The sequence below is a fragment of the Motacilla alba genome, chromosome 2 (assembly GCF_015832195.1).
Source record: "Motacilla alba alba isolate MOTALB_02 chromosome 2, Motacilla_alba_V1.0_pri, whole genome shotgun sequence".
Lineage (NCBI taxonomy): Eukaryota > Metazoa > Chordata > Aves > Passeriformes > Motacillidae > Motacilla > Motacilla alba.
In genome coordinates, this window is record NC_052017.1 from 42,453,967 (window position 1) to 42,526,055 (window position 72,089).

At 37.6% G+C, this 72,089-nt stretch overlaps 1 protein-coding gene and 1 long non-coding RNA gene across 2 annotated transcripts; both read left to right on the plus strand.

Moving 5' to 3' along the window:
• Positions 1-720: 720 nt before the first annotated feature.
• COL6A6 (collagen type VI alpha 6 chain) lies at positions 721-46,729 on the plus strand. Its single transcript, XM_038126895.1, has 32 exons — positions 721-752; positions 4,038-4,117; positions 9,246-9,589; positions 12,616-12,694; positions 13,276-13,421; positions 13,513-13,605; positions 14,949-15,002; positions 15,448-15,519; positions 15,997-16,023; positions 18,493-18,537; positions 18,765-18,818; positions 19,050-19,112; positions 20,273-20,338; positions 21,385-21,438; positions 22,399-22,434; positions 27,217-27,279; positions 28,060-28,122; positions 28,805-28,867; positions 30,476-30,538; positions 30,979-31,029; positions 32,564-32,599; positions 32,727-32,789; positions 33,113-33,175; positions 35,387-35,422; positions 36,318-36,354; positions 36,900-36,911; positions 37,023-37,510; positions 39,335-39,425; positions 42,341-43,012; positions 43,826-43,919; positions 44,126-44,397; positions 46,072-46,729. Exons 1-32 carry the CDS (start codon positions 721-723, stop codon positions 46,242-46,244), a joined length of 3,585 nt encoding a protein of 1,194 aa, XP_037982823.1. The 3' UTR covers positions 46,245-46,729.
• LOC119697577 lies at positions 13,528-15,520 on the plus strand. Its single transcript, XR_005255876.1, has 3 exons — positions 13,528-13,605; positions 14,949-15,002; positions 15,448-15,520. It is a non-coding gene; the product is annotated as an uncharacterized LOC119697577 (long non-coding RNA).
• Positions 46,730-72,089: the final 25,360 nt, after the last annotated feature.

A 72,089-nucleotide genomic window follows, 5' to 3' on the forward strand; every position in this document is an offset into this window, starting at 1 on the left:
CCATTTGCTCATAGACAGGCAGACACTGATTTTAACGGTAAATGAAACTGAATTTTAGTGTCAGTCAGTTTTTCCTTGTAAGACTGGGTGTAGACTCCTCATGGGCTGGTAGTGTGCTTGTCTGTACTTACGTCTGTCTGTGGGGGTGTTTCTGTCCTGGCGGCCACATCCTTTCCAGCTGTGTCTGCATGTCCTTCTAAACAAAACCACTCCTTGAAACATATGGAACTTCATATTCACAACTTCATGTTGTTCACACTGACTTCTTAAGTCAGGTAAGTCACCCAGGGTCTCCTTGCTTGAATCGGTGCCTGGCCCCGTGATTAAAAATGGAATCATTAGGAAACTCCTTTTTCTCTGGGAAACCTGCAATGAGTAAAGCAGCAACTTTCTTCCTGAGACATTTCAGCGCTAACAAAAAGATAACGTACTTGTAGGAGAAAATATGTGCCTGTGTAGAGGAGATAACTAAAAAAAAATTTTTTTTTTACATAAAGAGCCAACACCTAGAAAGTATTTTGCGTGAAGTTTACAGCAACATTTATCTTTCTTCTGGTACTATGATTTCTCAGTGTTTAAAGTTCAATAAGTGGATATATGAGGAGAGTTGTAAGGTGAGAGGGTGGGATGGACTCCTCCTGTTTTACTGTTTGGTGAAACCAGGAAATTCCACAGTTTAAAACCAGGCTTTAAATTTGCTTTAGTGAGGGAAAAGGGGAGATGGTGAGGAAAGAAATGACTAAGTGGGGCATGTAAGTTGAAGCTCCTCTCTGCTGTATTCCAGGAACTTGAGCTTCAGAAGGAATGAAATCAGCAAGTAGAAGTAATCTAACTGGAGTACTTCAGTAGGTAGGAGAAAACTACGTGATCACATATATTTGCTCTGGTAGAGATGGGTTTTTAAGTTACAACAAGAAAGACGTTCCTTCTGTTAGTATATACCAACACAAGAAGGAAAACGTTCCCAGTCAGGTGTGCAGAGAGAAGCCTGTGTGCAAGATGCTTATAAATCATATAAGCACACATAAGTGTGTGTTTCACTTATGTTCTTCACACATAAGTGAAAAAGAGATGTTGCTTCAAGATCTCCATGCTTTTGACAGTGTGCTTAAGAAGCATATTATCATTTGAGAGTGCATTTGGCTCTGGCAGTAAAAATCTACAGAATTACTTTTTTAGCTGCCTAAAACATTGGAGCAGCTGAAGATAAGACTGGGACATTAGTTGGTTAAAAAAGAAAAACAAAATATATGGGCAAGTAATCTTTGGAAAGCATTTAAAGGATTCAGGAGTACTGTTGATATTTTTTCTTCCTTTGAGATTTATATTCATATATGTGTATATCTGGGAACAAATATGTAAAAATGCTGGCAGTAAAATGAGCTTTAAAATATGTATTATTTTATACTGTTTTCAAAGGACTTTCAATAATTTTCAACTTTTATCTCCTAATATAGAATTAAAGTGGAAAGATTACTTAGATTTTAGAGAATTGCTGCCTTAGCACCTTGCATAATTATGTTTATATATATTTATATAAGCAACTACAGATATGCATCTATAAGTACCTTATGCTAAGACCTTGTATATACTGTTTTACATTCAAATAAATTTTAGGATTAAGATATTGCCAGTGTAATGCTCTGTAGCACTGCATGTTTCTGAGAGAGTTTATTTAGGCTTTGATCCATGGTATCTATGAGCTGTATGATGTGAATTTTCTGTTAAATTACTTCTCATTTTGCATTAGTAAATAATGAAGAATACACATAGAAGGCCAAAGTACCTCTGTCTGTGCAGCTTGTAGTGCATGACTGGAATTTTGTATGTGAAGATAAAGCAAAATAAATAGTACAAGTAGGAAAATCAATCTGCACATGTTTCTAAATTGCAGTGTTTCTGTGTATATAAAGAATCTGCCTGATGTCAGTAGGGACTAATTAAGGGAAAAGCAAAGCAAGTGGTAAATAGGTCCTCATCTGCACTCACTATTTAGGAAGAGTAGGAGAGATTTTTCAGGTCAATGGTATCTGACCTGAAGAACTGGGAACATTCTATGGGAACATTCTTGAGTCATGGGGCTGGAAGAAGCCAAAGGAGGCAGAGACCACAGCTGGTGGGAGGCATGGGGATAGATCATAGCAAAACAGTCACAGATTATTTTATATATTATGATAGTAAGAGCTGCATTTTGGTATGATATTAGAATATTTACATAATTGAGGAAAGTCTAGCCCCTTGCTAAAACACCAACTGTATTTTACTCATCTGAGTGTCAGCAGCCACCTATACCTTGGAAGTTTGCTGCTATTTGGTGCTCTTGTGTTTTTCACATACTCATAGTCATGGAAATTTCTAGAGCAAAACACTAATTGGAGGCTTTAGAAATAGTGGCAGCAACTTACTTATCTGCCCTTGAATATGTACGTGTCTAGCTGGGTCTATAGATCTTTGTGCAATTTGTTCAAACAAGAGAGTTCAAAATGTTAATGCTGCTCTGGCATAATGTGCTATCAAAGCAGGAGCTGTGTAACACAGTAATGCAAATTAGTAATCATTATTATTTTTTGTGGCTACCATTAAAATATTTAGTTGTCTCTCAGTATAAAGTTTTAGCTTATTAGCATCTAAAAAACAGGCTCATATAATTAGGTGTAGTAGTGAAAATAGATAACAGGATTAAATCCCTGTCAAAGTGATCAAGGGGAACTCTTAAGAGATTCATTAACTCTCAGGAATATATGCAGAAAAATAATTAAATCCAAGATAAAATTTAATTATGGAGACAGTGTGCAAAATGGTTACAAACCAGTTTCGTTTATGTTAGTAATGCTTATGGAAGAAAATTGTGGTGTGCAGAGGCATGAAGGAGGTTTCCTCAATGCACCAACCCCAGCATTGCTGTCTGTTCTTGTTGAGGACTACATAATACCTAGAGCCTCTTTGGTTGCACAGGGACCTCAGTTGCAGCTGGAATTTCTGTGTTATTGCAGATGTATTAAAAGTGAAAAGAGCCAGTATCTGATAAATGTCTTGAAATATAGGAAATGTGGTGCTTTTTTCCCCCAAGGGTTGCAAAGAACTCTTCAGCTCAGCTTGGTGTGGCAATACTTGGAAATGAAGTTTTGCTCTTGCCTGCGGTTAGATTCAATCAGATAATTTCTATTCATTGCCTTTTGTTATTTACAAGACCAATGGTAATATTGCATGCTGTTACCCTAAGAACCTGGACTGAGCCCCGTGCTATAATGTTAGACCAGCTGTAATCTTTCTGCTAAGTTTTCTTTGCATATGTAAAACACAGAATAAACAGTGTAATGAATTGTTAAAGGCAGAATCAAGTGTGCTTGTGTCCTAGAATAAAAAGTAATACAAAACTGTTTAGTTCTCATTTGTTTAGTGTGCTTAAGCTCAACATGCCTTAATTTTGTACTTCTGAGAGATTTTCATTCCCATTATCCACACCATTGAGTTTTGGCTTTTGGGAGATTTTTATACTGTATTTCCATTTTTCTATTACAACTGTCTTTATTACTGGCTCACTAGTGTATTTCATTCGTAAATGGGTGCTTGTTCTTATCTATGTCTATCATATATAGATAACACCACCAAGCTTTCCTTTAAATTGATGTGGGGGTGGGAAATTTCAAGGCTAGAAGGGAATCTTAAAGGCATAACTCCCATTAATCTTACACTGTGAATAGCTTGCTTTTAGTTGAATTTTAGATCATGGTAAATATAGCTGTCTGAATCAGAACAAAGCATGATTGTGAGAGCAAAGCATTGAACAGTTCCTTTTGGTTACATGCTGTACACCAGTGTCAAACTCCTACAGCCCTGTGTTCAATGCCTGTATGTTAAAAACTAAGGGGAAAAATTATGAATTTAAAGTGCTACTTCAAATTGCATACAGCTAGAAAGCCTGCATGTTGTTAGTTAAATGCACTTATCCCATTCCTCCACAATTAAAAGCCTCTTTTTTAGGGAATTATGCTCTGTATTTCTTATATCTTTTGCTTTGATTTTTTTTTCCCTAGGAAGGTTTTCAAAATGGATGCCTGGAAACCACTTCTTCTTCTCTACATTTTCACCTTCTCTACAGAGGCAGAGGAGTCTGGTAATACACTAAAGAAATGACTCTTCAAGATGATAGCAATACTGCTTTTTTTACATTTGCACATCTATTTGCATGTGTCAGAGGGAGATGAAGAATTGAAGAACATTTTTTCTAACTATTAATTATAATTAGGGATAATGTGGTCAGTTTTCATGAAACTTACAACTACATAGGATAGCTTTCCTAAAAAATGCAAAAATTAATGGAACAGCTTATTACATTTTGTTTGTTCATGCATGCTGAAGTTTCATATTTGCAAAAGTAACATAAAGCTCTTAAAATTGTGAGACTGCCAAAAGCAAGATAAGTCACAGTATTTAGCAGTTCCATTTTGGTAGCCAGGTCTTCTGGAAGATCTGTTTGAGAAGTGTTCTGCCCAGTTGCAGGATATTTTCTGCATTGACTGTTGATTTGAGGAAATAATGACTGTTCCATCCATGCTCTGCTAGTGTTATATGCTTCTAGAATTTGTGGAAGCACATGAGTTTCACACCTACTACAAAGAAATGTGCTTAGTACTCCTTAAGTTGATGTGAACTTATTTTTTTTCCCCTCAGAAAATAAACATTAATTAGTAATGTATGCATGCAGAATGGAGCTCAAAGTGCATGACTAACTTTTCCTTTGCTCTCTTGAGAGAGCGCAGGCTAACACATTCTGATGGTTGTGTTTCACATACAGAAGTGTTTAATATGCATTAACTGCAGATAAGTTCTGAGCAGACTGAGAATGAAAATCATGTTGTGGATTTCAGCATCTCTCCTTTTCCCATGAATGGTGTTGCAGAAGGATGCATCCTCTGACCCTCTGTATAATAAACAGGGGAAAAGAAGGAACTAGTGGGTGACAACAATTTAGCAGAATAGATGGGAGAGTTTTTCTGTAAAAGGCCAATAGGTCTTGGATTCTGAAAAGCAATTAGGATTCAGAATTACTTTTAGATTAGATTACACAACCTTTAAGGAAAGAGGAAATTTACAACATGTTTCTTCAGTCAGCAGAAAAGCTTCCATAACAGACATCATTTTCCTGGTAGATGGATTCTGGAGTGTAGGGACAAAGAACTTCATGATCATGCACAATGATCAATGGGAGGACAAAATCTGTGTTGGTGTGATTCAGCACAGTGATGTAACATACATTGAATTCTTGTTGGGCACTTCTTATAACAAAAATGATTCCTTATTGAAGATAAAAAAATTACAAAGAAGGAGGCACCAAAACAGGGCAGAGCCTCTAGTGCTAGAGAATTACTTCATAGCAAGTGATGGTAGCCAAAAAGGGGCTTGTCCCAAGCCTTTTCCAGTGAGTACTCCATTGAGAGGGTAAAGGAAAGCAATGGCTTTAAGGAGGAATGGGATCTATGTCTTTGAAGCTAACATAAGGATGATAAAATCACCCTTGAGAGCTGTTTTTAATAGCTGATGATGCAGGGAGAGTTCACAGTGGAAAATCTTAATGCACTGAAAACCATAAAAAATCTTAATGCACTGAAAACCATCAAAAATAATGTCAATCAGGTCTGTTAATGCAAACATCTCCCTGGTCAGGATAAGGAACAAGTTCCTTTTGTTGCATGTATCATGACAAATATCCACACAGCTTTCTGCAGTCCCTGATAAAAGTACCTGAGCTAACTGCACAGCAGTGCAATAGTTTTACCAAAGAGTACTGCTCATATTTACAAGTCGCAACTTGTACTTAGCTTCTGTCAAGAGCCGCTACACTCCTTGCTATGGTAAATAGCTTCTGAAGTAGGACAGTGCTTCACATTAAGCCCTCATAGTCATAGTTCCTCAGTGTCTGAAAGGAGCCAGAGCAGATACCCCCAGCAGATATCTTAATAAAAAGAGGGAAACAGGCAATTCAGTGATATTTTAAAGACAATCTCCTAGAAACATAGCTTTGCCATCTCCAGCTGACCATACTGCTTCAGTGGGACTGTCAGCAGCCACTGTCTGTCAACAAAACTGAAGCCTCACAGAGGCACTGTGCAGAGGGGGTGTCAGGAAATCCATCCTTGGATATGTGGGAGGTATTGGCAAGATGTGAAAAGCAAATCCATGGTAATTCTGAGGTGCTACCCAAAAGTTTTTCCTAGATGAGAAACAGAAAGTGGTGTCTCTTACTACATCTTTTAGATGGCAACAGTGGATTGGATGCCACACAGCCCAAGAGGCTGCCAACCCCAGGGAAAATAAAGCTTCAGTAATGCCTTTAGTTAACATAGCAACTTTTATCAAATATTACATGCTGGTTTTGGGTCTGAGTTTATTCTGAGTTAGTGCTGCATTACCAGTCACTTTATCATGTAGGAAGACTGAAGTACAGAACATACAAAATTACTCTTTAACACTACATATTCATGCCAGCTATGTAGTTTGGTAATACTGTAGATGTGTTTGTTAAGTTGCAAAAAAGAAAAATGGAGTGCATGGCAACTCAAAAAGCTGATCTCTTCTGACTGGTGTAAGTGCATGGCATTGGTTGGGTATGGCAAGAAGAGACATTTCTGGAGCATTTCTTCTCTCTCTGCTCATCTTTATGGGGACTGTGACTGTCCTTTAAAGTGCCTTGTTATCTGCCTGTGTGTTGTGTTCACACAGATGTGATATTTTACGTGTTGGATGTATGTTCTTTGTTCTCCTTGTTATGCCATAAATTTGATCCAGCCCACTTCTCCAGGTTTCATTGCCTTTGTGATTGGAAACTTACTGAGAAAGGAACACTGGGATGACCACACTGCTTGTCCAAGGTGTTTTGTAACAACAGCTGAGCCTCTCATGCATCCTAGGCTAGTGAGGTCTTGATCACCCCAAAACTGGCTGGTGTTTGCTGGGGTGTTGGGGGCCAAAATGAAGAGCTGAACCTTTCTTCCTAAAGGCAGAAGCGATTATATCTGTGAATTATATCTGCAAATTATATCTGCTCAGGTGGTTTGCAGAGATAACAGCTGGGCCTGATTCAATATGAGCTCTGTACTTCCACCCGCTCTTTATCCCATCAAGAGCTGAACAAACTCCCAGATGAAAAAGCATTCCCTGGCTCCTGCAAGCAGAGAAAGAGGGCTGCTGTGGAAGGGGAATGCACTGCCATGGAGCAGTATGACTGTAGCTGACACAGTAGCACCTCCTGGTGTTTCATGGCAGGGAACAGGGAGATTAGATGGGAGATACAGCAGTAAACTTTGTATATGCACACACACACACACACACACACATATATACACACAGGCACACTTGTTTAGAGAGAGAGAAGTTAAGGAAAGCATATTGGGTTTCATCTCAGTGAGGCATGTATTTATTGCTAAGATCTGCATAAATTTGTCTCATAAAATGAAGATCAGCTTTCTGTGAAGCCTGTTTTATCTTGTCCTGTCATCTGTTTTAATATATTCACTGACCTTCTTTCCTGTAATGAATCTATTAATTCCCTTTTCTCCAGTCATCTTCTCTCAAACTGACAGATTTTTCAATTTAAAGAATTGCATTTCAGGGACAGCATGTTGACAGGAGAAGAAAGATACCTTTGCAGCAGTAAGATAGGACAGTTTAACAGTGTGGATGTTTGTAGGAGAACAGGCGATGAGAAAAAGAGTTTGGCAACACAGAGGTGTTTATTCCTGCAAAGAAATCAAGATAATCAACAATGTATAGGATACCTACTAGTAGATGTTTAACACATTCTCATGCACAACATAGTAGCAAACAAAGTGAAATATTTACTGATGTTTTGTTATTCTTGCGGGTACACTGAGGACTTGACAGAGAGCATTTAAAGAGCTGAGCAGTGTGGCTGACCGATGGTCAGGGCAAAATTGCTGAGTTCATGCTTACCCTTCACACTGCCTCCAAATTGTGTGACTAAAAAGATCCAGGTCTTAGAAGAATCTCGTTGTGAGCACATATTCTGTGTCTGGTACAAGAACACACACTGGAAGAAACATCCATTAGATTTTGTGCTCACGTGTTTGTATAGACATGCATGTATAGATATATTTAACTTATTGTTTTGTTGTGAGCTAAAAAGATAAGAGGCATAGATTTTTGATGTTGCTCTGAGGTCTGAATGTCAGATGTTTTTAGCCATAAAATCTTGTTCAATGTGACCTTTTACATTCAAAGATTTTCACACTGCTTTCTGGCAGATCGTACCCTCTAGGGGGCAGTTTGTACCGTAAGTGAAAAAAATGAAACATAACGATGGTCCCTCTGAGATGGTTAAAGAACATTTATCTCTTCCATGAGAGAGGGAAAACTCAGAAAAATTATGTGGAATAATAGGAACAAGCCCAAACTAGCAAACACAGAAAGCAATCTTGTTATTGCTAAGTGTTTCAGAGTCAATGAGTGAAAAGAGAATAAGATTAGGTAGAGTGCTGTTATACAGCTAAAATTGCATGCCTCTGACTTCCTTGCAGAGGTACAACAATGAATAATAATGCGGCTAGGATCACAGAATAAAACTCAACATGAGAAATGAATAATCAAGGTAGAGAAGAAAAAAACATGTGGTTCAGCTGAGGTTTTAAGAGGGCAAGATAATTGGGACAGGGGAAGGAATTAACCACTTCACACTACTAGCTGTTATTACAAGGAACAATGCAAGCAATTCCATAACTGAGGTAGCCATCACCTTACAGCAGCTATTTTTCACAATGGTTATGACATTTCATGTAGGCAATGCTGCCTCCCTCTCTCATGTTTGTTTCTTTGGCGTGTTGTTCTACATTTGCATGTATCACCTGGTCTTGTGACAGAGTGACAAAGCACAGTTGTGAGTTTCCCTTCACAACTGGAATTTGTGTTGTACATTCTCAGTTGGTAGCAAAGCTCATAGAGACATTTTCAAGATTAGTCCCTTTGAGGGCACTGGGCAGCTGGAGAATAGACATGTTTTGCAGTTTGGGCATGTGCAGGTGTCGAGTAATTTAGTATTTGCTAGTTTATATGGCCACACTGAAACCTATGGGCTGATGATGTTTTATGTATGTGGAAAACCTATCTCACTGATTCTTACTTCTGGCTTTAAATCTACTATGTTGAATTTTGTTCCATGATTCTGACAGAAAACAAGATCACAAAGAATGAATGTTTATAGTTCCTTGTTTCCTATATTTTGTTTTCAGAATGCAATATAGATCTTTCCATAGCAATTGATATTTCAAGGAGCGTGCAGCCAGCAGCCACAATGCTCCTGAAACAGAGACTGCAAGCATTTCTCCCCAGACTTCTACTTCAGATGAAATCACTGCCAAATACCAGCTGCAATGCTCCAGTCGAAATCGGGTTCAAGTTCCAAGTATTGGCACAGAACAAAGAATTAATCTTTGACTCTGGTTTTGAAGACTATAATGAAGAGATCATCCAGGAGTTCTTAGGTGCACAGACCACTGTGGACACCTACATGAATGCAGACTTTTTGCAGGCACTTGAGGAGAACTTCTTTAATGTGACTTCTGCAAAAGTTAAGGTAACTTAATGGTATGAACATATATCTTGGAAAAATTAGGCAGTGTAATATTTACAGACTCTGATGTTGAGTACTCCAGGAAGACAAAAAGTAGTTTAGGAATAGATGATGCTAATAAACAGAGATTAGAAGGAATCCCTGGAAGCCACTTCTTCAATCACTCTGCTCAAGTAGGGCAACTAAAGCGGGCTGTCTAGGGCCATGTCCTGATGGCTTTTGTGTATCTCCAAGAATGGAGACTCCTCAATGTCTCCAGACAGCCATTGCCAGTGCTCAGTCACCCTTGTCTTTTCTTAAGTTTATATAGAACCTCTGGTCATTTCGTTGACCTGATGTAACCTGATATATTAATTCCAATTCCCTAGGCACTCCTGTAGTGAGATGGTACCCAGAACATTTGGCTTAATACATGCGATAAGTATTCCTACAGATAACCTTCTTATATCTACCATAGAATGATTGTACTTTGGGCAGTGGAAAGTAGTTTTCTTTCAGGAACTCTTATTCCTAAAAGGAAACTACTTTCTTATTCCTGATTCTGTATCTTTGTCCAGAATAGTGACAGATTGAAACAGAAGTCACAGAAAAAAGCTCATCTGAGAAATTTGCTTACACAAGTTTATTCATGTCCTTAACTTGTCAAATAATTTCAAAAAACAAAGCTGGGTTCTACTTACAGATAGCTAATGATCAGGAAATTCTGCCTAGATGCTGCAGTTAATTTATCCATCTTGAAGTGAGATAAAGGGGGAAGCACAGAGCTTTATCTAATCTCTCCTGAAATGAATGGGGATTCTTTCAACATGAGTTCAAGAAATTCAGATCTCATTGGAGTGTTTCAGGGTCAATGCCTTGACAGTTTATTTTTGATAAGGCAATGATTCTGTAAAGCACAGATTATGTCCTGTAGTATCTGTTTGAATATTAGCACTTACTAAGGTCTCCATGCAGGAAGACCTTCCTACTAAGGAAGGACTGGTTAGTTCTTGCTACACACATAAGGGGTTTCCTCTTCCAACTTTATTTTTGCTTTTATGAAATGCCAATTTTAATCTGGAAATCTTCCTCTGGAGTGAGGAAGTCATATTACAAATTCCTCTGCTTTCAGATGCAAGTTGGCATTCTACTTTTTACCGCGTTTGCATAGGTGTGTTTGATTTACCAATTTAGGTTACACCAATTTGGTGCACATTTAATGAGTTTTTTCCCAAAGATTTCTTAAAATGTCTGAACAGGGAACATGACCACATAAGATTCTGCTTGTTTTGAGTCTCAGAGAAAGAACTTGTTTGACACAAAATTAAAAGCAGTGCTTTTTTCCTCCTAATTGCCAGTTCTGGAGATCAGCATCAAGCAAGGCTTCTTTCTGCTTAGGCATTATTATTATATATAAATATGCTGCATATCTCAGCATTTTACCAGTGGATTGATATTCTTTTCTGACACTGTTTATGTACAAATTGAAAGTACAAGACTTTAGAATGCACATGAAATCACAATTTAATCTTCCTAGGATCCTAAGCAATAACATGCTTGTTCTGTAAAGATTATTAGTTATAAAACTCATCAGGGACCATGATTATCAGTTGGTTGAATTTCTTCTTTTCTTTGTTATATGTTTGCTTAGCAGCAAAAAAAAAAGAGGACCTAATTCCAGCATTTTCAACAATGGATGTGTTCCAACAAGAGCTTGATATAAACAAATGCTTTGTAAACATAATAACATATCTTTACTTATATTACATATAATGCCCACAATAACACCCCACATTCCCTATTCCCCATGTTTTTAAAATGGAAAGATCATAGAAAAAACAACCAAACCCAGACCTACAACATTGTCTCTAACAATCTGTGATGAATTTTCCCATCCATGGTCCAGCTCTCCACTGCATCACATGGTGCTTGAGCAAGCATAGAGTTTGTACCAGTGCCTCCATATTGTATGTTTTGTAACTTACCAGTTAGTTCCAGCTTAAATTATTGTCTCCTAACTGCTTTAATACAAAAGTGGGATGTTTGGTGTGGCAGTCACTTCATTTGCTTTTGCCACCTGTGGAAAAATTTATCTTAAGAGAAGTAACAGGTTTTGCATTGGTCAAAGCTGTGCCTTGCATAGGGAATGTAAAATATGAAGAGTGGGAGGGAAGGAGCTCTAGCTGTGCTTGTGCACTTACTGGTCAGAGAGTTTAGGAGGATTTTAAGTTATTGCCATTGGGGATAGGACACAATTTACTTATGCAGCTTCTTTCTGGGCAAACTAATCCACTCTGTGAGTGGGACCTGAGAAGTCTTCAGTTGGTTTGAAGAGGGAATTGGAAGAGAGAAATGGGAAGAGACTGGTAGCTTGAAGGGGAACTAAGAAACTGTGCTTTTCCTCCATATTGGAAGAAACTTAACTGTAACTCTTTGGCCTGAAAAGATGGAAATGTATCCAATAAAAATTATTAGCATCCTGAAGTGAGCTAAACCTTATGTCTTAAGAAGAAAAAATAGGGCAGAGAATGGAGAAGGGTGATGACCTGCCTATGTGGAAGGACAAAAGGACATAAATATCTGCAGGGGGGGAGGATTAGATGCAGAGAGGATGCACTTCCTGGTGTGGCTCAGTTGACAGCCAATGGGAGCTGCTCTTGCAGAAATGGGAGAATTTGCTCTTCATTCTTCTCCACATTCACATACAAGAGAACTCTTCAGACATCAGAGAAAGTTTTTCGGTGGGTAAGTTAAAAAAGAATTTGTCTCCTACCTCACATGCTAAGATGGCAGATATAATATAGTATAATAGCTATGCTATATTCAGCAAGAAAAATCCCTCAAATGGAAGTGCTATCAGGGAAGAGAGACTTTTGTGTTCTGTTCTCACTGTTCCTCACTACCATTTTCCAGCACACGTTTTAGGTCTACCACACTGTAGTGCAATTTAACCATCTCATAGCCATTTCTCAATGTGAGCTGTAATTCTTACAGAGACTGAACTTTCAGTTCCTTTGCAATTGACTTGTCATTACTCCCTTTCCTGGCAGGTTCTGTTAGTATTTTCAGATGGGTTGGATGATTCACTGGAAGACCTGAAGAAAGCAGCAGACTCACTTCGCTTTAAAGGTATTACAATACCACTTTGATGCTCCTGCCTCCTACTACCACAGGCCTCATGTACAGCTCCTCCATTGCAACTTTTCCGCTTAACACTGCTTCTCCATGCCCATGTGGAATTGCCCAGGAGTCCCTGGGAGAGTATTTGCTTCTCCATGGGAAGCAGTGTATATGTTGACTTGTCACTATATGGAAGATGATGCCAGAGACATGCCTAGGGGTGGAGAGGTTCTAGTTTCTGGAGTCCAGCTCCAACAGCTAGAGCAATTCAGGATGGACCCTTCTCACTGATGAGAACAACACCAGAGGTTAGATACAACTCTGACTTCTCTAGGAAAAGGAAGTTTGAACTTGTGTTTGGGCACTGAGTAACATTCTGTCTGACAGCTGGGGAGAGAAGTCAATTGGAAAATTACTGGTCTGGATTTTTCTCTTACACATTTTTCTCAATAGCTCAATTTCTTTTAACATATTGTATCAAAGACATAATGTGTAAGTCTTTCAGGGAATTGCTGTTATTCAAGTTTATGTTGTTGGTTAAATTGTATGTTTCAGATATTCACTAATTTAAATTTCTGCTTATGTTGAAGGTCTTGATGCACTTCTATTAGTTGGCCTGGACAATACACAGAATTTGACTGAATTTTGGGAAATAGAGTTTGGCAGAGGGTTTGGATACAATGAACCTCTGAGTGTTGGGTTTGCAGATATTGCAAACATTTTGCAGAGAAATCTTGTAAGTCCTTCTGTGATATAAACAAAAGGTGGAGGGAAATCAGTCTTTATGATTAGCATATATAAATGAAGTGTTTCTGGTATTTTTTCAGGATACTGTTGCAGAGAGAAAATGCTGTAAGGTTATATGTAAGTGTCTTGGAGAAAATGGTGATCATGGTGTCCGAGGAAATCCTGGAAGGAAGGTAGGAAGTCTAAGATAGGTATTACATAAGAACTTCTTCATTTTTCGTAGTGTTTCTGGCTTTTTGTAGTATTTCAGAGCATGCATGTGTGTCCCTATAACATTTAATGTTAGGACAGATGAAGGAGAAACATGAAATGTGATCCTTGCTCTGCTGCATTCTCTCATGCAAAATATTTTTGTAATGAAAATTATTTGTACATATAAAAATCATTAAGCACTCTACTGCACCAATTCAGCAGAAAATGGAGAGGGATTAAAAAAAGTAAGTCTGATTTATCAAGGGGCTTATTATCTATTGGGAATGAGAAACTTCCAACTGACAAGCTGAGAGAAAAAAAATAATCATTTTTCACCAGGTGCATGCCTCATCCTTTTGTGACTGGTTAATCCAAATGTCCTCTTCTATAAGTCTGTTTTGATCCAAAAGGATTACTTCTTTTAAGATTTAAAATTGGGTTTTTTAAGCCTTTTTGAATATTACAGATATCACTACTTCTACAGCATACTAGTAGAATTAATTATTAAAGTTTTTAATGTATGTAGTCTCCATTTGACTACTATTCATTCCATTATTTCTACTTATTCCAGTAGCATGTGAGATAAATGATATCTGCAGTTCACACTCTTCAGTTATATGGTTGCAGTTAAATTAAGTTTTGGTTATCTCTTAAGAAAAGTATAGTCTTCTAATACTTCATAAACCAATTTACTGTTTTTTTTCCATTACTCTTGTTGTTTTTCTTATACCTTTCTGTTTTACTGAAAGACTAGATTAAGGTGCTTAGACAGTGTTCAGAATGTAAACATAGTTGTTTTGCAACTAGAAATTCCCTGTGTTCCAGTTTCTCTCTGCTCAAATTTTGCCCTAAAGGTAATGATATTTGCATGACTTCCAATATAAAGTTGAAATGTTCCTATGTGTTTGCAAGGCATTGCAATAACTTTGTCCTAACAAGTTTCCAACTCCATATATTTTTCATTTCACCTTAGAATTTCATTACTGTAATGCTTTCTTTTCCAAATCACTACAAAGATGTTTAATTTGACCAGGTATCCCAATGAGCTTTGTTAAGCCATCAGAGAGTTTCCTGAAATAACAGCAGAAACTGTATATTAACCATTGTTCTTTTCTTGGGTTTATGTTTGGGGTTTTTTTTCCAGCCATGTCAAATACGTGGGACTGTACAGAGTGTCTGTGTAAATGCAGGGAGCCAGCCCACCTTAGCATAACCAGATCTAATTTTCAGGGAATGTTTTCTATCTCTATGTGCAGAATAATCTGGTAGAGATGAACCCAGTGTGCTTGGAGAACAGTGATACTTTTAAATTCTCCTTTTTCAGGGAAGTACAGGTTACAGAGGATCTCCTGGCCATCCTGGTGAGGAAGGTGGGATTGTAAGTAAACATTTGTCTTCCTGCTAAGATGATGTTAGTTGATGCCTGAACCTGTACCCATTAATGTTAACCCAAAATGTGTTAGAGGAACCGGTAGTCTGTTTCTCTGTGCCTCTGCACCTCACCATAGATAGTTATGCTGTTAAAAAAGTGAGTTAGTTATTCAGTTAAAAAAAGCAAACCACCCTCAAGTACAGACAATTGAGTTAGAGATTAGTAATGCAGTATAAACATGGCGTGATACAAAAGAGCAAAGACCAGGTGCAACTCAAATTAGTAACTGATATTCCCTTATGGCCTGAATTAAATTTTCCAGGAGACGTGCATTTGTGTCCTTAGCGCAGTGAATGGTGATATAGCTCTGTCTTGCTTTAGTCTTACGTGATAAATTAACCAGCAATCATCATTGTGTGGATGAGATTGAACATTTTCCTTTGTTTCTTAGGGGGAGAGAGGCCCAGCTGGTTTCAGTGGGACTCAAGGAGACAGGGGATGTCCAGGTGTCAGAGGCCATAAGGCAAGTGTGTAACTTTGAAACATTTCCTAATTTTGTTTCCCATAAACCTATTTTCTGTACTGGGAACAAATCCCTGTGCTGTCTCCTTGAAGCATGGATGAACATCAAGATCCAGCTGTAGGAATGGCAGACAGTGTTTGCTGTCTAATTTTGAGAGGTATTTTGTATAACCTGAGCATGGTTGAATGGCTCAGATTTTTCTGACTAAGCAACTTGATGATGACTTTTTCCACCATCAGCTCCAGACTGACCTTAGTTAAAGCTATAAAGCTTTATGGAGTGGGAATGAAAATTAAGCCTGTACTATCTTCCCAGAGGAAAGGAGGAAATCCCATATGTGACAGTAGAAGGTTTTACAGTAGGGACTACCAATACTGCACTCAGCATACCTCCGCACAGCAAACTATTGTGCCCTGCTTTTCAAGCTCAATAAAAATACTTTTATCAAATTTCATCTATATTTATTTTCTATTTCAGGGGGCCAGAGGCTATAGAGGAAGTCAGGTATGTGTTTTTATATGTGATCACTTTTCCTTGAGAACAGAGTTCTGCTTCCTTTTATGTTACTCTGTAAAATGAAATTATCAACAAGGAAGGAAAATAGTGTAAAAATTTAGTGTGAAAATAGTGTAAAAAGGTTGAAGGTCTTGATATTCAATTCAACAGCATTCAATGTACTTTTGCTTTGGTTCTATAGGGATGGATTTAAGATACTTATCACATTAATCAAAATCAGCAGTCATAATTGTATTTTTATATGATTGCAGTCTCTTAGTCTAACTGACAGGAAAAGGATTTATTTACTGACTATTTGATAATCTGTTAAGGTGGTGATTCTGGTTATCTGAATATCATTCTAATTGTGAAGAGGACCAGAGGGGAAAAAAAAAGGTTGTAACTAATATTTATTGGGGATTTGGACATAATTTTCCCTAGATCATGATCATTATTGACAGGTTTTCAATATCCAAACTTATTTTCAAGCTGTGTTTGTCATCTCAACTGTTGATATTTCAAGTCTGCTTGTTTAACCTTTCAAACATGAAGAAGATTTGGTCACTAATTCGATAATTAAAAGTGAAGCCTGGAAGACAATGATCTATAACAGCTGTAGTTTCTAAGCTACAGTGATTAAAATGAATTTAACTTGTATTGAATGCTTTGATACAAAAACACTTCTAAAAATGAGTTATGAGCCTCAAAGATTCAGAAGATGTTTGCCTCCATAACTGAGCAGCTTGGAGAAAGTTCAGAGAGTGTTTCTGAAACCTCAGCTCTATTTAAAGTACTGCTCTGTAGTAACTTTTTAAACTTCTCATGTGTTTCTCTTTCCTTTTCCATTTTCTACTCTGTTCTCTGAAGTAATTTGTCCTTCTTCCAATATTCAAAACATCTGATTATAGAAGAGGAAGAAAACTTGCTGATGATTTCAATTTGTCAAAGTTAAAAAGTGCAGTAGGTCTTACCAGTTGCACAAACCCCACTGAAATCCAGTGAATATGTGAATATCTTCCTTATGTTGTGTCGTTATATCCACAAATTTTATTTTAAATAAAAATATAAACCTTTCAGCGCATTAAAATGTGATTCAATTGTGCCAACTTAGTAAGATTGAAGCAGTTTATTGAAGTTACTGAAGTCTGGAAGGCATTTTATTGTAACTATTTGAATAAAAGGAAATGCTGAATGTTTAATATTATGAAGTTTGGCTCAGGTTTTCTGATGTAGGAAATGACTGATAGAAAAAAATAACACTTCAATAAAAGTCATGATTACTTCCTTAGTGCTCAAAATTTTTCTGGAATGCTTATTCAAGAAGTTCTTGTTTGTGATGTAGTAATCCAATCAAAATGTACAGCCAGCTGTTTTTTCTTGTAGTAGGTAGAGAACTATTTTAAATAAAAGAAGTTCTTCCTCAGGAATTTTAACTAGGAGGTTTTGCAAAGTCAATTTAGCATCCAAACCTGCAAAGTAATTGTATCTGTGGTCTCTCTCAGAGTGAGACTGCTGATGATTTTAACTTGTTCTTGTGCCACTTTCAGTGTTGAATATCTTTTCAGCTTTCTGGTTAGTTGTCTCAGCTAAATTAATTCCTTACTACAAATTAAGCCAACACAGTTAATTGCTTCATTTTTATTCCAGTAAAGAAAGATGGAAGAAGTTTCAAAAATATCCTGTAAAATTTGAGTTTGTTATTTGGCTGAGTCTGAAACATCGTGGAGCATACATAAATTAAATAAGAGTCTCACAGTTATAACTTTATTTAGATGTCTCACACAAGTTAACACTGCAAACTCCTTAAGTTTGGTATGAATATTTTGTGGGAAAATGAATTCCATAAATGTTTGCAATGTTGTGTATCATTTTTGCAGGCAAAGGGAAGAGAAAAACAATGTAAATTTGGAAGGCAAGGTGACTGATATTTATGTAGCACTGATATTTATGTAGCACTGATATTTATGTACTCTTAATTAAAGAGTTATGAAGTTTCTTTAAAAATCCTAAAGTCTAAGATCAGTCTTCTGTAATTATTTTTTAATCATGGTTATTCTTTCTGGTTTTTCAATCCACTGTTCATGTTATAAAATGATGTAAAAAAGCAAAAAATCACAGTACAAACATATATGGTGGTTGAAATCAGACTTACAAGGTTATCAGCGTGATAGATCAAATACTAGTAATTAATTTTTGAATATATTTGGATTTTGAAGGTGCTGCAGCTGGGAAAAGATTTGAAAGCTAAAAGAAGGAAAAGCAGAATTTAAATCCTGATGGAAATCTAAAATTTAAATAGCTGTTTTTCTTATTAAGCATCCTTAGCAGTTAGTTGTTTTAGAAATTGTTATAGTAATTAAAATTTATTATTCTTATTATTCTTGCTAACCATTCATATGCAGGGTGAACACTTCTTTCTTTGCTCAGACAGACAAGTGGACTAATACTAATTGGCTTTTTTTTTCCTTATTGCTACAGGGTGTACATGGTGAGAGTGGATTTGATGGCACTGATGGAGAGCAGGTAAACATTACTTTAAATGTGCAATGCTATTAAAGACATCAACCTCAGGGTTCAAAGGTGCAGATTTTGTGCCTTGAATGGGCCTTAATGCTGAATAAAAGATCTGTTGTTGGCAGTTTGGAATTGTGTATCTGATTGAAGCTGGATTCTGCCAGAAAAAAACTTGAGAACCTGATTTAGCAGAAAGAGCAAATATTAATTTTTTTTTCTCCCCTTTCTGAGTCTAGGGAGAACGTGGATTTCCTGGACCTTCTGGAGAGAAAGGCAGCAGAGGGAAATTGGTGAAGTACCACTTAGAGTAATGTTTAGATTTTATGGAAACATCTTTCCAAAATATAATGCTGTCTGTAATGACTGTGAGTTGTTTTTAATAGCTGCCTGTTCTCTAATATGCTGTCATTCCTGCTCTAAATCAGTGTAGCTCCACCGACTTCAGCAGATCTGGCCCTCTCTTGCCACAGATACTATTTATACTTGTACCTGAATTGTTTGTGCTCTTTTTATGAATTTAGGGCAGAAAAGGCCCCAGAGGAGAACCAGGTGAACGAGGAGAATCTGGTCTAAGAGGAGATCATGTAAGTGCATTCCTTTATTTTTATTATATTTCACTGATTTGCACCTCAATTTTGTGATGGAGATGTCTGAAATATTTGAATATTTGAAGAGTTTTTCACAGTCCTAGAAAATGCAGTACTCTGCAAGAAGAATGGCATATTCTAGGAGTCCTGAACTCTTTAGATGTAGATGGACTGATGTGTTTTGATGTGTTGCTTGGAAGCAGGTGTTTAAGCCTCAGGACTCCTGCTTGTTTATGATTTTTTGTTTTGTTTGGTTTTTTTTTGGTTTTCAGCATAGGCAACATAACTCCTTTTGGAGCTGCTTATCTTAGAATTGTAGAATGGCTTGGGCTGAAAGGGACCTTAAAGATCAACTAGTTAGTTCCACACCCCCTGCCATGGGCAGGGACACCTCACGCTAGACCATACAGTCTGGTGAAAAGACCAGGACTAGGTCAGTCTTCCCTGTTTGTTCCCACCCTACAGAGGAATTCTGGATCACTTAAAAGCCCTGTGCACTGACTCTTGGTTAGCAATTTATAATGATGCAAAGCCAAGTTACTTCTTTATATTCACATTTTTTCTTTGCATGTTCCAGAGACCTACATAAATGCATTCCCTGGACTAAAATTCCAGTGCAGACATTACAATTCATGTCTTGAAAAGACACAACTTTGTGTTTTCACATATATTTCAAAGATTTTGTTCCAAACAGTCATATATTGTGCTGACTACTGTATTTAAAGCTTATATTGAAAGAAAAAAAAGATTTAAGGTGACATGGTAATTTGCCTCTTTGAGAGATCAGGATTTCACCTGATCTAGCATTAAGTGGCTAAATGGAACTCCATTCTAGTGTAAGCCCCAAATGTAACTCATGAGTTACGATGGTAACTCAATTAACTATATCAAGTCAACCAGAACAGTTTCACATTTTCAGTTTAATTTGTTGTCCATTAGTAATTTTGCTTTTAATCCCTGTGGAAAAGAACTTGGTGGACTTTGCAGAACTTCCTATATTGAGGTCTTACAAGCATCATCATTTAAAATAGCCTTTTTATTCTTTGCTCTCTGCAATTACAAATCTAATTAATTCTATTTCTGTATCCTTCGGCTGTAGTCAAAGTAATAAAGGTATGGTAACAGAAAATGCTGAGGTTTCTATTGATCTTTTTCAGGGAGATCCTGGAGCTAACAATAATGTTACTGGCCCTAAGGGTGAAAAAGGAAACCTAGCATCACAGGTGAGCAAATTGTTCTATTTTGTGGAGAAAGGATTTGCATAATGGCTAATTTCTACTGGCTGGCCAGTGGCCAAGGAGGTTTTTGTTTGTCTGCAACACAGAAAGCTTTAGGAACTGCTTGATACAAGAAAAAAAGAAAAAAATTAGAAAGGTTTACAAAGACTATGGAAATGTAGAGCTAATGGAAAACATGGACTTAGTATAAATATCTTATTCTTCCACAAGTTTACATCAGTAGCCTGAAAGGCTTCCAGTAATGGGTTGTAAGGATACTGTTAAAAATTGTGCAGGGAAAAATGCACGGGGTATCAACAGGCTATACTCATTTTGTTATGGAACCGCTATTGCCTCAGGGTGTGGGTAAACTCCATTTTGATCTGTAAATAGAATATAAGAGTTGGGATATATGCTTATAATGGTATTCGAGTTTTTAACAGGTGTTTTAGCAAAACTGTGAGGAAAGAAGCATGACAGAAAAGCATGGCTTGCATTATCATTACAATTTGTTTGGAAGGAGTAAAAAAAGCTGATAAGTAGTTGGACAGTAGCAAAAAATGGTGCTGAATGAAAGCTTAAGAGGATGGCAAACATGTGGGAAAAATCCACTTCAGATTCAGAAGTTTCTCTCTGAACAAGTAGGATTGAATGCATACGTGTATGTCTATGCAGAGTGTGCTGAAAGCAGTAGAAAAACTCAGAGGGTTACTTTTGGAAGAATAGTTGGGTTTTGATGATGCTTTGGAAGCAAATCTCTTTTTAACTACTCCAACTGAAAGGCTGAAGTCAACAAAAATGATTTCACAGAAGCCTTGACTTGGTATAGGCTGTTAGTAACTGGAAACCCAAAACAGACATGATCTGTCTGGTTTATAATTTTTGAGTATAAATGATTTGTAAAAAGCAAGAATCAACAGTAGTATGACACAACTGATTACAATGAAAATATTTAGAAGAAGAAACAAGGAAGGAATGTATAAAGAAAAATGTGCATGTACAAGAAAAAGGAAAGAGTGTTTAAAGAGCTTGGTCATTACTTTGTTTTGCAGGGAGACCCAGGCCCACAAGGACTCCAAGGAGAGCAGGGTGATGCCGGCCTAGATGTAAGAATAGCAATCAATATGGGGTGGAAATAACTGATAAAAAACACAGTGGGGCTCCCACCAAGAAAACCCATTTTTGTTTTCTTCCTTTTATCCCACCCTTTAAACTCCTGCAAAGAGAGAGAAGAAAAATCTTCTAAAGTTTTCAAAGAGAAACACATTTGGCTTCAAATCTGGTAACTTATAGATATTGCAATGTGTTTTCTTTTCTTTAAAATCAGGAATTTGCAGTCCTGTTAATTCCAGGTCTGATTCATGTGAAGTAACAAACCTTAAACTCAATTTCTTTTTCAATGAGCCGTAAATGCTTCAAGATTCCACCCTAGATTAATCTATCTCTTCTTTCTGCCCATGACTACAAGTTTTCTATGTCTGTTCAAGCATATAGATAATCTCACTGGCAGCTTAGCTGCTCTTTTGTAGTTCACTGGAGACTGGAAATTGTGAAGGCCCCTCTTCTAGTCTGTCAGAATTGTACCTAATGCCAAAAGTCTGGCATGATCACTCCTCAACCAGGCTGCAAAAACATCCTAAAGGCCTCCTTAGGTTTATGAGGTTTAGCAGTAGCATTCACTAGAGCTGCTGAGCAGTGTGCAGCAGGAAGTGGTGCAAACCTCTGGGCTCACAGGGGGAGAAGAGGGCTTTTGTTCTCTTTATTTTAGTCAAAGGGCAGTTGACTGGGAAGATGTTTTCCAGAATTTTGTTAGATGTCTTCTCTCTGCACTCATTAAGGATCTAAAATATTTTTTCTTTTTGGAAAGACTTACTTGTGTATGAATTTCTGTCCCAAATCTACCTTTTTCTCATTTTTTTTAACCCTAAATCTTTCTGTGGAAATAATCTCTGCTTTCTTCAAGCTATATTTGGTTTTATTGTATGTATAATGTGTTTTATATTAAACTGCTGTTCCACATATTGCTCAGTATTCTGAATGTAATCTCTCACACCATTCCTTCCTAGGGTGCAGCAGGTCGAAGAGGCCCTCCAGGTATAAAGGTGAGTGGCTGGCACTGCTGCTACCTATCTATATGCAGCTACATGTCCAGCCTGAGTGTTTGCTCCTCTTAAGTGAAAAATTTCATTGGGAGCCAAGACACAAGTGTTTAACAATCAAAAGTCTATTTCAAGGCAGCCTTTGCATCTCAGGTGGATGTAGTAGAGACTCTCCTGACTTGAAGGATTTAGAATTGGAAGGGATAAAAGGACAGTCAAAATAAAAGGACAGTAACTTTTACTATTAGGGCAAGTATGGGAATGTAGCTAGAGAAAAGTCTGTCACTAAAGATGACAGGAGAGAGAAGTCAGGCTGCAAAGTCTGACAGTTTATTCCTCCTTTGCTGCATGCATAGAGAGGTATGCTTGATACACATGTGCAGCACAGATAAAACTAGGGCAAGTTCTACACAATGCTTTGCTCAAAATGAACAGTGTTAACTGCAGCTCTGACAATTCGCTCAAACATATAACATAATCAAGAGTTTGGAAATAATTTCCCAAGTCAATATCTAGAGGAACATAGAATATACAGAATAGGTCAAACCCACTGCATGCTGACTGATCATTCTGGGAAGATGCTATGGTAGAAAAATCTGTCATGTAATTGAGAGATGACAAAATCTCTCTCATTGTTAGGTGTTAGCCCTATTTTTCCTAGGTTTATACCCCACAGAGTCACAATGAAAGAAAACTTTCTTTAGGTGTACTTAGTAAAGACATCACTGCAATTCTCTTAAATGATGACTCAGATGATGTTCTTGGAAAAGAAAACCAGTTTGTCCCAGGGTATGAATTACAAAATACAGTTATCGAGGCAAAACTAAACTCAGCTATATTCAAGGGTGGGTTAGTGCAAAGTAAAAATGAAATTCTAGGTATTCTTAAGTATAGGTTACATGATCATTCTAGAAAACCTTGCTTTAGCACAAGTGGTTCACATTTGAGCCAATCTCTCTGCCAAGTTGCTAACACAGATAAGCAAGATGATATATGCCATGATACAGCATTTCCCTCTTAGTGCATATGAACCCAAGGAAACATTACAATTTTATCTCCAACATTGTCAGTACCAGCAGGGTGGAATATATCTTGAAGTTCTGCTGTGTGTTTGAGTCTGGTGAATGGGTAAAGTTGCAGCTTCTGAATGAAAGTGCCAACCAGCATTTTGAGTAGGTCAGGTGTAAAATGTTAATAAATAATAGCAAGAATCACCTTAGTGATGCAATATAGAACATAAATTTCAGTGAAGGAAAAGGACTGTCTTTTATGGCAATAACATTTCTTCAGCAGCAGAGTGTTTGATTTGTCTCTGATTTCAGGGCTTCCTGTCCCTCTCCTGTTGCGAGGTTTTTCTATACCTTTATTACTTTTTTCCGTGTGTGGCAGCCAGGTAACGCAGGCGTTTTACATTTAGAATGATTCAAATTAATATTTCTCTGGGAAATGTCAATCAGAAGGGAGAGTCCTGCAAGTTCCCTAAACTACGGTCTGGTCGCTTCCCAGGTTTTTGCAATACACATGTATGCTGTGTGCCAAAACCCTTGTCGCCACCTGATTTCGGAAAGCCCCAATTTGGATTTCACTTTGAGAATCCAAAATTTTCACTGAGGCATTGCAGATTGGAATAGACTGGAAGATTTTAATACTGTCTGGCAGCAGAGAGACAGCACCATATTTGGCTATTGCCAGGATCAGCATAACTTGAAAGAATGTGAGCATTTTGCAGTTGTTTCTTATTTCTATCTCAGAAATTCTTTATAGGGTTTATGAAGACATTTTGGATTAAAATATTGAAGAATATTCATCAAGTCTGCCTTTTAATTATTCCAGTCCTTGCTTGATCAGTCAGAAATCCATTTCTTGGGTAATTATGAAATTTTGTGCTTTTTTATTTTCTTTTCCCTCTTGGATTGCAGCTGATATCTCATGAATGTTTGCATTATTCTGTAACCTACCAACAGAAAGAAATAGTCCAACTAAGCTATGGTTGGTAAGAGTACCAAAACTGGAGTCAGTAGAAATGGATCTGTACCATATCTTGTTTGTACTAACAAGCACAAGAACCTTATGCAGTTAGAAAATAAGAATGTTCAACATGTTTAGTAAATTCACAGAGTACAGAGTTAGTTGAACCTTTTCAACTAATTGAACCTTAGCTGAGACAACCCTCTTCATCTCCATGGAAGCCCCCTCAGCCAGTGATGCAGCCATGCTTTTGTGAAATGGCAGGGAACAAGAGAAATTACTGAAACTCACAGCAACAATGAACTTTCAAACTGTTTTCATTCAAGTACTTGATGATCAGCTTTGACTTCTAAAAGCATATAAAAAACCAATTGTCTGGGTCAGTGAGAATGGAAAGGTAGGTACCAATTAATGATCAAATGCAGGTAATGTAGATATCACTGAAAAGCTGTAAAAAGTGAATGGCAAAGAGAATTGCACACTTCTGTCTTCAACATCCTTGGAGAAGCAAGATGGAGCAGTAAATCCTGCAATATAACAGTGGCATTCATCCTTGGGTGAGACTGTGGATATTATGTCCTTCCACTGAGGTCTGTTGCATGGCAGGATGTTACAAAGCTGCCACAGGGCATAGCTCTATCAGCAGAAGTTATGAGAGCTTCATTGTGAAGCTCTCCTGGTGTCTCTGGGCCAGGAAGCAGATCTATTTAGTCTTGATGTTTGTGCGGTCTTCTGAAAGGCCCTTCTGTGGACCACAGTATCCTGCTTTGTAAGGAAATTAGATATGGCCAGTCCCTCTGGACGAGGGAGGTTTTGTGCTGAAATGGGATAAAGAAGAATCCCTCTTTCAGGTGGGTAAGAGGGATATTGGTGGTGACGTACTCAGAGATGAATAATCAAGTTAGAGACAGTGAGCCAGAATTCACCCACCTAACTCAAAAGGACTTGTTTTAGGTTCAGCTGTTAATAAAAGGCACTGAAATAACACCCTCATCAACAAAGTAATAATCTTATCTTGCAGTCAGCATGAACACACTGCTGTTCACCATATCCTAAAAAGGACTCCTCCCAGGACTTGCAGTTCCAATTTTCTGTGCCTTTCTGTGCTAAAAGGAGGCTATATTTTTCAAATAGTTAAAATAACATAAAGAAGCTCAGCTAGCCATTCCTAACAGTCAGAAGTAGTCAGCAAGCAAAATGAATAGAAGGTGTGATGTGTTATCAGAGAGGTGTTTGCCACAGACAAGAACAACACTGCAATCTGTGTGATGGAAGTAAAGAAAAATAGTGAAGAGAAAAAGGAGATTCACTTAGAGGAAGGCAAGAGAGAGAGGGAAAGGCAGGGGAGAAAAAAGGACAACCACTTTTCTGAGTTTTGATTCAAAGTAAATTTAAGTAGCTGAAAACTTTAAATTAGTTTTGAATTTTAGTAGAATGTGCCTAAGATATGTATCCATTTTTATTATAGTCAAAATTATTTTTGTGGAAATCTATTTCTACTTGATTTTTTTTAACATCTGTCAATATCATATACTTGCTGATGTTCCATTTTAAACTGTTCTTACTCTGGCTATAAATTAACATTCTTTTTTGCTTTTGGCTTTTTTTTTTTTTTTCTGTTGTTATCTTTTGTTTCATTCACATGGTGCAGAATGAAATTTCAGCCTTTAAATTCATTTTTCCTCAGAAGATTCTTTCCAGAACCATCTGTTTCCCAAGAATCTTCAGACATATGTTTATGATTTCTCCAGTAAAACAAGGTCTGCAAGACCTTTAATATCTTGATGCTAATTGTCACCATTTTACTCAATCCAGAAGACAGTGAGTATTTCTTACGGACATCAGCTAAACTGACTCATCCTCAGATGGCAGCTTTATGGAGATGGGAGCAGGAAAATTTTTTTACCATCACCAAGACAGATTTGATTTGCCTCACTGAATAACCAGAGGGAAAGATAGGGAGTAAAAAGGGGTCTAATTCTAGTGTGTATATGAAGTCATGATTTCCCCCCCCCCCCCAGAGCCATTCCCCATGGATAAGGGGAAAGAGGATCTGGCCTTGTGGCCTGACTTTATGACTTCTGGTCTCCACAGTGGACAAAGGTAATGCACAAATATTGCTGAGACATGGTGTAAATGTATTCAGCAAAATAAAATTGACCTCTTCTGCTGCAGCTTTTATATTAATCATACCCCCCAAAAAACCAAAGAAAAGCTATGTTGTTATGATATTTCATGAAAATCCTTTTGCCAGGATTTTCTTCTCCTGAAAAGCTGAGGAGCTTCAGAAAAGAAATGTAAACATAACTATTTGCTGCCGTGGAATGCAACAGGTGCATTGGTGATTGGTCCGTGGTAGGTGTTTCTACTTAATAACCAATCAAGGATACAGCTGGGTCAGACTTTCTGGTCAGTCACGAGCCTTTGCTATTATTTTTTTTAATTTCTGTCTAGCTTTCTGATGAATCCTTTCTCTTTATTCTTTTAGTATAGCTTTAATATAGCATTTTAATATAATATATATCATAATATGAGAAATCAGCCTTCTGAAACATGGAATCAAGATTCTCGTCTCTTCCCTCGTCCTGGGACCCCTGCAAATCTCACAACAAAGCTACTCCTCTGCTTTTTATTTGAGTTTTCTTCAACAGGAATTTGAAGCTGTTTGAAAACTGTTAGAGAGCATTGAAAAGCATTCTGTCAACTGATACTCGGTGCAGATACTAGATTATTATCTTCTGATGTACAAATGAGAGATACTAATTTGTCTGTGTTCACTGTTGTTTTCTTGTTTTGTTTTTTTTTTTTTTCTGGCAGGGTGAGCAAGGAGAGCTGGGAGAAACAGGTTACTCAGGAGAAACTGGTCTTCCAGGGCCACAGGTAACTAATAGAACTTCTGAGTTGTTTTTATGTTAGTTATGGAGAAAATACATTTTCTGCCTTAATGTTTTATTTGTGTTTTGGAAAGCTTTGCTAACTTCAACTAATGAATATTATGAGTGCGATTCCTTCTTGGCAAATCTTTTCTGTAAGCCTAAGGAATTAAATATGACAAGTTACACAGGTGTAACTTTTAATGAAATTAAAAGGGGAGCATGAGTAGCAAAAATAAGTAATTTAGCCAACACATCTCCAACTTATGTGATATTATCAAGCAGATATTGTCAAAATGAATTCATTAGAAATTGCCAACAATAAATACGTAAAACCTATTGCACTGACAAAACCAGTGAGAAAAGCCTTGTGTATAAAAAATTTGCTAGGTGGAGTAATTTTGAAGAGAATTATTGTGGTAGACTTCTTATAGTAGCTTTGAGTATAAAGATGCTCTTAGATGCTTCTAACTTTTAAAGATGTTTAAGTTTAAAGATGCTTTTAACTTACATTTTAGGATGGAGAAAGCATGCCTGGTTGATAGTAGGCTGCTTATGATTCCCATGGTATCCTTAGACACCTCAGTGGGTCTCTGAATCAGACTGTCAGGCCATCTCAGGTGCTTCAAACAGGCAAATCCTTATAACAAAACAACAAGGAGTTTCACCTGTAAAATAAGGCTTGTGAAACACGCACTGGGATTCTGGTCATTGCAGCGATATGATTGTCATTGAAGGGCTGTTAACGTTGAACTGACTTTTTGTTTCTATGTCTTCTTTACATCAGGGCCCAAGAGGACCACAGGGGATCAGAGGACCTCCTGGACCACAAGGCATGCCAGGCCCTCTGGTTAGCTTTAAGTAATATATTCCATCTGTACCCTTTAGGGCTTCTCATTATCGGTGTTGATGTTGTTCTTATAAAGAGTTTTCAAAAAGCTTATAAAAAGTAGAAACAGGGCTTTTTGGTGTAATACTTAAGGAAACTGATTTGCAGTCTCATATGGTAAAACAACAGCCTTGAAAATAAATTTAAGTGTGTGAATAGCAAGTGCTAGGGTGTGATGAGGTTGTAACTATTGAGCTGCTGAACTGTCTGCAGACTTCTCACTTTTGTGATGCTGTTGATTTTGGGGATTCTTGTTCTGGAATTACACCACTGTAACTCAGGACTGAATGTCCTATGCTGTCAGCCTTGGTCATATGTTTCAGTCAAGTAATGATGGTCATGCTTACATAACCAAGTATGTGTGTACATTAATATTTTTTGTGCACATATGCACATATTCACTAGGCATCTATGTAGATAGAAAATAATGTTTATGTCATACTTGATAACATTTTGAGAATTTCATGGCAGTTGTACAGATGCCAGGAAATAAGAATGATAGCTTGACCAGTAACTCTTACTTGTGGTCCTCAAAAGACCAATATTTTTATTGTCTGTAATTTCAAGTGGCAATGAATCCTTGAGTGCAGTGAGCCCTTGAATTTTTCATTGTGCACCTTTTAACTGATAATTCTTATTACAGGGTAGTCTGGGGATGCCCGGTTCACCTGGCTCTGTTGGAAACTTAGGTGTAAGAGGAGCTAAGGTAAAGATTTTACAAGTCTCTGATTGCAGCAATCTAATGGTGTCATTCATTCAAGACTGACCAAAGCAGCATGGACTAACAAAGAGTTAGTTCAGTGCTGTGAAACGTGCGCAGAATGTAAAGTTTTTAAGATATTTTTCACTTGCATGGCAAGACAAGTGATGTGCTTAGGGTAATCTTACACATGTCAGAGCTATACTAAGAAGTTTTTAGTGTTGCCATGATCACTGTTGTTAACTGCTCTTGTGGTAATGGTTCTGAATGGGACCTGCCTTCTCACAAAATAGAGCAGAAATAAGGCAGTGCTGACCCTTGTGATTTTTTAATGATTTCTAGAGTCTGTCCAATCCACTGAAAATAGATTCACTGACCAGTGAATCATAGAATATCTCATCTTGGAAGGGATCCATGAGGATCAAGTCCAACTCCCTGCTTTTTGCAGGACTACCTAAAACTAAACCATAAAGAGGACAATTCAGATGCTGCTTGAAGTCTGACCGGCTTTGTGCCATGACCACTTTTCTAGGTAGCCTGTTCCAGTGACCAACACTGGATCAGTGACTTCACTCTTAGGTGAAGAACTTTTTCCTAACGTCCAATCTGACCTTCTCAGTTCAAAGAAGCATAGCTGCTTATTTTAACCTTGTTTTTCTAAAGATTCCAAACCAGTCCAAAGAACTTTTGCTGTTATGATGTCAATTTTGGAGGAATGCACATGTTGAGAAGAACTGAATAAACATGAAGGCAAACAGAAAGGCTTATGCTAACAGGTTGCTGACACTAGAGCTCACTTATAATAAATGTTATCCTTACTTACCTTTCATTTATGTTTGTTGATATGTGAGATTTTATTTAAAAAAAATAACTAAATTTAGATGCTGTTGTACGTTTTAATCTAAAAATCACAAATAATACCAGCTAGCTAAGCCTTTCCATCTCTTTGAAGGGTTGTAACCTTTAGTGACAGAGAGGTATCAGAAGGTCAAAGCGCTGCCATGAAAAGAATCATTGTGTAAAAGCATATATTAAAACAATGACTAACATTGGGAAAATATATGGGAATTTCCATCACACATTCCATTTTGTCAGTCTGGTTTTGTGCTGTTTAATATTAGGGTCTTTGTTAGAAGAATGTTCAGTTAGAAGAATGTTCAGTTAGAAAGTGAAAACAAAAATGGAACTGAAGAAAAGCAACCCTGCAAGAGGGCTAAGAGCACAGTGCTGACAGCCTGCCTGAGAAATATCATTTGCTCTCAACGGGTGCTTCAGGCTGGTAGAACTCCAGAATATATCCTGCTACCATTAATATAATTTTTCCAAAGCCCACTTTTAAAAAAATTTCTAATTCTTTATTACAATGGGAGTTTTATTAATTTTGGGGTTTAGCTGCATGAATGCTCAGCATATTCTGATTTGCCAAGTCCTTTCCAGTTCTACCACCAGGAACAGTCCATGAAATGTGGTCTGTAATGGAATGCTTTTGCCCAGCATCAAGTTGTCTATAAAAGGTATAGGCACACTTCAGTTTAACAGACATGTTTGCATTTCAGAAAGAAGAATTCTCCTGAATGAGGCAAACTAATGGCTTTTATGTTTCAATTATAACAGGGTGAACCTGGTGACCCTGGAGAGAAGGGCTTAGCTGGACCCCCTGGACAGAGAGGCATTCCTGTGAGTTTTCTGCCCTAATTCAGGACCCCTGTACTTTAATACCTATCCATCTGAATCAGTTATGTCCACTCCCTTCTATTTTCTCTATTTGTTACAATTAAAATTATTTCACTTTTGATTCTCAGTTTCTTTATTGACACCAGATTTGTTGTGAGCTAGAGGCAATATCTTTCCCCTCAAATTCTTTAGAAGACAGAAAGAATGTTAAAGGTAGGGCACACAGTGGAAGGGAACTATGACCTCTATCCTTGTTTTTCCTCTACAGTTTTTGCCATTGTTTGCTAGTGTTTTTAGATTGTGTTTTGATTGCTTGTCCAACTTCATCAGTCTTAGTAGCTTGGGCAAGTCATTGTAATGGGACAATCTTAATTCCAAAGTGAAATTGGATATAAACCTAATCCTCAATTAAAACTAACTCATAGTATATTTAACCTACACAGGGCATGGATGGCAGAGATGCCTATGGTCCTGAAGGAAGCAAAGGAGCAAAGGTATGTGCTTCATGTCAGAGAGTCTCTCAGTCTCCATTCTACTGTGTTATCAAACCTGATCATCCATATTTGATTAAAAAGAAATGTAAGACATGCAAAGTGCATTTCTAAGGTTCAGTGAGAGGCTCAGGATTACCACAGTCCTTGTGAGACATTCTTCCATAGGATGCTCTTTTGAGGACCACTCACTCTTTCTCTTTTCCTGATGTGTGTGTATATATATGTGGAGGATTGTACTTGCAGTGCACAGTGCTTTCTTCCCACTTCAGCCTGTCTGACTGAACATTGCTATTGGCAAGTGTTGGTGGGCTGGCCACCATGGGCTCTTTTAATTTTTCTTGTTTCAGAGGAGGGATTCCCTGACTACCAAGGTGGGGGTGATACTCTGTAAACATCCTCACTGTTTTCATGTGAATTTTTTTCCTTGTGTTCCTACTGTCAGCAGTAAAATCTGAGGATTAACCTATGGATTGTAAAGAAATTCTTATCATTCCCTTCACAGAGCTGAAAAATGAAAGCATTGAAATGCCTTCTTCTCTAAAATTGTACGAGAATTCAGCTAAAATAAAAAGTATACAGCAAGTATGAGGTCAAAATCATGGCACCAGTGGATCAGTCCATGAGCAACGCGGTCAGGATATTGGAAACAGCTGCAATTCTCCTTTCAAAGAGTTTGTGCAATATTGCAACACTAGTCCATTCTCGTTGGTTGTGAAACAGAAAGGGCCCAGGGAATCTCACTGGTAGGCCCATCTGTTTCACTCTCCCTTTCTGTGAGAGAATCAGAGTGCTACAGAAAGCTGCAGAAAAGATATGAAAGACTTTCTAGGAGTCTCTCCAATAGATGAACTCCTTTTTCTTAAATGGCTTTTTGTAAAGTGGCTCTTGACACTTCCCACTTTCCAATCTCTTTTCTTTCTTTCTTAGCTCTAACAATTTTCTTTGATGTCAGGGTTTCATAGGTTACATAATGTTACATGCAAGAGGACAGGGACATATATAAGTAGTGTGAATTCTGATGTTTAGGAAAGATACGCTTCACTTCTGATTTGTTTTTGTGAGAGTTTCTCTATTTCTCATGGGTGAACAGAGAACACTCTAGAAATTGAAGTAACTGAAAATAGTTGATGAGTTGACTTCTAGTAAGCCAAGGAAATATCATTGTTTAGTCTGGGTGATATAAAATTTTAAAACTACATTCAAACACTGAGTTCTGAATTTGAATTGAATCCTACATGGGAATTCCTCTGCATGCTATTAGGAGACATGAATAAGTTTTGATAAAACACTTGAGAAATGGAATATTCTTGAAAATTTAGAAACTGATGGAAATTGTTAAAATGCCCTTCCTTCAGATGAATAAGGTATTAATCTAAAATTATGTCATTCAAGACCAGAGTTGCTGTCACTATTGCTTGGATGAGTTGCGAAGCTGAGAATAATTTTGAAATTGTTTTTGGTTTAAAGACATCAAACACTAACCAGATCACAAAGTTCTAGATTCTTATGAAGTTTTTGTCCTTTCTTTTCATAGGGAGAATCTGGATTCATAGGATATCCTGGTCCAGAGGTATGACTAAATGGGCATGTTTCATTTCTTTTTGTCTTGTTTTACATTATTCTTCTTTGTAAGAGGTTGCCTGTGTTTCTGTCTGTCTTCTCCTTTCCAATAAATTCTGAATTTCATTTATTTTCAGGGAGAAGAAGGAGATCAGGGCATTCCAGGAGCTGTAGGACCCAAAGGAATTAGGGGTAGAAGAGTAAGAATGATAAATCTGCTAACTCAGTGAGAGTTCTAAAAGTAAAACCCTTACACTCAAAGTGTTTTTTTATCAAAAGTTTTTATATTTGCTACTGCTCTGATCTTTTTATTGCCATAATTTGGGCAAGAAGTCTTGAGAAATTGCAGGTCAAAATATTTAGAAGAGTTAGTTGCTAATAATTGTTAGGAGTGGTAGACTATCTTTATGAAAATGCAGGATCCAACTCAAAGAATCATTACAGAGGTTTTTTTTTTCCCTGATGAAGTTTGCTACCTGTGCATGCAATTATAAAGAATAATATATTGTATTTCTATTTTTAGGGTAATTCTGGCACACCAGGTTCCCTGGGAGATCCAGGTGACCAAGGGCCATCAGGACCTATGGTATTTTTGTTTTAATTAAAATTTTTATTTTTTAAAAAAATCACCCTTAAATTGCTCTTAAAATTACTGTTAGATTAATGGAATAGTAGTGTTTCACACAGTAAACTATGTTTAATCAGCCTGGCAGTTGCACAGTTATGTCTTGCCTGTGGATGTGTGTGCACAGGAGCATCTGCTGCTGAAAATGAAACTGCAACAATGCAATGCTGGCCAGAATTTCTTCCACAGTATTTGGTATTTTCTTTAGGCTGCATGCATATCTAATTAAAAGAACAGAGAATACTGAAATATAGAACTGAATAGATCTGCTGAGTGCCAATGCATTTATTTAATTTAAAAAGAAAAGCCATTTAAAATGAAACTTGCAGTTACAGGCACTTATGTAAAGTTTAAATTGACTATAACCTGTTAATCCATAGTACAAGTAGATGTCTTGATGTACTTTCCAGTGTCTGTGTTCTGCATTTTATACAACAAAATGTTTTATTCCCTATCTAGGCAGGTGAAAGGATTGTGGATTTCAATAGGATTTAGGACTAACCCTTTAAGTAGTTAGGAAAATCCCTGCATGTGTCTATCTTTATCCTGTGGCAATTATGAAAATTAGCTCCATAGTGACGAGAAACAATCCCTACTGTTAATGATTTTCTTCTTAAACTTTCTTAAGCTTACTCTTTCAATTTAAATATGGAACATTGTTGGTAATACTGTCTTTACCTGTATAACATGGCCCACAGGATGTGTGCAACTTAGTAAGCATCTTTTTCCCTTCTCATTACACAGTGTTGGTTAATGAATCTACCTGTCCCAATTTATTCTATGATGCTGGGCACAAGAATGGTTAAGAGTGTCAGCTGGAGCCCATTGCCCTCTCTGCTGCTTGGCCACCCACAAAATTTACAGATAGATCTTGTGAGTTGATGAGCCAAGCTGTAGGCCTTGCCAGTCCATGGTCCAAGAAATGTTCAGAGGTATTTCAAATTCAAGATCTCCCCTTCAAGTGAGACTAGAGTTTGGGATGTATGGGCTTGGTGGGATTATTGCTGCAGCACTGGATCAGTGAAATGGGAAAGTGGGAACCCTGTAAGAAGTAGAAGAGATAGGAATGCAGGAAGAGGTACAGGAAGTAGACAGGGCCAGCCAGGACAGGCTTGTTTTACCCATCCTTGGTGGTTTGATTATCCATATGTGTCAAGTCTGCACAGCTCAGTCACCACCACTGACCTGCTATCAGTAGCATTCTTTAGGACCCAGGCAATTCACAGTTAACTCTTGCTGAACAGTACCAAAGAAGAACATGGACCTGCTGGGAAACATAAGAAATAAAAGTCATGGAATGGCAGTGATGGTGCTAGCAGCAAGACAGCAGAAGAGGTGAGGAAGGTAGCTCAGGCAGATGGAGGAATGGAAGGTTAACTGAAAGAGGAAAGAGCAAATATGGAGACAGGGCTGTAATTTGGAGATGTAAGGAAGTATACAATTTTGGTAAACTGTAGTGTTATAGTAGAGAGAGGGTGAGGAAAAAAAGTGGGATGGGAGTTCAAATTTTTCTGCTGTATCTCACTGCAGCTCCATGGGAGTAAGGGAAATTTCTCTGCAGTCTTATGCGTCTGAAATGCACACATGATGAGTACTCAAGCTCCCTTGAAAATTAGTTATTTTACCTATATTTCATTCCTGTTATGAAGATTAAACAATACTTTTATTTTGAAAAAAACACATGCTTGGAGTGCTGTTGTTTTTCCACAGCTCCCAAGGAGAAAGTTGCAGAGTAGGCAAAGTGTCATGATGTGTGTGGTCTGCAGGATCTTTCAGGGTAGAACTGTGGGGATTGTAATGTGCAAGAGGAGAGGGAGAGTTTGTCACACACCAGATGTTGGAAAATATGTGAAGTGCAAATAACAGAACCATAGCACAGAAACTGCTGTTTATAAGGGAACCCAGTTCAGGATTATACTGCTCCTCAAGAGCAACAAGTATTGAACATTTAAAAACCATTAAGGAAAATGGACTGAGAAATAAATCTGACAAGTAGCCTGCAGCTCTGAGCAGGTCCACAGAGATCTATGCTGGGAACTGCTATCTCCTTTCAAATTCATAAATGATTGCTGGGAAACACTGTGTGCCTGCATTTTCTTTGGGCTACAGAGTAACACATGGGAATACATTAGCAGGGTCTGATTTTTTGGGCCTGTGTTTAATTTGTTTCAGGGTGCCAAGGGACCAGTGGGCCCCATTTTAATGGAAGTAAGTAATCACCTTACTGCTAACCATACTGCACGGAATTATCTGGTTTAGTTTCCATTGATAATCACTGACAGCAATGAGCACAGTTAGCTGTTATAAAATAGTAGCTTTTCCATGTGCTTGTCAGAGTGTGCAGTGGGTTCTTCCATTCTGCAAGCAACCAAGGAATGAGAAACATTTATGCATGTAGATTAACACCATGTCCAAACCTTTACAAACTATTGGACAGTTAATATTCATTTATCTGTTTCTTCACTCATATTAGTTTGCACAATAGCTCATGTTAGGGTTACTATTTCCCTTCTTGTAAAGGAAGGCATTTCTTCAGCAACAGTTATTTTCACTGGGAATTGCAGTGCAGGATTTCTTCAGAATCCTAATCCCATGTAAAATGAACACTTCTGAGTAAAGGCTTCATTAATCCTTGCATGGATGACTACCTGTAGGCAGTACTATTGCAGGTGTGTTCTATGTCCAGAGGACATCTCTCCTCCTTCATGGACTTCTCACTTCCTATGTGAGTCACTACTGGAATGCCCATTGTTTATGGAAGTGCCATTGACTGATGACATCTTAGATCAATTTATTACACAAAATAAAAATGGATGTCACTCATTCATAAAGAATTTAATGATTGTTTTAATGCTTCAGAACATCATTAAATGCCAGCAGAGCACGTCTGAAAAAATGTGCCTAGTTTCTGCAGCAAGGGGAGAGAGTCCCTGTACTATCTGTTATAAAAAGGGACTGGACTCTGTGATTCTGGATTTATTGTAGTGAAAGTTATTTTAGGATCTGGGCTACAACCTTCAGCTCAAACCAACAGTAAGATACCCAGTCTGGGGTGGTCTGGGATTTGCCATTGATTCCTTTTTTTTTTTTTTTGAACCTGCAGCCTTGTGAGCTTGTGAATTTTACCCGAAAAAACTGCCGTAAGTGGAGAACATCTTCTTTTACTTCTGATTTCACCTAGTCAGTCTTCCTAAATGGAAGAGTGGAAACCCTATAAACTGGTAGTTTGTATCTGGGTTCAGTTTGCCTGGTAGTTGTTAATTGTGAGAGGGTTTCAGCAGGCATATGAAACAAACTTATGCTTTTTGCTTGTTTTTCCTATCTGTTTATTACAAAAATTATAACAAATATTTCTTCCTCCTTAAAGATTAAACAAATCTTTGGCATTGTGCCAACACCCTTTGGGGAGGACTCTGAGAAAAGACAGTATTTATGTATCAGCTGATCTCAAGATTAGGTGTGTTCATTCTCAGCAGAACCCTGGATAATTTTAAAAATTCTTATCCAGTAAAATTGCACTATTTTGACTACTTGATTGTAAAAGAGGAATGTGGCCTTGCACTGACACACCCTGTGAGTTGTCTGAACTTTGGCCAGGCTATTCATTGAAAGCTAGTGAATATGTCATTATTTTAATGCATATGAGTCCAAAATAATTTAATTGCTCTCCCTCTCTTCCTTCCAGCATGTTCATCAGGTAAGCCCATCTGGTCTCTGAATATCCATTCTTTTGTAGATTTGAAGAATAAACTAACAATGTTTGAGTTGTGGAAAGGTTCTCACATAATTTTTCTGCTTCAATATACAGATACATGCCCAGCTTATCCAACTGAAGTGGTTTTTGCCTTGGATATGTCTGACGATGTTACACCAGCTGCATTTGAAAGAATGAGGAACATTGTTATGTTATTGCTGAAGACCATAAAGATCAGTGAAAGCAATTGCCCAACAGGTGCTCGTGTCTCTGTTGTTTCTTTCAATACCAACATGCACTACCTCATCAGATTCTCTGAATTCCAGAAAAACAACTTGCTGCTACAAGCCATCCAGAGAATCCCACTAGAGAGATCCAGTGGAAAACGAAATATTGGAGCAGCCATGAGATTTGTTGCAAGAAATGTCTTCAAACGTGTTCGTCAGGGCATTCTCACAAGAAAAGTTGTCCTTTTTTTTGCCAATGGTCCATCACAGGATGATGTTGCCATCAACACAGCTGTGCTTGAGTTGAGTGCCTTGGATATCACTCCAGTGGTTATTGCCTTCAGTGAGGTGCCAAATGTCAGACGTGCCTTCTCTGTAAGTAGAGCCTATTGAAAACTGAGTCAGCCACCCACTTGCTGGGTATCTCCTAGGATTTGAGTGAATCCTGTTCTCAGCCTAAGTCCTACAGGAACTGTCCAATCCCTTTAATTAGAAAGGGATACATTAAAGGTTACTATTTTAACAAAGCAACAGTGATTTGCTTGACCATAGTCATCACCATCTGACCTTTTTTCTGAGCATGAATTATTAATCTCTTGTGATTTTAGGGCAAAGCAGAGAATTTCCATAATGTGTTAATTTCACTTATTTACCTTTGCCATTATATTTCTGAAGTTGTAACAAGTAATAAAAATTTAACTAACAAATTCTGCCCCTAGTTTCTAGAAAAACTAGTAGAAGGCTTCAAGCACGCTAGTTTTTTCAAAAGAAAATAAAATTAGCAAAGCCCCTTTTGATATCTTTATTGCCATTTGTGCAGAAGAAAATGATGAAATTTTGTGTTAAAATATGACTTCATCTAAAAGATAGTAAAAAAACTAACAGTCTGTTTTACAAGGTACAAAAGGAAAGCAATTCTATATTTATTTAAGGTTTCATAATATAGATTGCATGTTCTCTGCTCAGTTTTAACTTTTTCAAAATAAAATTCATTCCAGCTGCCGTTTCCTCAAAATGTGCAAAACTTGGAGTTTGAGTTCTTATCTAGCAACATCTAAGTCAGTCCTTTATTATTTACACTATATTTATTCTCATGCAGCCTCATATTTATTAGTTGATTCATGTATTTTTCTGACTAAATGATAATTTAGAAGAATGAAAAATTTCTGCTGACACATGAGAAAGAAACTTATGGTTTATTGCCTGGGTTGTTCTACAGGATAAGCAGGAGCAAGAATCAGTATTTTCTTTACTTAGTATAAGCAGATTACAACTCTGAATGCATGTGATGACATCTGGTGACTTTACATAAATCTGTCTTCAGAGTAGAAGAGTTTAAAAGAGCTGCTTAGTAGGGGGAAAGGCAAAAAATTCACTGCCCAGCACTCCTTTAAGTATACAATGATGGAAAGGCAACCAACCTCACCACCACCCCCAAGTAAACACAACTTCCCTTTTCCTTTCAGATGAACTTCTGCCCTTGCCGTTGAGAGATGATGTAAATCTTTATGATCCTACAAGTCTGTAGCCACAGATACTTACTGGCTTTACTTTGCTTCAGAAGCTTCAGTTTAGAGACCACATGCAGTCATTGCCAATTCTAATTCCTTTGAAGAGTTCTATCTGTAACATTCACTACAGATGTTAATCAGAAATTAGTTCTGTGGTGTATAACACACAAAGCCAAAGTTTAATGCAAAGAAGTAATTATTTCTCTGCTTGCCATTATAGCTTATTCATATATGTTCATTTCCTGTAATACTGTGATATTTTAAAGCCATTTTTGTCTTAGTCCACAAGGAAATGCTTTTCCATTGGATCACATCTGGATGGGGTTGGGTGGTGGTCAGTGAAATTGTAGAATGTTGGAGCATCTTCAGAGTTCCTCAAGCATTTCTGTGGTCAAATCTTCCACTGCGAAAAATTGTCTTTCTTCAGGTGATCCCAGGAAACACATAGGTTGCTCTCATAGTACAACTTTCTAGTGCTAGAATTTTCCCTCCAAGAAATCATCTTCACTGTTTGTCCCAGAAAAAGCTATGATATCCTGCCCTTTTCTCTGTAGAAAAATAGCACCCTGTTAAGAAAAGAAAAAAGTGATAATCCTTCCCTGGCAGAAAAAAAGAAAAAAGAAAAAAGAGACTCTTCATATATTTCACCTTTCTTCTTAATGTTGCTTTTGTGTCTGCTTTAAAACAGATTGATGACACAAGAAGATTTCAGTTATTTGTTTGGGAAAGACAACAAGATGAAAATTTGGAGGGCATCACATATTGTACACTGTGCTTTGGTAAGACATTTTGCAAATTGCATCTGTTGTATTGGTCTATTTACCACTTCAATAAGAAATTCTATAGCTTTTTTTTTTTTTTTTTTTTTTTTTCAATGTGGTGGTGGGGAATTTTTCTGGTACTCCTTAAACACACCTGTGCTTAAATATAAAAGAGAAATATTAATGAACTGGTCAGAATCCTACTGCCATAAATGGTTCTACAAGGAGTTTGCAGAGATGTATTAAGAGGTGTGTGGTTGGTTGCCTGGAGCAAGTCAGCCTAGCTCTGCAGCCAATAGGGATATCTGAGCATTCACATTCCAGGATGGCTACAAGACAGTGCTATGGCTGTTTCTTATAATTTCCAAGAGAAACTTCACTCCTTTATGGAGGAAACTTTACTCCTTTTTCTGTCTCTGACATTCCAGCCAGTTGAACCCTTCTGCAACTGGGCCTTCTTACCCTCTGTAACAGATCATTTTGTGGTTACAGAATACCACTGCTGAGAAGTTACAATTTTAACTTCCTTTTCAGGGGATGGTAAGAAATAGAATCTCAAAATCACAAAAGCTGTTTAATTAATTTCTGTCTCAGCCATATGAAGTGAATTTTTGTGTTTAACATTTCCTTTTTAACAGAAATGCACTTAAAATAGCAATAAGATTTTGGGAAGGCAGGCTCATTTGCTGTAAATTCTACGCTGTGAGAGGGGGAGAAGCTACTAAATGATAATATGTCAAAATGTTGAACAATGATCTGAGATGAAAAAATAGAGTTTGATTCTGTGTCCTTTACAGTGTTCAGATTTCAACAGAAGAAAATTTCTCCAGGGAACTGTTATCTATGAAATTTTACCTTATGAATGTTTTTTCTACTCTCATGCATGAATAATTTCCCCTGGTATCTCAAAACCTTCTTCAGCAAGACTCATCTGTTGTTCCTTACCAGAACAAAAATATTTCAAGCTCCTGTTACAAATGGAAGCAGGGGTTTAGAAAAGTCCTTGCCTTTTGCCCAGGCCTCTGGCAGCAGGCACTTGCTCTATTGAGGCAGTCAGCACCCCAAAACCCACTCTCATTCACAAGTTCTTTAATAATGGCTGATTTGGTCTATTATAGAACAAATTATTTAAGTAATAGACAGAAAACTAAGAGACATAAGACTTAAACCAAACTAATGCTACACAGGAATAAGGACAAAAAGAGAAACTACTAGTAGATATGTACAGCGTGAGGTTAAAGATACCCATTAATGTTACAGCTAACAAAGAAATAATATAACTTCAATGGGTTCAGTGTGTCTTACCATCCAATTGTTGGTGGGGCACATACACATCGAGATCCTTTCCCTCAATCCCCAGGGAAGTAACCACAGAACCTGTATCCAGGTTCTGGGAGAGGTCTCCCACAGTTTGAGGGTGTGTGTGTAGAATGCTTCTGTCTCTGTGGTAACTCTGTATCTTTTATAATTTGTAAAACAGTGCCTTTCAGTCAAGAATATTTCTTTTATCTCTTCCCACATCTGCTCTCCAGACTAAGATGTTGATTCTCAGCTGAGGTCTGAGTCCTTTTGGAACCAGAGACAACCCCTTTGCTGGGCCTTTCAGCCACTAGATTATCTCTTTATGGACCAACTCTGTGGTAGAGAGGAGGGGGTGTAGAAGTCCTGCCACAGCTCCCAAATTGATTAGAGATTTTTTTGTTTGTTTGTCTTTTGGTTGGTTGGGTTTTTTGTTTGTTTGTTTTGCTTTTTTAGATCAAAGTTTAGGAAAAATAAAAAAAAAAAGCTTTTGTAGTTGGTTGACTCTGTCTGGATGCCAGACATGCCTCCACAGCTGGGCAGGGGATAAGGAAATAAGGACAGAGAGAGTTCACTCATCAAATGTTGCCATGGGCAGAACAAATTGAAATTAGAAATATTAATTGAATTTATTACTAACAAAATCAGAGCAGGAAGACAAAAAAGTAAAATTAGACCTTAAAACACCTTCCCCCCACCCCTCCTTCCTTTTCAGCTCTACTGTCTCCCTACCAGCAGCACACAGAGATGGGGAATGGGGGTTACGGTCAGTTCATCACACATTGTTTTTGCCACTGCTCAGGGAGAGCATGGGGTTCCTCCCATGGGAGATAGTTCTTCATGAACTTCTCCAACAGGAGTCCATCCCAGGAGTAACAGTTCTCTGCAAACCAGTGCAATGTGAGTTCATCCCATGGGCAACAGTCCTCTCCAGACTGCTGCAGGATGGGTCACTCTTCCATGGGGTGCAGTCCTTCAGACACGGGGTCACAAGTCTTGCCAGAAAACCTGCTGCAGCCTGGGCTCCTCTCTTCATGGGTCTGCAGGTCCCTGCCAGGAGCAAACTCCAGCATGGGCCCGCCACACGTTCACAGCCTCGTCTCAGGCATCCACCTGCTCTAGCGTGGGGTTCATCCACAAGCTGCAATTGGATCTCTGCATCCCTGTGGATCTCCATGGGCTGCAGGGGCACAGCTCACCACGGTCTTCACCAGGGGCTGCAGGGGAATCTCTGCTCCAGTACTTGGAGCACCTCCTCCCCTCCTTCTCCACTAACCTGAGTGTCTGCATAGTTGTTTCTCTCACATATTTTCACTCCGCTTTTCTGTGGCCACAATTAAATCTGCACAGTAACATTTTTTTCCTTCTTAATTATATTATCACAGAGGCATGTCCATTTCTAATTGGCTTGACCAGTAGCACGTCTCTCTTGGAGCTAGCTGGCATTGCCTCTGCTGTGCATGGAGGAAGTTTCAATCAGCTTTTTATAGAGGCCATCCCTGAAGTGCCCCCCACTAGCAAAACCTGGCCATACAAACCTAATGCAGACCTAAAGGACCGTGTGAAATTTTTATAAATCATTGCTTTTGTTCTACTGTTAAATAGTTCACTGCCTATTGGCTCTTCCTGTCTAGATAAATGCAATCCAAGAACCAACTGTGAGGTGCCTTTTTCTCCCCCGGTTCAGATGGATATGGATATAACTTACATCATGGACAGCTCTCGCAGCATTAGCAGTGAAGATTTTCAGAGAGCCAAAGACTTTGTGAGCAGCATGGTGGATCAGTTTGTCGTTTCCTCACAGCCAAACGAATCATATGGAGGCATCAGAGTGGCACTGGTGCAGCAGGCTCCCAGGGGCTTCCTGCCTGACAGAAACCAGACACCTGTGGCCTTGGAGTTTGACCTAGTCACATACAGCAATAAAGATTTAATGAGGAAACACATCCAAGAGTCTGTTCACCAGCTGGAGGGGCCATCAGCCATTTCTTCTGCTCTACAGTGGACAGTTGAAAATGTATTCTTTAAAGCCCCCAGACAAAGAAAACACAGGGTCATATTTACAATAGTCGGAAGCAAAACAAGCACATGGGACAGAGAAAGGCTGAGAGAGATTTCACTTGGAGCCAAGTGCCAAGGATTCACCTTATTCACTCTTGCACTTGGCAGTGATGTGAGTGACAATCAGCTGATGGAGCTGTCAAGCTCCCCCACAGATCAGCACTCACTGACACTGGGCAGGTTTTCCACCCCAGAGATGGCGTATGCTCAGAGGTTTAGCCGGGCATTCCTAAATCTTCTACAACGTAAGTATCACACAGCAGCATTTGCTTCACTTACGGAAAGAAAGACAAATGTTGTGTAGGAAAAGGTAGTCAGTGGATATGTGCTATCATTCAGTGCCTGGTCATAACTTTGCTGCTAGTCTTTCATGATTAGTTTACCTCAGATGCTGGACATTAATGAAAGTGCCAGTAATGGCAGTACAGGATTCTATTCTGAAGTAGTCTTTTTCCCTTAAGTTTTTATTTAATGTGTGTCCACTTTCACTAAAGACAGACCATTCTTCAGCTAAGAGAACACTGTCATATTCCTGATTTAGGCCCACATTTCTCCTCAGACCATTGATAAGTCCAGATCTACCGAGCTGTTTATGCCTATTTAGGCTTTGGGACAGGTACAAGATAAATATTTTGCACATTTGACCTTAACCTCTCTACAGAGCAGAGACAGGACTTACTTTTCAAGACACATTCATGAAGATTAGCAGGTCTTAGATGCTTTGACATGGAAAAAAGAGAATAGCAAAAAGGAAATTGCCACTTATTTAAAATCCTCACCAGAAGCATATGCTTGGAGATGTCAAAGTTTCTATAGAAGGATAAATAGTGTATTAAAGAGAAAAAAATATAAAAGATAGATGAGAATGACTCCTGAACCAATCTGATCTCTATAATAATTTTCATTTTTCTGGGCATAGAGTCAGTCACTCTGGATATACTGTGTTACTTATTGAAAGATGCAAACTCCAGTTCACAAAAACAACCATGTAGTGGTTTTTATTAACCCTACTTTTAAGGGCTTTAAAACTCACCCCTGCTACCTGTACTTTCTCACAGAAGAAATGAACAGTTATCCTTCACCTGAACTTCAAGAAGAGTGTGAAAACTTAGATCGGGGAGACATACAACAGGAAGCATCCATGACTGAAAGGTTGGAAATTGCCCATTTAATTTATTGAGTGCATACCTCTGAATGTAAGATTTATCCCTTTGGGTTAGTTGTTACATTCAAAGTACTTATAACATAAATGGGATTGGGGTCCAAAGTTTTTTTCATGTTTTTCAGAAGGAATGAACCAGATGCATTTTCTAAGGTCATATTGGTGCTTAAATTTTTCCCCCTCCTCTTCTTGGAAGGATACCTTTTCCTGGAATGGCTGAAAGTGGTTCCAGTCAAGTTTTAGAAGACATGGGAAAAAATGAAACTAGAGTCATGAAGAGTATGAAAGAGAATGCCAAAGAACCCGTATACACAGTGCCAGAAATGAGAGATGATTATGAGGAGACTGAGTATTTCACAGAGGAAAGTGCTAAAAAGGAAAAGCCTCAAGAGTGTGGAAAAGGTCAGGAGAAGAACAAGAAGAACTTAGAGACAACAGCAGAAACTAGAGGTGGCTGTAATGATTATGGTATGATTCTAGAATATTAAAATCTTTTTTAATTCAGTAAAAAGACTAAAGTGTGAAGGACTCAATTGAATAGTTTTGCAAGATGAAGAATTTCCAACTACATTTTTCCAAAGGTTTTAGTCACAATATGTTGGTATTTAGTCCAAACCTCTGTAGTGGTTAAAGACTGAGCTGCACGTGTCATTATAACTTCAGTTTTGATTCATAACTTTTTGTAATAATATAATATAAAGTTCTAATCCCCCTTACTAAAATAGTCAATAATTTCAAAATCCCCAAGTTGCTCTATAATTAGTGAGTTACTCCTGCTGCTAATTTAGCTCAACATGGAGGAACTAATTATATTTCTGCTGCACTCTGTTCCTGTAAGAAGAACAAGATCCCTCAGAAGAGGTATCAAAATATATACTCTTCATGTTTTTGACTGTGCTTCCTAATGATACATTTTTCATTGCAGATTTGCCATTAGATATGGGTATGGGAAGCTAATTGTAAGATTATTTGGCACTAATGTTCTTGTAACACTATTGAGTGAATTTATTGTTTAAACTACAATTAGAGAGAATTTATGTGACAATAAATGAAAAGATGTCTACATAGATTTGGGTGTGGTAGTTAATTTCTACAGATGTTATCCCTTCATTTTTCATCCCCCTCCACTCAAGAATGGTTCTGGAATTATAGCCCCATTCAGGATGAGAGGATCAGTAACAGGAAGATATGTTAGTATTTATACTTTACTAATAAAATGTTTCCTTTGAGGAAGTAGTCATGGTCACTGCAGTTAAGTAAGAAACTATCTAAGTCACTTATGAGAGCTGTATGAGCTGCCTTCCCCAATCCTGTATTGTAATTAGTGACCCAACAGTTTATTTCTAAAAACATGTAGCCCAGTTCCAGAACTTGCCTTTTGAGAGGTGTACTTTGTGCTCATCTCTTGCTTGAGATTTTTGCTTTTCAGTTGATTAGGAGAAGGTTATGAAATTTTAAATCTTCAAGTTGTATCATTATGTTTCTTTATTTCTCACTTCTTCCTCTTTAATATAGTACTGACACCAAAGTCTAGAGCTGCCTTTCTGTCTTCTTTTGAGTAACTCTGAATTTACATTGGTGAAAGATCATTAGATCTGTTCTCACTGAATACCAGATTGCTACTAAGTATGCTTCTCTCACCTACTTTGCTGAGTTATGCAATTTAAATCTGTAATACTCTTCAATTTGTCTAAGAGACTACCATGGGTAGTTTAACAACCTATGTATACTAATTTATGAAATTTTATTGATGGATACCAGTATAAGAAGTTGGATTGAAGAAGAGAGGAATTATTAAAAAGTTTATTCTCCTAGTTTCTATGGACCAGGTATAGTTATTTTGCAATCATTAAAAAAACTTTTTTTGTTAGAAAAGTAAACACCTTTTAGCAGTCCTGTTTATGGCAATGAAAGATCTAGTTTCAGACATTCTTTATGGGTAAAGCAGTGATAAAAAGAGGGTTTTCATACTGGCATTGTGGAGTTATAGATGAAGACTTAGTGAATCTGTGTAAGACCTTGAACACTGACTACTCCTTTTGTCTGACAGTTTGCACTGAACGTTATTTTCCCCTGAATTTACAATGCTGAGAAGGGTGGATTTTTCTTTCATTAAATCTGTCTCTTATTTCCCTTTTTCAGATGCATGTGACCTTGTTCAAGATAGTGGAGAATGTCAGAATTACATTTTGAAGTGGTACTACGACAAAGAGCAGAAAATGTGTGGTCAGTTCTGGTATGGGGGCTGTGGAGGCAATAAAAATAGATTTGAAACACAAGAAGAATGTGGATTCTTGTGTATAGAATCCTCCTAGTGCAGAGACACTTAAATTACTTTAACTCTTCAGTTAAACACTATCAGGTTGATGTGGAAAAGGCATTGAAAAAGGAAGCTTTACATACCCACTCAGCTCCCATGTTTCAGTTGAAAGAACTTGATTATAAAATTATTATCTGGTGACATAACTGTGAAAAGAAAACTTAGGCTATTTCTCCATTGATCTAACATGCTGGGTATTGAGAAGCTCGTTAGCCAATGGTGCATTGTTTAAAAGGCATTAAAGTATTGAAACCTGACTTTCTTCCATAAATATCAAAATGTGCACTTCCTGAATGTACTGCATAAAACAAAGCAGTGCCTCAGAGATTTACATTAAATAATATCAGATGCAAGACAGTGACATCAAAATGTTTTGATGTGTTTGCTTACATTTATCCTGCTTATAGAAAATACCAGAAAACATTTAGATCTCAAATGACAGAATTCGTAGAACTTAATTCACTTAAAGGATTTAAAAGATTTATTACCATAGCATCATTCTTGGCTTCTTTTTTTTTTCTTTTTTTAAAATGAATAATCCAACATGTGAATAAAAGCAATCATTCTCAAATGGTTTACTTCTGCTGTTAGTTCTTGAAGCAGGTGTAAATGTATTCTCGTGGTGTGGCTTCCCACTGGTAAATAAGCATTGGTCCCCCGTTCTTGTTACCAGATGTTAGACAAGTGCTTTTATTTTAGAATATTAGATTTTCATGGCTGCTCTCAAGTGGAAGAAAAAAATCCTGAGGACATCTGATTGAAGATAGTAAATGCAGTGCCCTGCAGATAGGTGGAACGTAGCTGAACTTTTGTACTCTGATGACTTACCCAAATTCTGTTGTTGCCCATTTTATGACTATAGAAGTAATGGTGCATTTAATTTTGTCACCATAGGCCGTTCTTCAGAGGTGGCTGTACTTACCTGGCATTTTGTTCTTCCCTGGATTCACTTACAAGATACAAAAATTGATCTAGCAGCATCTTTCTATATGCTCCCTTAAAAAAAAAAAAAAAAAAGAAAAGTATTCAACTCGAAGAAAAGCTGTAAAAATTATGCAGAAAATGTTTCTTACTGAAGAAAAAAAGTGAAATAATGACATACATTCCACATATGAAGATAAATGCCATTGAATATAAACAATATGTGCCAGCTTTCCTTAAAAATTTTTAAAATTTCCCTTTGAAAATATAGGCTTTTCTGATTGAGAGGAATCACATGCACAACAGTGAGCCCTTCCTAGCAAAATGGAAGAGCTGGTTATAATACTGACTCTATGGAAAGAAGTTCTTGTCCACTTGTAGAAGAAATCAGCAGGGAATTTTATGAATGAAGTCATTCTGGTGTCACTGCTCAGTGCCACTGGACCAGACATGCTGAACTTCCATATGAATTGCAGTCAAGGGAAGCCAAGTGCTGTGCCACAATTGACACTGCCAATGCCTTTTCCTCAGCCCCTTTGGTGGCAGAGTGCAGGACACATTTTGCTTCCACTTGGAAGGATCATTGTACACCTGAAACCAACTACCCCAGGGGTAGTAACAAAGCCCTACTGCCATGGACTGATCCAGACTGCCCTGGAACAGGGTGAAGCTCCAGAACACCTGCAGTACATTGATGATACCATTGTGTTGGGCAATACAGTGGAAAAAGTTTTTGAGAAAGGAATGAAAATAGTTTAAATCCTTTTGAAAGCCAGTTTTGCCATAAAACAAAATAGAGTGAAGGGACCTGCACAGGAGATCCAGATTTTTAGGTGCTTCTCCTGGCATCCTCATTAACTGTGTTGGATTGGATGCTCCTCTGCCCATCATGCAACTAATGCTACATAGAGTAAGTGGGTCACACTGATCCCATAATGAGTTCAAATAAGAAACCCCAGTCATTCAGAAATCTTGGAAGTGATCATGAGCTGGCCAGAAGGCAAAGATTTCGGAATGTCACATGAGGAGGAGGTAGCACATGCTGATAATGCCCCACTATATAATAAACCAGCAGAATGCAAGGAACAATATGCCTTGTTTACTGCTGGATCCTGCCATCATGTGGAAAGGCCTCAGATATGGAAAGCCACTGTATGGAGTTCCCTACTACAAGCCACAGAAACTACTAAACGAGAAGCTAAATTGAGTCAATTTGCAAAGGTCAAAGCCATCCAGCTGGCTTTAGATGCTGTTGAATAGGAAAAGCAGGCAACTTTATAATGATTTCTGGATGCTAGTAAGTGCCCTGTGGGCCTGGCTGCACCAATGGAAGCAGGATAACTGGCAGCATGGGGCTAAGCCCATCAGGGCTGCCACATTGTGGTAAAATATTGCTGCCTCTGTGTAGAATCTGATTGTGCAGGTATGTCATGTAGATGCTCATGTTATGCAAGAGTCAGGCCATTGAAGTACATAAGAATAACCAGCAGCTGCCAAGACTGGAGTGGCCTAGGTGGATTTGGATTGGCAATGTAAATGTGAATTATTACTGTCTCAGTGGGTCCATGACACCTCGGAACATCAAGGAAGAGATGCAGCATATAGGTGGGCTCATGACTGAGGAGTGGACTTAGACATAGACATCATCCATGGATGTGAAAAATGCACTGCAATTAAGCATGCCAGGCTGTTGAAACCTCTTTGGTACAGAGGACAATGACTGAAACGAAAGTATGAGGACATGTGGCAGATTGATTATATCACACTCCTGCAAACCTGCAATGGCAAGAGCCATGTGCTTAAAATGGTGGCAGCAACCACCAGATGGCTGGAAACATACCCTGTGCTCCATGCCACTGCCCATCCTTTGCCTTGAAAAGCAAGTCTTATGGGACAGAGTACTTCAGAAAGAAATGAATCATTGGAACTCATTTCCTGAATAATCTTGTAGACACTTGGGCCAAAGAACATGGCATTTGAGTGGGTGTATCACATTCCTGATCATGCACCAGCCTCTGGGAGAATCAAACAGTGTAATGGACTGTTAAAGACAACACTGAGAGCAATGGGTGGTGGGATCTTCAAATACTGGCATTTGGCACTTAGTGAAGGCCATCTGGTTAGTGAACACTAGGCAATCTGCCAATCAGACTGGTCTTCACCAGTCAATAATTTACATACTGTAGAAGGGGATAGAATTCCTGTAGTGCAAATAAAAATGTGAGGAAACTGACATCACTCACTGAGAAAAACTCTCTGGGTTATTCCTACCTCAGGCAAAGACAAACCCATTGTACACTAGTCCAAACGGCTAGAAAGGATTGCCGTGGTTTAACCCCAGCCAGCAACTAAGCCCCGCACAGCCAAGGAAGAGAATTGTGAATGTAAAAGGGAGAAAACTCAAGGGTTGAGACAAAGGCAGTTTAATAGGTAAAGCAAAAGCCATGCATGCAAGGAAAGCAAAACAAGGAATTAATTCACCACTTCCCATGGGCAGGCAGTTCAGCCATCCTTAGGAAGCAGAGCTACCTCATGTGTAATGGTTATTTGGGAAGACAAATGGCATCACTCTGAACATCTCCCATTTTGAGCTTTCCCAGCTTTAGATGCTGAGCATGTTGCCATGTGGTATAGAATATCCCTTGGATCAGTGGGGGACAGCTGTTACAGCTGTGTCCCCTCCCCTCCCAATTTGTTGTGCCCCTCCAGCTTTCTTGATGTTGTGGCGGGGTGAGCCCTTGACTCTGTGCAAACACTGCTCTGCAATAACCAAAACATCCCTGAATTATCAACACTGTTTTCATCACAAATACAAAACAGACCTCCATACCAGCTATTGTGAAGAAAATCAGCTTTATCCCAGCCAACAAATACCGGAACATTCTCCACCCCTACAGGTCATGAGTTGACCATGTCTGGATAACAAGTGACTACCAAGCCACTCTTCATAATCTTTCCCTGCTCCTGTATGGGGTCCCTCCCACAGAGTGCAGTCCTTTGGGGAAGAGGCTGCTGCAGCAGAGTCACCAGTTCTGCCAGCAAATCTGCTCCAATACGGACTCTTCTCTCCAAGGGACCAACTTTCTAGATGTTCGGATTTTTTGATCTATTTCTAGACCAAATAGATTCTCAGTGCCCTTTTGAAAGCCCTACTTTGAAAGCTGCACTTCTGTAGATGGATTATGTTATAGTTGTCATCAGCCATTCTTGCCTGTCTCACCTCTTCCCCTCAACTAGGACAAATCTCTGAGCAAATCTTGAGTTATTGTGGAAATCTGGTAGCAGTCTTTGATAGAGTTTTGTAAAGGCTGATAATTTCATGCCTGGATAGTCATAGTCCAGATCTCTGTCAGGCCTGTCAGGTGAAGGAACTGTCCAAGTGCTTGAAGCCGTTTTTAATGTTGTATCAGGTTGTCCTTCAATGACAAATCCAAGAGTTTTCATGAGCTGAGAAACTGGTTTGATAGGGTAACACTGCTCTGGGGTCCTCGGTCAAAGGAGGTTTCTCTGCAGATGCGAGTTCATCTAGGTGATGCTTTCTGCTCATTGGTGTCACCTTTGCTTTGTCAAGGTCAATGTTCCCTGACTGTTTTACCTTCAGAGAGTGCTCTATGTGCTCTTTCCTGCATGGTATGTCTTCTGCTCTTGGGACCTGACCTTTCTCAGGAGATGAAAGAGAAGAGAAGAAAGTGTCCAAGCAGTCTCTAAACCTCTGGGGCAAGTTTTTTTTGGCAGCCTCATAGCAGTGCTGCTCTCCAACAATTGTGCAGGACAGCCTGTTAGCAGGTTTACATCACTGCATCTCTCGCAGGAAGCAATAAAAGAGATCCCAATTACTTCAGAGGCAGCTGGCATAGTCCAACTTACATCAAACCTGAATGCGCCTTCTGGACAACAGACACCTTTGCCATGTACATCCACTGTTGCCTGAATCAAGTAGTGTAGTGAAGCATTTTGTATGACCCTTTTCTGCCAAGATTGCTTTCTTTCTGGGTGAGTGCATGTTTCGTGTTCCAGGAATGTCTGTCAGCAGTCTTTAAGATCTTAGGGAAAATCTTTCTACTTCCAAATCCCATTCCTGCTTTTTGAAAACAAACAAACAAACAAGTAAATAAATAAATAAAAAAGTAAATAAATAAGAAAAAAGAAAAGCCTTAGCTCTTGAGTGTGTCTAATGGACGATCATACAAGTTTTATCTGAGAAGTATGGTATTTGATTGTGGAAACCAGGGACTGCTTGATGCCTTCTTCAAATTTAAACACTTTTTAGTAGGAAGCTGTATATTACACCTTTCCAGATATTTATTGCTAACCTGTAGAAATAGCTGACAACACAGGAAAAACCAATTAACTGCAATCTACAGCAAAGGAGGTCAAGGGTTTCCTGTAATGGAGATGTGAAGGACAACATTCTCTAGCGGGCTCTAAGGGGGGAATACCATATAATTTGTCTTCTTTAATTAGTTTTCTCATCTAATTTAATCCACAGCTTTAAGTTCTGATATTCTTTTATCTTTTCACTTTCTTTGGCAAGAAATCTCTGAGTTGCCACAGAATTCCCAAGGCAAGGCAGTGCTAGCAGCCACAGCCCCAAGAAAGGGCATGTCAAGAGCCTACCCTGTAACTACTAAAATTGAAGTTGAAAGTCAGAACTGCCAGCACTTGCAAAAAAAGAATATGTTCTTGTAGCTGAATACCATGTTGCAATTATCTTATCCCTGTTCTTGTTCTGTCTCCCTATCTCAGCTGTGCCTAGATTGCCCCCAGTACCTGTAATGGAGTGGTGGAGATTCGTCCAGAGTCCTTAGATCAGCAGAGCCTGAGCTCATGTGGAAGTTAGGTGCTTGGCTGTAGCTTTGCTGAAGTTTTAAAGCTACCAGCTTTATGTCCATAAATATTGCATTGCAGTAGTTTCCACTGACAATTGTTTCCTGATGACTTGAATACATATATATGTGTTTTTATACACATATCTTTATTAATAATCCTGCAAAATAAATGTTTTCTTGCAGCAAGTGTTCTGTCATCCATCATAGGAATGGATTCTTCTCACCTTAAATAAGTTCACATAAATCAAATATCAGTGCACAGACTTGTTCCCACTAAAATTAGTGGAACTAAAATGACCACTCAGTATTCTGTAAAAAGATTTTCATCATATATTACTTTCAAAAGAAGATGAAAACCTTTTTTGGAAAATAGTGGTATAGCAATATAAGATACCCAGCCTTTCTGAATCACAAACATGCCCATTTATTAAGGGTTAATAACTTCAAAACACATTTTTAAAAATAGTTACTGATTGATTAATAGGTGGCTATTTCAGTGTTTTCCACTTTCCTTCATATTGGAGAAAAAAATCAGGATGCATCTAGACTTCAATAGAGCTGCCTCTTCCTGGTACACCTGCATGGTTAAACCAGCTTCTTCAGCTTTCTCAGTGACATTCTTTTCACCCGCCTCAGAGAGGATGCTCAGAAGACAGGAAGATAAAGGAAGAAAAAGTAACATGGGATATCCAGGTAAAGGAGGTCTAAAGATTAAACAAAAATTCTGAAAATCCAGTTTCATTATGATTTAAAATAATTCTTCAATGTTTTTATTACATGTTTTTCTAACTTTTGCCATCGTTTTTCTTTTCACGGATGCAAGGATTTGTTGGGAAAAGGATACAGTATTACTCTAGACAATCTGAATCTATGAATGCAATATTCTTTAGGGTTCTCTCTTGCAATAATCGAAGATTTTGAGAGTTTTGCAGAGATGTCAGTGAGTGTTATGTCAATGTTACTTTTTTTGAAGCTGTGTGTAGATATCTGCTGCAGTGCCTTTGTGGTTTTGCCCAGGAAACACATGGGAAATCTAACTGCAAGCATTAATTCCTGTGTTTAGGTGTTTTTTATTCTTTTTTTTTTTCTATTTGGTTGGTTGGTTGTTTATGTAAAAAATTCATGCACATGTTTATTATTTCAGGAACAATGGGGAAGATGGGGGTGATGGAATTAGAGGAGAAGAATTACATAATTTCTTTTCTTTTGCCTTCTTGACCACAAAGTTGCTGAGTAGTAAAAAATGAAATAATATACCACATTTTGTCTCTAAGAGATCTCTTGGGGTTCCTGGAAAGAAAGGAGAAAAGGGTGACTTTGGATATCGGTAACACTTAGTCATCTTTTATTGGTCAGAGTTTGGATTTAAGGACAATAGTACGGCTATTTCATGAAACTGTCCCTGTGAGAAATGTCTTTAATAAAGTCTCAAGCACAAGGCACAACTTCGTACCAAAAAGTTATTTGCACTTCTTTTTGTTAGAATTTCTATAAGAAGAGATATTATAGGACATAAAATACCTTTTGTTCTTCTGAAAAAGAGCAAACTACTGATGAATAGCCAGTGGGTAGTTTTGAAAATAGTGTATACATTCAGTAGAAGAGGCCAGTGTAGGACAGGGGAAAAAACAGACAAGATTGTTGTAGTAGTCTTTATCAAGAGGTGGTTTTAAACACATGTGCAATGCTCTAAAACAACTACTTGGTACCCCAATTCCAGATAAAATTTTCTTAGCCTTTCTGTCCTTATAGAGATGCTGAAGGATACACAGAGCTGTATATGTTCCAAATATTGCACAGATAAAACTGCAAGTTTTAGGTATTTATAGCTTTCATGTGAGTATTGTTAGATATATAAAATTTCTATTTTCATTTATTTGTGTCAGCTTCCATCACCCGGCCTAGTGCTTAGCAAGTCTTTCCTGGTGACTACAGTATTAAATGATTTTTTAGTGTCCATACACAAGATTTTATTTCAAGAACATTACCACTGTATAATTTCAGGATTACTGTCTTTGAATTGTTTTTGCTGTGTGGATTGCTAGTTCTTTCTGTGTCTGCAGTGTTCAGTGCTGAAATTAGACTGAATAGATAGATCCTCTGGAATCTTCATTGACATCTGTAAATGCAAGGAAGTATGTTACACATAGGAGGAAGATGTAAAGAAAAAGTTAAACCTTTTCGATACAATGGATCCTGACATATTACTATCTGTTAGGTCACACAAAAAAGCCTTAACAAGACAAAGATTTGTTGTCATTTATAAACAGATCAATTGTGAACAGCCTGGTTACAGTGGCTTGCAATGAAAATAAGGATACAAAGGACCTCAGGTAAAAATTCTTAATATTCACAAATGGAAAAAAACCCCAGCATTAATGATTTGTGTGTGTTAACTGAACTTTTCTGTGCATGTTGATTTTTATGGTCAAAAAGGACAGAAAAACCAGGAACTAAGAGTCTTCCAGTAATGAATATACTGAAAGTATGCTATGTTTTTTAATTATAAGGTACTGGATGTGTAACCAGCTGAGGATTGAAGTCTGAATGTTTTTCATAGCAATAATTTTTCTTACAATAAACTAAGATAGAAAACATGATGAAAGGTCACAGATTTGGTCATGCAGAAACTATCAAGTATGAATTGATGCTATTAATCTAATAATTATCATAATTTTAGTTCCTAGGAATTCTAGTTATTTCATTCTACCTTTGCTCCTTGGTCTCCTTTCTGTTTGCGTCTCTTGTTCCAAGTGCTGTGGCACAGGGGCTTTTGTAAGGACTTGCTTTCAAGAGCAGTTGGAATTTTTGTAGTTGTTTATTTACCTTTTTGTTGCTCATGCTTAAACTTCCTGCAGCCTTCATGGCATTCTCAAATATTCTGTATAATTGTGGTTTAGTATTTAATTTAAAAACAGAGTAAGTAAACTGATTTTCACAGTCTGACGGAATAATTTAGCCAGACAAAAGACTGAATTTTCTTTTTCAGGCTGAATGTGAAGTATGACACCCCAATCAATTCTCAAAACAATGAACATTACATAAATAGGACTGATCTGTGAAATTGGCGTTACACTTTAGGCTTCAAACAATAAGGCTTCTTAACATCTGTACTCTCTGTGGATGCAGAGCTATTGCCACAGAAAAAGCAGGCTCGCTCTGTGGGACACCATGGTTTGGTGACACTGTGGGCAGATCTCTGACCCAAAGCTTTCTGGTAAGTTGTCATTTGTATATGGGATAAAGAAGGGTAAGAAGTACTTCATGTTCCCACAGTTTGCTGACTGATATATATTCCCCCATAGGTGCAGAAAATCTGCCAGATTCTTGTTCTTGTTGATATCACTGGACATTTTCAATGTTCTGTGCACAGAAATTGCCTGTTAATAGTTTCTCCAAGATTTGTGCTTACACAGCAATTAGGGAGCAATTAGAAATTTTGTTAAATAAATTGAACTGACAGCTCTTCACAGTTCTCATGGGAAATCAGTGTGTGCTTCAGTAAACAAGTAGATAAATCACACTTTGGAAGCAGCCCACTTCTGCCACAGACAGCATTACTTGGAGAAAACACACGAGTCAACAGGATAGTTGTGGCAGATTAAAAGGAGGAGTACTTTCAGTTCTGTGAAACGAGATGTTGCAAGTCTTTTGTTATCTTATGATTCTGCAGTAAAGTAACAGCTGCACCTCATTTTCCTTTTCTCCAGTAAAAAATAATTATTGACTGGTCACTGTGCAAATTTGGTTTGAGTTTTTTACACAAATCTATGACTAATTTTTTTTCGTTCCATATTCTTGTGCTTCAGAGGGAAAATGCTGTCATAATTTCTTAAGAAGCTTGCTTTTTTATCAGAAGATCTTCTTGTCAGATTTTAATTGCATTTTTTCCAACTAACTAGGGTAAAGCTGGGGACAAGGGACTTGCAGGAGAACATGGACTAAAAATATATAGAGGCAGAATGACAAGTACATCATCATTGATATTCGTTAATGGATTTTTTTAATAGATTCCTCCTTTACATGTGTTGATTTCACACTTGTATTGATTTTTAAATGTTATGTCTCTCATTTGCAAAATCTGCTAATACTCTGTCCCTGTGTAAGTCACACTAAACAGAAGCAATGACCATTTCTGAATATCCTACTATATGTGTTCCAAGTCTTCTTCCTTTCTTGCCTTTTAGGTAAAAAACTGCTGTAGAAGAAATAAGCTGGTTTAAGAAGAGTGAGATTATCGCTTTTATTTCCCCTTAACTTCTTTGTCCTGTTTTTTTTCTGGCTTCTTATGTGTTTCTTTCTCCCTTTTCTTCACAAGCTTTTGCACAGCTGAATAGCAAGTTCAGATGTTCTCTGCTATGACAAGGACTGACAAGGGCTGGCTGCTCCCTGCTGAAGCATGTGCTAATTTTATTTTAAAGACTGTATTTTTAAATGGACTTTGAACATATTGGATGAATAACTCAGTTAACAAAAATGAGCTGAACTACTAGAAGAAAATTGGTGCTTTGATGTTATCCATCCAGGTTGTTCATCTCTTATAAGTGAAAATGGTGTCAGACCTCATGTTCTTCTTTCTTATTTCTCATTTACCATTAATTCAGTGGAACTTCAGCATGTAGCAAATAAGGGAAGAAGGAAAGAAACCTGTTAATTTCCAATAGAAAATAAAAAATTTATGTTGCCTATGTATGTTGTTTGAATAGCACATGCATAACATGCTACTGTTCATAGGACTATTCCAGGACCTGCTGGTCTGGAAGGCAGTTGAAGTGACAGGGGATCTCCAGGATGCAGGGCAAGACCTAGACTCCATTACTGGAAACTATGTTTGTTCTTTTCCATTTTTAAGGGAAAGTAAGGAATGAAACAGAACATTTTCTTCCTGTTGTGGTGGTCTGGAGTAGTTATTTGAGCAGTGTTCTGATGACTTCCAATGATGTGTTGCCCATATATTGTAAATTGCATGACTGTATTACCTTGAGAACTTCAATATTTTATTAAATAAAGGAGACATAGAATCCATCTGTATTCAAGCACAAATCAGGTACTTCTGAATGCAAGTGGCTAATTGTATAATTATAAATGTAACTTCCAGAGGTCACCATCTAAATGCATGATTTGTGCATGTTTCAAAAGTGTACCTGACTCATACTTTGAGCCTCTCCTTTTAACTAATGCAAAAGAGAATGATTGCTGTAATTTTTGGTTGTCAGTAGCACCATACATTTTGCAATTATGTGTTTCTAAGAAGCTCTTTAGAAGTGCCATTGTGGGAATTCAACAGTATGCATCTTTAGTCTCAAATGAAAGAGGCTCACTTTAGAAATATTTATTTCCTCTTTGACTTTCAGCTTTGCAAGTTCAACATGGTATAAATGACAGATTGCATTCATTTTCCACTCATTATTTGTTACCATTGCTAAGAAGTCTGCAGCTCTTGCTAAGGTGGTATTTTCCCTGTACATCTTTGTACAGATGATATACTGTGAATTTCTTACAGCTTCAAAATGGGATTAAAGGTGAAATGAATTGCAACAGTCATGTTCAAAAATTCTTACAAGTACTAGAGGTCAGTCCTTGCAAAGAAAAAGCATATGTTTTCTCAACCTAAATGGAAAAAACATTATATATATATATATATATATATATATGTATATGCACAAATATGTGTATATGTGTGTGTGTGTGTATACTTATATATAAAAATATAAATTTAAAGTAACAGATAAAAGGTAGTAAAACCTTCAGTTCTACTGTGGAATTTCAATATCCTCAAATCATAGTAGACATGAAATAAAACATATAAAAATGTGTAATGCAAATAACCCTTGGCTATGATTGTTTTTTCCCCTCATGATTAGTAAAATATCTGAGTAATTAACTGAGATGAAGAGAATATAAACTGAAATTTTTTCTTTTATTTTTTTTAGGGGAGTAAATGTCTGAATGGACAAGCCTGGTTTTCTGTACATATCTCAAGCAAAGTCCATGTTACAAACACACACAGTGCAGCACCTCACTAAGTACTCTTGCGCTCATGTATGGCTTTTTGTTCTTGTCTACAGCCATATGAACTCATTACCTACATCTACAAAGACAGCTATAAACTTTCAATTGTGTTTTGATATTGTAAAGCTGAGAAATCCCTTTCTTCCCTGATTTATTAGTGTCACATTGGTTCTGTGTTCAGCACCCCTGTGAATGTATGGGCTTAGCATGTGGGTACTTGCAAAACGATGCTAGGGCTGAGAATGCAAAAGTATTTTTTTGCTTGTTTAGATTACTTTATTTTACTGAAGTTATTGTAGCATAATTTATTAGGAATGTTAAGTGTCTTTTATCCAGTGGTTCCAGTTACCATGAAGTAAGTTTACATTATTTTTCCTAATCTATCTATCCTGCTTCCTTAGGAGGTGGCTGTGCCAAATAGTGTGAATTTCTACAGCAAGAAGTATGCTTACATCTGTAAACTCTGAGAGAAACCTCTCAATGAAAATGTTTGGTGTGGAGCAGGCCCAGGTCCTGCTTGTTCTTTTACTCCATTCTCCAATAAAACCAAAAGGAGTTTAGCAACCATACAGAGCAGTGGAAGACAGTAATGCATCTTAAGTCCCTGAAAGACTTAAAATCTGTAGAACTACGGGAAATAAATTCAGTGTGTGTTCCAACAGTGATTTCAGCTTTTGTTTCAAAACTCTTTAGATGCAACGTTTTTCAACTAAACCTTTTTTTTTTTCCTCTTTCTTTAGCTTTCTGGGATGGTGAGTACATCTTACTCCTATGTTACTGATACTAATGGTTCTGTTTATTTGTCAGATTGACCTAGCAGAGATCCGATAAGCTGTGAACTACTTTGCTTAAGTAATGGTAGGATCCACTCAACCAAACATTCTGAGCTGTGTGTTTCCTTCACAGGGGTTAAATCCTTCACAGAGCCAGGTGTTTACTGATCTGCAGCTTCAGCTTGCTCATCCATTTGTAGGTAAGAGAAAATGAACTGAAAAACAACATTTAAAACTGGATGTAGTTTCTTCAAATCTTTTATATATCACAAATTTCTATTTACAATAAAGGTCATGGGTCTTCTTAGAGGCTTGCATCCTTTTGTTTCAGTGATATTTCATTTAACACCATTGGTAAGGATATTGCTGGCAATAATGAAGTAGTATGAGTTCCTCTTTTGTTGTTTCCCCCTATTCTCTATGTTCATGTGCTTATTATTTTTATTTTTTATTATTTCTTTCTACTTTTCCCTGAGAGATACAGCTTGCATAATCCTTCTCTGACCTTTCATAATTCTAATTGTCTTGCAGCTTCAGCACTGCAGATTTTCTTCCTTGTCCCTTCTCTGACCTTCTTTTCTAACTTCACCCACAACAGTTCCTCCACTGCTTCACACTGAGCTGACAATTTTATCACACCCATTATTTAAAACTGTGTCCTCTTTATTTGTTCTGATTTCAATACTGCTCTCCTTTGTTTTGCTTTGTGTGTTTTTTTCCCCTAACTATACTAGTACTTGGTGTGTTCCATGCCCAGATGTGTCTGATACCAGTTATGTACAGGAAATGATAAAGGAACCCCTGTCCTATACCAAATTTGGCTGGAATGGTGAGTCAGTACTCTCCTCCCTTCACTAGTGCTAGATAAATGATCATATTGTTACTGTAGTTATGCTGCTTGCTGTAGCCTGTGATTTTTTTAAATTCCATTTTTTTTCATGATGCAGACGATTATTTTCTTCAGCACAATTTCTGCTTTTAGATGTAATATAATGGCTGGAGTAATTACAAGATGAAATATGTTTTATGACAGAAATGTCACATTCATTATAAAACCTGAACAGTTCTCTTAGTAATAATGCAGTTATAATAGCATCAAATGAGTATCTGACCCACACAGCAGTACTTGAATTATTGTAGGCCCACACTGTGCCACAGAGGAGCTTTAAAAGGGAATATTGTGTGCTGAAATTGCAGGGTACAGTTATACACCCCAAGGCAGACTGTTGCAGGCTCACTCTGAGGTCAGTAGTGCAGGTTCTTCCTCTGCAGGCACACTCAGCAAGGGGGCTCAGGCTGCAGGAGATTTGCATTACCAGAGGTTCAGAGTGCAGGTGAATGTGAGCCTGCCAGAACTTGGACAAAACCCATGTTGTTTAGTTGGTGCTGGAAAAGCAACTTCTTTTCTCTGCAACAGCTTATCCATCTTTAAATAGTGCTAATAGAATTTAGCACTATTTTTCAAATACCTTTGTAAAGGTATGGTAAAAAAAACCAATTTGTACTGTTCTGTGCTTCACTTCAGCATATATTGGGCAGATTTTTGTCCAGCTCCCCATTTTCCTTTGAGCTTCTATCAAGTGTGGAATGTAGTTTATCATTGTGTTACATAGCTTTTATGTGTGTTACTCTCTCTCTCTGAGAGTCAAGAGAACAAAATAATTTGGGGGTCTTTTTTGTTTCCTGCATCTCTGTTACCACCACCTCAGAGTTTCACAACAAGAATACGCTACTCACTGCGCCGAAAAATATTTCACACCAGAGATCCTCCAGTGAACATTGGATGTTTGATGAGATTTGTTGCCATGAATGTTTTCAGGAGAACTACAAGGTGCTAAAGTGAAAAAAATAGCCGTGATTTACAGCCATGAACCAGCTGTACAGCTTCTTCTGTTAAATAAGCTGTTATGGAGAGCTGCTATGGAGATGAATGCAGTAGAGGTCATTCCAGTAGTTATTATGAAGTTTTTTGTTTTGAGGTACTTCATGAAGAACAAATGGGTGTGGAGCTTCTGTTTCATGAGAAAAACTGCAAAATGCCTCTACCTATCTGTTCTGGTGCAGAACCATCTTCTTGCACATAGATGTGTCTGACCTACTTTTGCCTATGAGTGAATGCGGAGTCACTTCACAAGATGAGTTCTCAGAAATGAGTTGCATTCTGCCACCTGATGTTGTTTCCTCTTGTGATCTTATTTCTCACTCTCTGCCATTTATTCTAAAGAAAATGGATGAAAGGCTGATCAATGGGTTTCTTCCACCTTGCTTTAGGAGCATAGTTCAGGGACTACTGGGAAAAGCTACACTGGGAAAAGGCACCCTTGTGAGGCAGTGAGACTGACACAGTTCATGCACTGTTTTCGCAAAAGAGAAACTATTAAAGAGCATGAGCATAGGAAGTCTTTGGAACTGGGAAACATGGACCAGCCAAGCAGCCTGGCTACTTAGCTGGATGTTGTTATCCACATTGCAATCTCTCCTATCCATTGTTGCAAAAACTCCATTAGCTGTGTTGTTAAGGTAGATGTTTCTTGTCACTGATGAGTTCAAAATCCTCAAAACAGTGAACTGGTTCTCTTGTAAAGTTTGAGGCAAAATCAATAGTGCCCATAGTGCAGCTAATAAGAACATAAAACCTGAGATGTTTTCTACTTTTTTCCCTTATATTTTAAGAAATAAAGCTCAAAATTAATGTTGTCATGTTGCTCTTAATAGGGCATTTTGTAGAATTACTATAGGTACGCTCTACTTCTAATATAAATTGCTGCATGCTGTAAATTCACTAATGTATGGATTATTTTTTATTATTTTGCTGTTTAGTTTCTGAAAATATTTTATACTCTTGTCACATGCTGTAAAAAAATGTTAGAAAGGAGTTCATTACTGTAGTGGTTCATTTAATACTGCCCTGTGGCCCTACAGGGAAATGTGATCTGTCTATGATAAATGTTCTAGGAAATCACATAATTTCGTATTAGATGAAAAAGAGCAAATATAATAAGGTATACTTGGCATTAAAGAACATGTTGTGGAATGAGGGTGTATTTTCAGAAAAAAAAAGTAAAAAATAGTGTACAATAACTATAATTTTTGTGTTGAGAGCAAGTTATTATTCTGTCTGATTAGGAATGAGCAAAAGGATATATGAAAAACTAATTCTAAGAAGGACATGGAAGATTTTTACATTAAGAAAATTGAGTTATTGATTTAGATTCTGTTAATGTTCACCAAAAATATTATGTGATCCTGCAGAAATTATAATAATACTGCTATGTAGGAAGGGTTTTATGGATTTAAAGGATTTTTGCTCTATATTATCAAGAAAACCTCTTTATTAAAAATGTATTAGGTGGTGTTTCTCTAGCATGCAGTTGAAACTCATGGAGCAATATCCAAGATTATTTGAAGCTATTAAGTTTTCATTCTGACTGACATAATTAACTAATGTTGACTGGGGAAAAGACTCCCATGTGCTTCCATGTGACACGTAGTCTATGAAAAGACTATATAGGTACAGTGTAACTCAGGTGAAAAAGCCCAAAGGGGAACTGTGTTTCTCACTAAGACTGAATAATTTAATCACATTTTGGAGGTTTCTATTGCAGATGAGTTATTTGAAATGGAAGCCTCTTCCTTTTCCTCAAGTGTCATGCTCAGCTTAGAGGTTAACAGATGAGAGACTGAGGCTTACTGAAAAGCTCTGCTCTTGTTCATATGCCTCAGGCCTCCTTGTGAGAGTGAGTCCAGCAGGACCTGACCTGCCACTTCTTTCACATTCGCTGGATTTAACTTATTTCCTAAAGCACTTTTTGTCTTCATCCAAAAAGGTGTGACTTTTTTTTCTAAAACCAATGAATTAAAAAAAGAAAAGCACCTTAAAATGCCACAATAAAAGATCATGTAATTTGGTAAAGTTTTGTGTACTCTGACAGCCAGCACAATTTCAAACTTTGTTCACCTCGTAAAATCACAGTGATCACTGCTGCTGCTTCCTCTGTGTCACATCCTGGGCAGAGAGGGAGTTTACTGCCTTTCTTGCAAAAATGTGAGGAAGTTTATTTCAAGCTGTATCTGTTAGAGCAGAGTCAGCCGTGTGAGGGCAGACACAGACAGGGCACTGCAGAACTAGTTTTGCTGTTTCAGATCTTTCCATAAGGATCAACAGTTGTCTGGAGACAAAGTTCATAAGCAAGAATGTAAGTGATCCAACAAGCTGCCACCAAATGACCTGGAGGCCTCACTGGGATTCTGTCCCAGACTGGTGATATTCTGGTAATTAGATCCCTGTATACATGACAATAAATTAAAAAATACTGCCTTTGTTTATTCTAAAGATTTGTTGGAGTAACTCCTGAAAGTTGTTCAGTCAGATATTGGGGATCATATAGTGTAGATTCATCAAATAGCTAGAGAGGAAATTCAGCCATCATCAGGCTGGTTTAAATACAAAGAATGCAAATGGGACTGAGTTCAGAATTCATTCTAACACCTAATTTTCTTGCTACTATAAAGATATAAACTCTGCCTGTCAAACGAGAGTGAGAACAGTCTAGTGATTGTCTGTATCCTTTACAAAGTGTGTTAAATTGTGTATGGACTATATAAAAAGACATTGAGTGATAAGTCAGAACACCTTACTTAGGAAATAAATAAGTAAGGTATAAATATAATCCTCAGAATCATCAAAGTTTATTTAGGTCCTTCATTTTTTTCTTTCAAATTTTCCTATTGATAAATGCAGAATCAGATCACCACAGCATTCCTATATATATAGTGTTTGCTATAAGTGTATGAAATCAATGAAGTCACTTAATTTGCTGCTACTCTTGGATAAGGGGGAAACTTTGCCAAAATCTTCTAAATCCCATAAAACTAATGCATTTTATTACTGTTTCCTGAACAGGAGAGGACAACTATACATCAGAAGAGCCCAAGGAACAGTGCAATAGACTCCACTTTCAGAATAAAAGAGCTATGTAAGTCCATTAAATAATTATTTTGACATTAGGGGTTAATTGTGGACAAGATTTGCTTTCAGAGCACTGTCCTTCATGGGTATTGTCAACAAGTTTTTTGTTTAATTGGCAAAAGTCTGCATGATCTGCAAAGAGAAATAGTGGAACTGGACTATAAAAAACACATTAGAAATTGATGTCATACCATGTTTGAAAAACATGGTATGTGTGCTAAAATTGTTGTGCATAATTAATGGCATCCCTTGTGTTATTTCTGTGCTTTAAGTACACCTTTACAGTCACATGAAACTAGTCATTGGGCCCTTCTGAAAATTTCCAAATGCTGCAACATATTCATATAAAAATGCTACTTTTTTCTTGTCGTTGCACAAAGGCATAAACACAAATAAAAAAGAGAAGTCAAAACTGAGGAAAACAGTCACAGGTGGCAGCCAGTTTTGTGATTTCTCCTGCCAAAGGCATTGGTTGGTTCTGAGACTGAATCAAAGTGCAAAGGGCTCACTTGCAATGCAGAGACTCACTAGAGAACTGCCCACTAGGACACATGCAGCAAAAAAAAAAAAAAAAAAAAAAAAAAAAAAAAAAAAAAAAAAAAGATTAAGACATCATGAAACATGAAGTTTCCAAGCCATTGTCTTCGAGCTTATTTCCCTGAAACACAACTAAGAACTGTGTGAAAATTCCTAACATTTTCCTGGTTGCCATTACTACTGTATGGAAGGATCTTTGCTCTGTAGACAGGCACATTGTCTTCTTACAGCTACTTGTTAAGGCATCTTTAGCATGAACCCGCAGAAGAATTTGAATGCTTGCATTAGGAAAAATGGTGATAATAAAGAACAAAACCAAAGATTTTGAAAGCCTACTCATGGAGGAAAATAGCTAGAACAGCTGGTTGAGAGTTCTTGTTTCCATTTTCTTATGTTTAGAATCACCATCTCTTATTTGCAGTTACCTGTTTTGAGTTTTCTCTAGCAGCAGTTCACATTACAACGGATCATGGCTGATAATAGCACTGTTATTGACTTGTAACAATCAACTCTGCTTTTGCCCTTGCTTCAAGCTGTTCTTTTCATTACTTTTTTCCTTCTCTGTTTGCAAGTGAATGATTCATATAAGCCTTCATCCATTTTCTGAGTGAATCCTCTCTAAGGGGGACAAAAAGCCTGATGCTGTTCCATGCACCTGCTGAGAGCCAGCCTTTTCAAGTACAAGGTTGTGTTTTGGCTTCTCTCAGCTCCATGCTGTTTCCAAGATTTAGGTGAATAAAAACTGAACTGCAGAGAAGGTATCAGAATAGTCAATAGCTGCTTAGCTAAAAGGAACGTATCTTCTTCAAGACAAAGTCCTACAAATCATTCTTAGCTTTTTTTTGAATTGCATTTCCTGAGAATGGGGTTTGGGGTTTGCAATCAAATGTTAAAGCATGCTTTGTAACTTTTATTCTGAATTCTTTCTAGCTTTCATGCCTTTCCCAAGGTGTGAATTTGAACCACAGATATTATAAGAAGAAAATTGCCAGCACCATAAAGAGGTGAAATGTCTTTTCCTTGCAATTTTCTGCTATTCATTATCCCTTCACAATGCATCAGCAATGCTTGCTGAAATCATGATCTGATGAAGGCTCTTTTGAAAACTTGCAGACAAGAAGCCATTTTCAGCAGTTTTCTATGAAAAAGGAAGCCAGAAGGCAGGGATTTCAGGTCCTTCCGACAGAGAGTTAGAAGATATCAAATTAATGGCAGGTGGAGTATACGGATACTCCAGTTTCCGTATCTTCATATCTTTAGCTTTTCATTTTTTCTTTTCTCATGCAACCTTCAGAGGAAAAAGGGGGTTATGTTTTGCTGTTAGGGACTACAGTGCTCCACAGTGGTGAGAGATGCTTTATTCCCACCTATTTCCATCACAGGCTCCTACAGGAGCACTCTTTAAATCTACAGGCCCATTCAAGCACATGAATTGGGAAGAAATTCCCTCAGCAAAATACTTGGAATCTTGAAACTAAAGAGGTTGCAGAAGATGGGGAAAAATAACCAAAGAAATAAATTTCTGTCTTCATAAGCAGATGTTTGTGTTTGTTCTGTCAGATATCTGGGAAAGGGAAAAGGAATGTGCTTAAAAGGCACATGGTAACTGGAAGACAGGCAGAAGCCGTTCATGATTTTACTCTGGAAGTACACTGCATTTCAGAGGGATGTCTGTTTCTCTTCAGTGTTTCCAAGAGTTACAGAGACCAAGGTCACTAGTAAGATACTTTTAGTACAGTATAGTTTTGAGATTAGAGTACCTGTTCCTCATGCCTCAGAGGAATAAAATATCTCCATTTCTTTCAGAAACCTGAAAATTTACTTGAGCTGTGATGTTAATATGTATTGCACAGGTGAGAGTACTGAGTAGCTGCATCCTACCACAGTGTTTATCCATCTGGGTTATTTACTAGTGTTAATTGATTTGCAAGGTGCCATGAAGTTTGCTTTGTACTTTTTGTTTTGTTGTCATTGTTAATAAACTACATTGTAGGATCTTGATTTATCCTGATAGCTCTGTATACGTATATCTCTCCTTATTAAAATATTGCACAAAAATCATCCATAGGACAATTTCTTTCAGATGAAAGAGAATTGTGAAGAAAAAATTAAATTTGGTGTATTTGTGAGACAGCATGTGTGTATCCTCTTTGCGATTTACAGCCTCATCTATATCTCACAGTATGGAGTTGTCCCCTACAGGTATAGGAATCTAGGAAATGTGGGGATAGAGTGCAAGGAAGAAAGAGTTTTCTTTATCTTCCAAGAAACCTTGTGAAGAGCTGGGCTGTGATGGAATTCTGATACAGAAAAACAGAAGCGATTTGTAGGGACACAACACTGTAGTTTCATTTGAATTATGTAATTTCAAGTCATAAAACTGGAAAACTTGTTGGCTGCTCAAAGGTTCACTTTTCATGAAGCTTCAGATAATTATTTTAATAAATTAACAGCAAGAAATGATCATGTGCTCTCTCTTGAGCACTCTTTTGAGAATAATAATTATAATACATTCAACACAGAATATCATCTTCTTTTTATAGATGAGTCAATTCTGATATCATTAAAATTACCAACCACTTCACATATTAAACTCTTTACTGTGGAATTTTGCTGTACCAAATATGACATGGAAGAATTGCACTACAAAACAAAAAAAATATTATAACTATCAGAATTGCCAGTAAAAGTACTTTAGATATGTCATATATACTGGGTTTCTTGCTGATCTAAACTTCTCTTAAATATAAGCTACTGAGCCACTTTTACAGAAGAAGACTAACATTAACTTTATAGAAGAGATTCATTTTTGTATAATTACTGAAAAAGAAGAATTGGATCCGGATATTCATAAAAGACTGGCTACTGTTTCCTTCATTAAGCTATAGGTGAATATGGGGGAATAAGGAAACTGCACATTCTCCATTCTACAGTTCAAGAATTCTTTTCTAAAGTATTTGTTACTTGTTCATTCAAATGGGGGTGGGGGGGGGAAATTAATACTCTTGTTGGAACAGTTGCGTCCTTGGCCATGCTGGGCAAGAAAAGAGGAAAAGGATTGAAAGTGGGGCTCTCCAGTCAGATCTCTGTCCTCACTCCGACTGTCCTGATTCTGCTTATAATGATATTCTCAGCATCCTTTCCTCTTCTCTCTCCTTGCTCTTTCACAGCACAGTTAAACATTGAAATCCATTCAGTTCTGCCAATTCTTGTTCTTTCAAACGCTTCTCTTCTCTTTTCCAGTCAAAATATTTCAAAAAAAAAAAAAAAAAAAAAAAAAAAAGGGGATCATTTATAGTGAGAAATTTACATCTATTTTAACCATTTCACAAAAAACAAAACCAAACAAAAATCATTTAACTACTTGGAGACATCTTAATTCTGTGACACAGCTGAAGTTATTTGATCCATCTGCCCCTTTCTTTGTGAAGTTTACCTTTGACTCTTCATGTGTCTTAGCATGTCTAGCACAGAACTACTCAGGTTTTCTTGGTAAGGATTGCACTGTAAAATATAAGGAAGCTCTAAAATTATATGGATGCATGGAATTGTCCATTGCCATAGCTGGGTATGTGTGATGTGTCTCCTGGACAGCAGGAACTCACACCTCTCCTGGACAGTATCTGAGCTCACATCCTGCTTTTCCTCTATTTAATAGACCATTAAATTTGTCCCTAACCTCTGTACTGCTGTCATCTCTCTAAAGTCTGCAGGAACTTCAAAACTTTGGAACCTATATCTTTCCATCACATTTAGTTGAAATTGGCAAACATGTTCATAATTCCACTGTGGCAAGAATAAAGAGACAGACCCTGTAACAATAGCAACCTCATTTTCATTGGAAGGAAGGCTAGAAAAGAACTGTAGAAAAAATAGGGCTGGTACACTCCACCCTTCCTTCTCAAAATGGCCAGATTTTCATTGTACATGTGGAAAACTTGCTTTAAAAAAGTTTCTTCTTGTAACTAGCCCAGGTTATGATATTGTGAAGAATTTTACTGGAGGATGCTATATTTTTAAACTGAAAATTAAACAAGTAGGTTTCCAGCTAACCTTCTCTGACTAAACTGTCAAATAAAAGCTGTCCCAGAAATTTATTTCATAATTTATGCCATACATGATTAAACCTGTGGTTCTGGATCCTGAGTCCTTTGATCCTTGCTCTGAAGGTAACCACGGTACTCCTCGTGACTCTATGATTCCCTGTGGCTGGTTTGTACTGACTAACTCACTCTGGCTTTTTGATTCTTTTTTCTTCCTCTTTTGAGAAGATACTCACAAAATATGATACAGCATAAAATGCTCATTTTCTCCAAGCAAAACAGGAAAACCAATAGGTGTTCCAGCATAATCTGTCATGTAGTATGATGTACTGACAGGCATGGACTTCCGAAGCACGTGCTACTTTTCAGTATGAGGCTTGTGTATGATGGAAAAGCATCATTGAATGCCAGGGGCTTTTTCTTTCACTCAGCCTTTTTATGGCCTAGGACATAATGGCCTTTTCCTGCCTCAGTCTGAGATTAAAATTTTGGCTTGTGCTAGTTAATACAGAGCTATACATTTAGCCATGTTACATTTTTATTGCAAGATGAGGATTTATGAATTTTAAAAGTCAAGTGTTCTGTCTCCCTTGGCAATATCTTTTTCATTCTTCCCTGCATAGTTAACTCAGCTGGCATTTAGAAATAGATTCTTTTTAAAATTTGCTTTACATCCAGGACAATTTCCTGACTTCACACTATTTGTTTTCACTTTTGCTGCTCTTTTTTTTTCTTTCTTTTCAAATGCTAAGACAGTCTTGCAATTTTTGTTTGAGAAGTCATTCTTTTAAAACCATGCACAAATGAGATATGAAAAAGAAGAATTTTAAAAATGTAATTTTAAATAGATGCCTTTACTCATGCACCCCAAAATTGCAAGGAGTAGTAATAAAAATGAGAATGTCCAAACCTGGTTACGACTATACTCAGGGGATGAAGCACAGAAGAATAAATTGCATTCTGGTTTCTGGTGGCTGCTGCTGGCAGATGGTTATGGTTCAACTTTCATTTCCAACTTTTTCCTAAGCAGTCTGCCTTCTTTGGCTCAAGCACAGATCCCACTGAGATCATGTAAACTGTGCCAGAAGTGGACCCTCTAAACTGCATCTCTCAGGCAGATGTGATATTTACACGGAACTGCCAAGGTAAATCTCATCTTGAGGAGATTAGTGAGAAGCCCAAACTCCTATTTTTTAATGAAAGTTTTGACATTCTGAAAACAATAGAAGATGATTTTGACCTTACCATCACCACTTCTGAATATTTACTGTAACTCATGTTGATTCATGTATTTATTAATTCATTTCAGATTCAGTGGTGCATATTTTAATGAGATAAATAACAAAAAGGTGTTTTCTTCTTGCAATGTCACCTTTTTGTACAGTGTGTACATGGATGAAGTCAATTTCATTTGCAGATTAGCCCATCTGACCCAGTTACCTTCAAAGATGTAATATTCTCCTTCTGATCATCTGCAACAGTAACATCAACCATCCTTGATTTGGGATTTGGGATTTGGGATTTGGGATTTGAGAGCAAGTTGTTTCTGTTACTCAGCTTGCTTGCATAATTCTCAGGTCCTTGTCTCCCCTGTGATTTTTAGACATACTCTTCTTATCCTTACTTTCCATAAATCCTTGAGAGACCATTTTCTTTGGCAGTGCCTTTCTTTTCTGTGTATCTAAGAATATTAACTTCTTTCTCCTTAATTATGCTAGCAAGGTCTCTTGTGATATGGTCTCTTCCAAGAGACTGTACTTCGTATCTCTTATCAAATCACTTCTATGTAATACCAATGTGATGTATTGTAATACTATTCTATTTCAGTTTCTTCTAGCCCCTGATTCACTTGTTCAAAACCCAGTTTTTACAGATGTATGTAGGTGATGATTTAATGCATAATTATCTCCTTTGAAGCTGACACTTTGAAGAAATCAATGAGCTATGGAAATAATAAGGTGAGAAAATGGGCTTCATTTCAGTCGTTATCCTACACTGCATTCTCGAGGATAGCTGCCAAAGTGGTGTCAGCTGGAACAGAAGAGTCTCTTGGAGACTCCAACCAGAACCACACAAACTCATTACAATGCAGGAAGAAAAACAGTGATTTTTAACACTTTTCTTTTCTCTCTCCTAATTGGAGAAGAAAATCTGGACTGTTATCTTCACAGGTAAAAATAGAAGTTTTACTTCTACTTTCAGAGCTGTTGCCAGCTTTACTTTACTGGTAGTGGTAATGGTTTTCTGCCTCCCAGAATCCATGGCACCTTTGTGCCTTATGCCAGCTGGTCTAATTTTGACAAGAAGTAAATTATCCAAGCAAAGCTAAGTCTCTGCTTTTTCTGTAGTCAGGATATACTACCCCATGAGTGTTTAAAATTGGAAGGAAATGGGATTTTTGATTCTGGCTGGATTTTTTAAATCGCAGAATGGTCAGGTAATTCATAACAGTCTTGCTAACATCAAACCATCTCTGTTTTCATGGAAATAGAATTCCATTCAGGAAGTTATTTTAATTTAAAAATTACATTTTTCTCTCCCATTTTACAGAAAACTGTGTGCACACAAATAAAACATTATTATTTTTTCACAGGTCACCCCTGTCAGAAAATTCATGCCGGAATTGTTGCAAACCCACAACTTTAATTTTCCATATGGCTTTTTTGTATATAGCAGTTTTGTTATCAGTAGCCCTTAATGGATTCTTTTTGGCTCTGAATGTACTTAAGTATTATTTGAACACAGGCAAACATTGGTGCTCACAACAGCCCAAAACAAGGAGTTTCATCGCTTAATTACATGCTTTATGAAACAATACCTTCTTTTGTACATGTTTATCTCATCTTTTATGTGATATTCTACAGTTCTTGCATTAAATGCATGAGCAAACAGTTATTGCCTGTTCAGTGTTTCCTGCCATTGCTTATTTACAGATCTGTTATCTCTTTCTTCAGGCTTCTGTTTTCCAGATGCTGACTCTGAGTCTGGTTAACGGTTCTTTATGTGGAAACCATTCTTCACCCACAATAGGCCTCTCTGTGCCTCCCACAGCTGTATTATATATATTTCCATTATTAAGGGGAAGTGCTACACACATTATTCACAGTAAGAGGGCACCATGGATTTGTTCACTGATGTATTATTTTATTATTTCCCTTGTAATATCTAACATTTAACTTCTGGATCAATACTGAATACTGAGTTAATCTTTTTATAGGACTGTCCCTTATAATTCCAACATTTTTCCCTGAATATGACTATGCATCCAGGACTCATTCAGAACTCTTCATTATAAACATAAAGTTAAGGGTGGGCTGTCTTGACCATGTACACAATTTTTACCTACAAATAATTTAATGTTACACGGGATCGTTCAGCCATCCACCATAATGAAATCCTTATGTAAAATTTTTGCAGTCACTTTTTTGTTCCTACTGCCCCAAGTAACTTACTGTCTTCAGCCACTTTGAGCACATTGCTGTTCCTTTCTGTAAGTCATTGATAAACATTATGCAAACAGAGGTCATCTATCTCTATGGATAGCTTTACTCCACTGATCTATTTGTGGTATCACATATTGTGTCTTAACTAGTATTAAATGGTATTTAACAACTATCTTTACCAGTGTTAATCTGTGGGAATATTTCGTATCAGATGACAACACTAATTATTTTTGGAAGGCTTTCATTGAGGAATTTGTCCAAAGCCTTCCAGAAAAGCAAGATGATCAGCCAGACATGTACTGCTCACATGGCT

Excerpts from the sequence above, each read along its gene's own strand:
- COL6A6 (XM_038126895.1), top strand. The coding sequence starts at position 721 with ATGGTGAGGAAAGAAATGACTAAGTGGGGCAT. Across the intron at positions 15,003-15,447 it reads CTGGTGAGGAAGGTGGGATT|GGGGAGAGAGGCCCAGCTGG; the intron begins GTAAGTAAACAT and ends TTTGTTTCTTAG. Across the intron at positions 43,920-44,125 it reads GAAGCATCCATGACTGAAAG|GATACCTTTTCCTGGAATGG; the intron begins GTTGGAAATTGC and ends TCTTCTTGGAAG.